General features: G+C 42.0%; 3 protein-coding genes across 7 annotated transcripts; 1 reads left to right on the forward strand and 2 right to left on the reverse strand.

Annotated features, from left to right (window-relative positions):
* Positions 1-644: 644 nt before the first annotated feature.
* On the reverse strand, positions 645-3,502 carry tbx16 (T-box transcription factor 16). Its single transcript, XM_018668357.2, has 9 exons — positions 3,487-3,502; positions 3,178-3,334; positions 2,968-3,070; positions 2,446-2,610; positions 2,065-2,211; positions 1,905-1,975; positions 1,715-1,803; positions 1,412-1,625; positions 645-1,323 (listed from the first exon to the last, which is right to left on the reverse strand). The coding sequence occupies exons 1-9, from the start codon at positions 3,500-3,502 to the stop codon at positions 885-887; spliced, it is 1,401 nt and encodes a 466-aa protein (XP_018523873.1). The 3' UTR covers positions 645-884.
* Positions 3,503-7,704: 4,202 nt separating this feature from the next.
* On the reverse strand, positions 7,705-44,384 carry cabin1 (calcineurin binding protein 1). 5 transcript variants are annotated; one of them, XM_018669172.2, is made up of 39 exons: positions 44,178-44,373; positions 43,580-43,638; positions 43,343-43,435; positions 43,124-43,237; positions 42,539-42,673; positions 42,203-42,383; positions 41,973-42,102; positions 41,711-41,860; positions 41,078-41,385; positions 40,743-40,920; positions 40,527-40,660; positions 40,223-40,440; positions 39,609-39,681; positions 39,064-39,251; positions 38,822-38,959; positions 38,388-38,576; positions 38,064-38,303; positions 37,793-37,946; positions 37,579-37,694; positions 37,267-37,428; positions 35,918-36,124; positions 35,591-35,736; positions 35,185-35,446; positions 34,788-34,958; positions 33,858-33,947; positions 33,530-33,690; positions 33,349-33,446; positions 30,516-30,581; positions 29,610-29,789; positions 28,696-29,090; positions 27,288-27,401; positions 20,434-20,597; positions 20,244-20,340; positions 19,445-20,128; positions 16,749-16,823; positions 12,252-12,510; positions 9,885-10,046; positions 9,578-9,780; positions 7,705-9,442 (listed from the first exon to the last, which is right to left on the reverse strand). In XM_018669172.2, exons 2-39 carry the CDS (start codon positions 43,580-43,582, stop codon positions 9,299-9,301), a joined length of 6,582 nt encoding a protein of 2,193 aa, XP_018524688.1. In that variant the 5' UTR covers positions 43,583-43,638; positions 44,178-44,373; the 3' UTR covers positions 7,705-9,298. The 5 variants fall into 5 exon arrangements, with proteins under 5 accessions (XP_018524688.1, XP_018524686.1, XP_018524689.1 ...); XM_018669170.2 differs by having other exon boundaries at positions 33,235-33,446; XM_018669173.2 differs by lacking the exon at positions 30,516-30,581.
* Positions 44,385-45,513: 1,129 nt separating this feature from the next.
* neflb (neurofilament light chain b) lies at positions 45,514-48,359 on the forward strand. Its single transcript, XM_018669750.2, has 4 exons — positions 45,514-46,726; positions 46,921-47,045; positions 47,181-47,635; positions 47,724-48,359. Exons 1-4 carry the CDS (start codon positions 45,590-45,592, stop codon positions 47,921-47,923), a joined length of 1,917 nt encoding a protein of 638 aa, XP_018525266.1. The 5' UTR covers positions 45,514-45,589; the 3' UTR covers positions 47,924-48,359.
* The last annotated feature ends 5,294 nt before the right edge of the window (positions 48,360-53,653 follow it).

Below are 53,653 nucleotides of genomic sequence, written 5' to 3' on the forward strand. Positions count from 1 at the left end.
AAGCATGCAGATCACAGACAGACACTTTTACACTTTTACTCAGCAAACTTGCTGTATGCAGAGTATAGATTGGATAAAAATCTATCTAACAGACCAAGATCAGTAGAGGATATGAAGGCCTGGGAAGAAATCAATCTTTATAGGGAGACTAGTGTCACATTTTGTCTGTATGCAAGGATCATGAGTAACAGGGAAAACTACTCGCCACTGTAAACCATCCATCTATGTTTGAATTAATTTTGCCATTACAGATGAATATTATGTGTGAACTAGGTGACTTCAGAAAGAATGTTTTACTTTGTTTAAGTCATTTATCTTGTATGTCATTCCTCCCTCACACCATTTTGGCACTGATACAATTGTATTGCATATTTTGATTGCACTCTATGAAGCAAGCTGTTAATCAATCTTATTTTAAATATGAAAAAAGTATATTTACACATGCAAGACAGAATTGTGTTACTTTTAGGCTTTTATTTTCAGATCACAATCACAATTTGAAGACAGACATAAATTGCACACTTATGTTTTATTCTTTCTTTCTTTCTTTTTTACAAAAATAATATTTACACTTGAACATGAGATGAAATACAAAATAAATAGACAATTAATAAAACAATCCATCAGTGTGGTGCAGCACAATTTAGTTGCACTCAGAATAACTGGAGCCTGAATACTGCCAGTCTGAACAGAAGACGGCATCAGGGGGGCTCCTTATTCTTCTTTTCAACTTTTAGTTTTTCTATTCTTGTCGCAGGCCTCCAGCCCTCAGCCATGTCTGGGCATGCATTCTCATAGCTGTGAGCACTGGATCAGCATTCTGGCGAGATGGCACAGCAGCATCAGTTAAAGTCACCATCAGTTAGTTTACACTGAAGATCCCCTCACCAGCAGGAATAGGAGAACAGTGGATATTGGCTCCACTCAGCCACGTTGCCATGGTGATAGCCGTGGTGAACAGCTTGCGTGGTGTAGTCAGCGGTCAGGTGGTGAGGGGGTGGGTACTGGGCAGGACCGGGGCCGCTCCACTGACCCAGAGGCTGCTCGGAGCTGTAGGGGCTGTAGATGTGGTGGCCGATGACCCCTGGTTTGCCAGCCTGGGCCATTGTCATGTTGAGGACACCGGTGTAGTCCTGCGGGCCGGGGAGGTGCTGAGGGCCACAGGGGGACGGGCCGATCTCATGCGTACGAGGCTTTGAAGAGTCGTGATCAGGGACAGTGGCAATATCAGGGACTCTGGACTCAAAGCTGCTGCGTCCTGAGCCGCTGTTGCTGCTTCCGATGCTGGAGGAGGGAGAGGGAGACTTTCCATACTCGTGGAATCTGAAAAAGTAAAAGGAAGTTCATCAGTGCTTTGTTCATCGGGATGAGATAATATTATTAAATGGTACATAACTACATCAGTATTCACCTGTATGGCTGGTAGGAAGCTGGAGCAGGAACAAGCTGCTCTGCGTTGTACATATCTCTTGCATCTGGCCCGGCAGGAGATTCAGTCCTCACTCTGTGCTCTCTGTCGGTAGCCCACGGAGAGTAACGCTCCTCCTTGACGGGATCAACCTCTTTCCTTTTGGGCAGCTCTCCTTCCTCTCCGTCGTAGCCCTCATACGATGACTGGCAGAAATCTGAAAAGAAAAAAATAATTAGATCAACTTGAAGTACAGGACAAGAAGGTAAAAACCTCAAGAGGAGGAAGAGAGCAATGATTCAGTACCTTGTGGACTGTCCTCCTCAGAGTCCCTGTTCAAAATGTCTGACATCTTTGGTCGCTTCTCAAGGCAGGCAGGGTTCTTGTTTGCACGCCTGCAGAGGAACATCAAGTTCGTCAAAATACTACATACATTACTTTCACTGCAATCTACTGCAGAGGCATAGCTGGGAAATGACTTTTGTGTCATACCTACCTCTTTTTATTGGTGCCTTCATCCCGGAAACCTTTTGCGAATGGGTTGTGATCAATCTTCAGTTTTGTAATCTGCAAGGGGGCATTGGTTCAGTTAAAATCTTAGTAATGTGTGATGTCCTGCCAGCGGTTTGTGGTGTTTGAAAGTGCTGGGAACTGACCTTGGTGTTCTGGTAGGCGGTGACCGCTGTGAATGAAGTCTCAGGGAAGGTAAAGGTCTGGAAAACACTCCAGCGGACACTGAACAGATCATCTGCCTGGACGATGTGGAAGCGCGGGTGGTACCGATGCATTGAGTGCAAAATGATCTACAGATAGGAAGAGAGTTATTAATTCTGAGTACCTTTTTGTTTTCAAGCACTTCCAGCTGCAGCGCCCACTTGACAAGTATTTACTTTATTACAACCAAAGAATTCAGTCTGAAAGTGTCACCAGTTTGTCAACCAAGGACTTTAATTATCCAACATCCTTCAAAAAAAGTTGTGTGATATCATTTGGAAATACAGCCTTGCTGTCAAGCACCACCAAGTGCCCTTACTTACATGGCCGTGCTGGTCGAGAGTATTGTTGGTGAGCTTAAGCTTGAGGAAGGAGACGGACTGCTTCATCCAGTGGCTCCCCGGGGCTGGGGAATCAGGGTGAAGGTAGGTCCTGCAGGGAGGCTGGGGCTCCGCTTTTCCTGCTACCTCCCATTTCTCTTTATTCCACTGTAGGGAAGAAGACAAGATAGTCAGTCAGTCTGTCATATAGAAAAAGGTGATTCTTGAGTGTGTGAAAGGAGGATGATAGAGTGGAGAGTGATGGCTGGCAGGTACCACCCACAGAGATAGGGGGTAGTACAGTGGGCTCCCAGCAGGGGATAGAAAAACAGGAAGAGATAGCACCCTTTGATGTCAGGAGAGGGGGGTGATAACAGGGGATGTCTTGTCTGCAGACAGTGGTAACCACTCTGGGATATCTGCGGCCAAAGCCATGATTGCTGTAAGTCAAGGCTACTTTTGCGTTGGAAATTCTTCTCAACAACTAAGATTGAGTTTAGACTCAAGGAAAAACCCCTGTCTTACCTTATACCTGAATCCGTCCTCTGGGACCATGTCAACCAGTAAGATGTATTTTGCACATGGAATAAGGCCAGAGAGATTCACTTTACAGTGTGGAAACATCCTCCTGGAAAACATAGAGGGGTACACATGAGTATGCAAGAAGGACAAGCAAGCACAGCAACGGAGGGCACTACCTTCCCAACATTTTGCATCATTTCTTTGTCATCTTACCTTCCTGGTTTAGTGATGATCATCTCTGTCCCTATTTCATGAAAGGTCTTCCAGAGTTCAGGGTCCTCCAGAGTCATCCTGATGTTACCCTGGAGATAAGCATCAGGGGGAGCAGCCATGGAGGAGGGAGGAGGGCCATTGAAATTGGGCTTCAAGTCTAGAGGATAAAACGATTCATTATGGCAATGCTTCACCAAAACAAATTCCTGATTGAGAAAGGCATGATCTGATAAAGACAAACAGACACAACTGGTTTGGAAATTGGAGCTATTGATTGAAAAGCCCAGTGTAAAGTCAGCCAGCACTCACCTCTGATAGACTGCATTCTTCAGGTTCAGTAGCACAGGAAATGTTTGAAAAGGTTCATGCACTGAGGGTCAGTAAGCAATCCAAGTGTCAGTGATATCCAAAGTGTTTCCTCAGCTCCTTCATGTGTAAAGAAAAAACAACAAAACAGAAATCCAGCAACTCAGGAAGTCAGAAGGTTAGCCAGTCTTGTTGCACCAGATATTTCAGAGATCTTGAGTCCTGCAGGACTGGGTGACCATGACTTTTAAGGGGAGCCCTGGAGTGGGTGGGGTCAGGGGAACCATTCCCAGGCTTTGAAGTGGCACAATGATGAGTCAGTGTCCCACTGTGATTGGAGGATGCTGGAAATCAAAGAGACTTAACAGAGCATTGATACCGTACCCACAGGAAGGACTATGGAGGAAATGCATCTTTATTAACTGCTAAGAGACTTTAAAACAAATATGGACGGACTTCTCTGCTGCAGGTCAGGACTCGCAGCGGCACCAAAGTCTGTGTAAATATCATTCACACAGACATAACCACATGTAAAAATGCCATTTAGTGTGTTTGTGCAATGTGGTAAATACCCAGTGTAATTCATTTGACACAGCTGAGCGAAATGCAGTGGAAGGTACATTTCAATGAGGTTTGGGTGTGTACCTGAGCAGTGGCAGTATTTTCAAGTAATATTCTCATACTTACCATTTTATTCAAGATTCAAGATTCAAGAAGCTTTATTTATCCCGAGGGAAATTGCATACAAGGTGGAAAAGTAATACAGTATTACAATATATTACCTGAGAATGCATAAAATAATTGAAATTTCTAATTTTCATATGATTACCTCAGCCCTTTTCCAAATTCTCAGCTTTCTCCATCAGAGAAATTCTGCAGTGGGTGGGAAACTCTGTGTAAACCCATAATGGTGTGATGATAACATGCACTTTTTCTGCAGGTAACTTTTACCTGGGGGCATCCTCTGAAACCTGTGGGACTGCAGGCAGTGGTGGGGTGGGGTGGGGTTGTGTATTGGGGTGTCTAGACAGGCCCCTGCTCTGATAGATAATCTCATTAAGCTAGTTTCCCTTGAAGGAGCTACTTTCTGCATGTGGAGAAAGCCCTGTGTATAGGCAGGCAATTAACAGCCAGTTAGCACCACAAGCCCAAGTCAGCCTTGAATGGGACAGGAGGGGTCGGAGAATAAAGACCTGCCACAACAACCCGGCTGTCCTCTCACCATCCACATCCAGGCAAAATCCACGGGTGTCACTATTCAAAGGCCTGCCTCCGCCTGTACTGTGCCGAGTTAATGCAGGCAAAACAAATGCTACATGCTGAAAGCGTTAGCATAGAGGAAAAAATAACCAAACCACAGTTCCCCCATTGTCTCAGCTGACATGAAAATTTGAATTGAGGTGACTTTCACATCTCATTCAGCCTCTTTCCATGCACAGACACACTACTTCCACTTACATTTCTCATTGTATTCTCATTTTAAACTGCATTCTCTCTGCATACAATGCCTTCTGTAAGCTCAGCTCTCTGACACCCATGCACACAGGTAACTTGATTTTGTGTAACTGTATGGATAACAAACCACTAACCAAAACCATGTGTAATGCACAATGTAGAATTTTAACAGCACAGAAATGGTGCCACAGTTGTTAAGGTAACATGGCACTCTGTAGAATCAGCAGTTAAGTGTACATAAAGAGATGTTTACTGCAGGAAAGTCTTTCCTGTGAAAATATTGACTCACTTCTTCAAGGCTCTTGTGTTGGGTCGATATAGAATTAAAAGGATAATAACACTGTGGCTGCATTGATGCACTTAAAGATGCAAAGAGCTCTGTACTATCATTTTAGTAGGTAAGGCCCCTACCTCCTTTTGTGGAACATGGTGGCACAACATTGGCCTTGTGTTTTTATCCTCCTTATGTGAAACCAATTGTTGTGGAGGAGTTATTAATCACAGGTTCAGTGTGGCTGTGCTCACTTAGCCAGCTACTCGGGGGCCTGCGAGGGGGGAATCCCCTTAAACTATTTCACCAGGCAGAGAGGTCACACTGCTTTTTGTGTCTGTGTGTGTGTGTGTCTGTGTCTGTGTGTGTTGGGGGGGGGGGGCAAGATGCCACAAGAAATGAAGAGAATATGACGATAAAACTCTCTGCATATCCCTTCAGCTCCAGCGGCAGCAGAGTGTGTCAGTGTCAGAGCCGAGGTGTACATTTCAGCAGCAGCAGTGTCAATCCCATTACACGCAGGGTCTGGAGGTGACAGGTGTGACTGGTAAAAGGCCTTGGTACATGGCCTGGGGACAAAGACCGGGGACATAGAGGGATGACAGGGAGCGCTGCCTTATGTAACAGCCAGCCTGGGGGAGAGTTGGACTGGATGACACATCAGGGAGGTCGTCTGGAGAGGACTGATAGGGACTGCTGGATTTTATTTAAGGCCCAAATAGACTGTATGAATGTAGCTACTTATTAGTATTTACCTGGAGTGAATGCTTGAGGGTGACTGCAGGAATCTTATAATACAAAACAAGTGGTCAGAAATATCATGAGATATATTATACTGCTGATACCTGCTGGTCATTTCCCTCCTTATTTTTCCTGCCTGATTCCTCTGTGGCTTTCTTCCCCGCATCTACTCCCAGACCACCTTCGGCAGCGCTGTTCCACCTCCCAGGTGTCAGTCTTTGGCCATTTGCTTTAACTGCACAGATCCCCTTGTGCTCAACAGTTAACAGCTGCCAATATACAGCCAGGGCCCAGGGATCAGACGGCTTTCTGGCAGCCCAATAAAGAGCCCCTGGAGTGGACTGACGAGAAATTTCACACCTTTCGCTCACATTAGCCATGCAGCATGCCCTTTTGATGCTTAATTGGCCACTTTGAGGGGTTTGTAGAGATAGCAGCCCCATGGCTGGAAACAACATGATGTCACAGGAGACTGAACAATCTCACACTGCAGGAGAAATGCCTTTACCTGACAACAGGTCGATTATAATTTTACTTTTTATGCTGTGAGATGCTTTGTTCTCACTGAATTTGTCTCTGAGGGTATACATACAAATACCGTAGGACCCAAACATTTCTGTTTTTCTGTTATTTATCTGTTTTCCCAACTAATGAGTCCAGTTTTATTAGATATGACCCATTGCATCGTTTCCTTTGGGAAGTTATGAAAAATGAATACTAAGAATAAAACAAAAAAGAGAGTTACAATATCTTCTCTGGCATCCTCTTTCTAAGTGACCAGAGTGACCGTGATCTCACATGCACCGACTAGGGGCCGGGTGAGCTCACATTTGGTCCACCACATAAGAAAACAAACCTCAAATCTAGCTTGCCTGGCAAAGGGGGCAAATGACAACTTCACAGCACTTCATAAGAAACTCCTGGAAGTTGCTAATGAAGACTAATGACTTCCCTCGTGTCGGAGACTTCACACCAGAGTGTACAAGCCCTTTGACCACAAAGTCAATGTGGTCAGCGGGGTGGTCTGCCAGCTACAGGAACCAGAGGCTCCACAGCTCCACTGGAAGCACAGTGACTGGAACCAGAGGCTTTCCTGACATTATGTCAAGAACTCAAAATAACTGAAAAAGGAGATGGATTACGCTCATTCCAGCACAGTGATAAAACATTTCTGAGTTGATAATTAATAAAACATTGACAATTTTAATCAGAGTTGTTTCATTTTGACAGTAAATGTGTTATTTTAATGCGTGTATTATTAGCAGCCTAAAGACTTTCATTATTAGGATCAAATATGAGCCTTTGACTGAGGTGTGGGATTGATAAATTTAAATAACACGGTTTCTGTCTCATCAGCCACACAGGAACATAAACTTGAAATGTTGTTCTGTCATCATCTTTCCGCTGTATATTTTACAATCACCTTCTATGATGCAGAGGACTAGCTGCATGTCCTCTAAGTGTGTGCCAGATCTGGAAAGATATAGATGCACTGTAATTAAGTTTTTCAGTTTAAATTTCTTTTTTCTTGCCCAGGTCTCATTTGAAAAACAGACTTTCACCTCAGATAATTATTGTAGACTTCCAGCATCAGTATGAATTATAATAAACCACAGTTCTAACAGTAACAATCAAACCTTACTCTTTTTCTGAGAAAGCTCAGGAGGCCTGAGCAGACTATATACAAAGCCAATGTCTTATCTGATGCGAGGACCCCTGTGGGTTAATATTTTAAGTAGCACACAGAACAAATATGTGTTTCGCAAATATATTTTTGGTTTGACATCTATAATGCATTCAGTCCAGACATAGAGAACAGTTCCCGTCCAGCAGTCTGAGGCAGAGGAGCCGAGCCGAGCCGAGCTGAGGCCTTTGACCCAGTCTCCTCGTTTGCCATGGTACATTCCCAGAAGCTCAGCACAACAATAGAAAACTATCTTACACCAAAAAAAACAACAAAACAAAATAAACAAAAATAAGGAAATAAAATACAAAACTGCTTGTTTAATCAAGGGTGATAGTTTACAATTATTCATTTGTCTTTTTAAAAATTAGTTTCTGACAGCTTTCAAGAAACATAATCAGTAAATATCTTTCTATTTATAGAAAACAATCTGTAAAAAACATTCTATTGTCTTCCTCTGAGTTAAGCTAGAATTGTGACAAATTTACCAAAATGGTTTGAATGGAAAGGCATCTGTTATTAGAAAGTCTCCCCTGGCCTGCACTTCAATTCCACTGAAGTCAGGAAAGATCACATGAAGTGTCTGTTAACGGTGAGTCGTTTCCTGAGTTGATTGGAATCAAAGTGGCCCTCGCCTTAATGTTTCCACTCTCACACGTGCACACACTCCTCCAGCCTTAAATACTCAACCCATTAAAGCCAAGCACATTGGAAAGATATTTGGATCATGATATGTACAAAAGCTAATTTCTAATAACCGAAACCCCCCATTTTATGTAATCATTCAGATCAGTGCTGGTGACAGGATGTCTTCCTGGTAAGAACTGTTCCTCTTAGCTACAAATGCACACAAAACAAAAGAAAAAATATATAGGACAGTTATTACAAGAAATACAGTGAGTACAAAAATAGCACAGAGTTAAGTGCTAACTGAAAAACATCCCAAATGTTAAGTGTAAACATTTCCAATCTGCTACAGGTTGTGAGGCTGTGTGGACTGTTCGCACCACAGATGAACCTCGAATGCAGCTGACTGTCCTTATTTCACCTCTGTGTTCATTGAAATATATCATGTATCAACAAATATAATGTGTCTTGCAGATGAAAATCTCATGCCAAAGGAAATGATCGAAGTAGAGGAGAGCAGGTACATGCTGCTGAGCTTCAGTCCAGACTGAGGCACCTCAGGTTGGTGAGTTCTTGAGGATTTAGCTGCAGCTTTGAGTGTTACAGTTAGCACATGACATGGGAAAAAAAATGCATAAACATGGGACTGTTTGGCTTTAAAGGCTGCTGACAGTCTTTCTCGCCAGATCCAGTGTACGGTTGGGTGCACGCGCGCTCAATAAGCTGATGTGTGATATGCATAAATGGCACATTACAGACATGCTGCGAGACTAAAGCCATCGTCGTCTGTCATGCATACCATCACTGCTGACAAGCACAGCGACACAGTGAAATGACAGGCAACATGACAATACTGCCTTTTTTCAGTTTGGGAGAGCTGTTTTTTGTAATGCACATAAGGAAACAATAGCATCAACAAATAGAGCTGCAGTGACATGTACCATTCCTTTTTTTTTTTTTTTTTTTAAATACAGGGGCACAGGGTTTGGCAGAGTTAGAAAGTTCGGTATCAGCATGAGCACGAGGCCTTCAGAGGCTCAGATGTCCATGTAATCGTCCTCCTCGTCCGACTCGCTCTCTAGAGACGACTCCTGGCTGGACGTCTCCTGCACTTCCAGCGCCGGCTGGCTCAGAGTGTCCTTTTTGACTGTAGCTGCAGACTGAGACGACAGGATGACGTTCTGTACAGGAGCAGACAGCAGGGGTCACTGTTGACAGTGCTGGACTAAACTACAGTTCAAACAGATGTACTATGTGTATGGTTATTTATGCAGACACGCTCACAGGTGCACGTTATTTAGAGGCAGACCGCATACCTTAAGTCTCTGTTTGGTTTCCTCTGAGATGCTGCCTTTGGGGGAGAGGAGCGTGGGTGTCGGAGGTGTTACTGTGATTTCTGGTGGGAACTTGGTAACTGTGGAAGGGATGAAAAGCTTTGGCATGTTGGGTGGGACACGGGAGCGGATTCGGCTGGGGTCTGGAAGCTTTGACTGCTCATTGCTGGCATACTGCTGCTGGTCTGAGAGAGGAAAAGAAAAGGACATTTCTAAATATTTAAACAGTTTCAAGGCACATGAATTCTTCTTTTATTTTGGGTCAGAATTTTAATTCAAAGGTTTTGACCTGGGCAAGGTTGTGCGGTGCTACATGTGGCAGTTTCCTCTGGGAACCAGCCTGCTGCTGCTGATTCTTGCCCTTGAGATACAGTGGCGAGTTTCATCTGCTGACAAAGGTGTGACTCCTGCTGTCGGTACAAAAGTCCCTCTGAGGGCTCCTCCCGCTCCTCTGTGGGCAAAAACAATACACCAACAAAATACATGTTAAAACTGCTAATACCATCAGCACTGAGCCCTGCAGGTATTTGTCAGTTTCAATTACAGATTTTACAGAAAATAAAGATAACATTGCTATTTGAGTTCAATGTTAGTTTCTGTGTTATCAGCAATGGAAAAACACAAAGAATAACAAAGAAACCTCAGCATTAACGTTGTGGCTATTGGAGCTAATTAACAAGAGGACCTCAAGCCACGATTCCCAGTACAGTTGCCCCATCTAAAGCAATATTTACACAACATCTGACTTTAATATGATGGTTTTTCTGCTGAATCGATCCAAACTGTGTTAATGGACATGATACCACATGAGTAAAAATATGCTGCTTTATCTGATGAACAACAAAAAACAGCACTAACTGGACTTTACATGTACAGTAAGTCACTGTGACAAAAGACATAACCACTAAGGACAGACTGTTTCCAGGACATAAAGAGTGAAAGTATTTTAATTAAAAAGTATATAATACAAAATACACCCTGTACATTTTTTTGGTATTTGCCAATTAGCTGACTTTTACTTTTAAGTTTCCATCAAATGTGGTCTTTCAAGTTCCCTTCATTAGACAATTATCTATAATGACTGTATGTGATCTAACTGTAAAAATCCCCCCTGCAGCTCAGATCGCCACAAATAAAAACAAAAATGATCTAATACTCTTCCAGGCTTCTCCATTAATGTTGCCTAGGAAACCATTACATAACACACATTGGTGCAGTGTTGCTTGATGCTAACCTGTGTGTGTGAATGCAAATGTATGTGTATACAAACTTCCTTCTGTTTCTGCATAGATCCACACAAACTAATAACATCCAGCTGGTGGCTACAGACAGTCCAGCTGAATTTATCACAGTGAAAATGTAAAAGGTGACAAAACTTTCCACAAAGCTGAAATTGAGCTCTGTTCTGTTGTGGGTGTCCAATTAAGGACAAAACCAAGATTCTGTGTCTTCGCCATGTTGCAGAGAGCTCTGACAGCTCATTAATTACAGGTTTGCACATTGGTGTTAGAGGGAGATTTTTCACTCACATCTTAATATAAATTTTGCTCAAGAGGAAACTGAACCAAGGATAAAGAATGTGAAATTAAAGAGTGTGTTAATAGAGTAGATTCCACATTTGTATATTGAGTTCTGTTTGTAGACAGCAGCTTTACAGTCACCGATTTTGTCAAAAGCAAAATCTGATTACACCCATGTCTCAGAAAATTTCAGGTTGGGTTTTACTTTGCATGGAAATAAATGTCATGTAGTTAGATGGTTCTGCTTGATTTAAATAGTCTGAGCAAAGTTCATGTGAAATGGCAGTCCTCTGAGTTGTACACAGAGTTTGTAACACACAAGACAGAAACTGCAGTAAAACATCCATTAGATGAAAAGGGAGAAAAACAGACGCGACATCTGGATAAAAGCCAATTAAACAGATCCACTTCCTGACTTCAGTGTCTGTAAAATACTGTGTGCTGCCCTCCAATGGCTCTACTGGCCTCATACAGATAATCAAATGATTACATTACACTGTAAATACAAATTAAATCTAATAACAATAACATAACAAAGGGTTCAAATATTAAAAGGAATAGACCACCAAAATCTACAGAGTGGAGATTCAGACTCACAGGTGGACCTAGTGGTTTTTTTCCCCATATCAAGCCACATAGAGTATCAGAGACACTCAGGCTGAAGATACTTGGTTTAAGAATTGTATCTTTGGATATTAAACATGACAATAACAGCATATTAATTAAGGAGAATATTCATTACAAGGATCAGCAATGATTATGCCACACCCCTCCAGAAGATCATGCAGGCAGAAAAAGAGTCACAATCAGGAGGACACTGATTTCTAAAACTTTTGTTGGGGGACTGACAAAACCAAAAAGGCAAAATATAACCAGGCAAGAGTCTGCTGTTATGTAACAGCTCTGTGGAAGGCCACAGGCGCCCCCTGCTGGTCACTTGGACTATTAGAATCTCTACAAACTGAAGTGCCAACTGCAACACTCCACCTCAGCGGCAGTACAATTTCTACCAAAAGAGCATTTCATTTCTGAAATCACTCCAGCATTAGAGAGTGCAGTAACTTTTCCTAAGATGCGTGAACATGTCATTGTGGCAGAAACATGAAACAACCATGCGGTGGTAAAGGCCACTGTACCTGTGTGTGGTAGGAAGGCCATGGCTGCGGCAGGGTGGCTAGCTGCTCTCCTGTGCTGTGGCTGATCGTGGAAGCTTGAGGCTTGAGGTCTGGACAGCTTGCTCAGGGGCTCATACACCACTTTGGCTTGGCTGTCCTGGGAGGACAACGGGTGGCAGGTGGAGTGGCTGAGCAGGACGGGTGTTGGCAGGGAAGCAGGGAAGAAGATGTCTCGGTGCTCCTTGGTGTACTTAGGTGTGGTCGGGGCATCGCCTGCAGACTGTTGGAGACAGAAGAAGAGCAGTGGTCGTGAAGAGGTGGGACTGACCTTGGGGATCCATTTGCAACGCTAACCATCCTCTGCTCAGGTAGATTTCTGTGACGCTCACATCCTCTGGTTCAAGACTCTGGTTCAAGTGCCGGAAAAACAGAGTGAGCCACAGTCGATACCACAGCACTTGTCAAAACAACATGCATCAGCAATATTAGTCTCAGTATGCTATCCTTTACGGGCTTGCGATGTCGTTCCCCAGGGGTTCAGAAGATTACTTGGGTGCAGGACTGTGTGTTGGGTGCTGGCGAGGAGCACAGCTCTACACCACACTACATCCCTCTGAGCCACTTTCCTGGGTGTCCTTTTGAGGACCACTTATAAACACAAGAGCTGCACAAACAACCTGTGACAACAGCCGCCCTGCTCCCACGGCCGCTGTCATGGCAACACAGAGGAGCACAGTTAAAAGAAGTGAATACACCTTCTCTAGTTTTCAATTTGAAAGGGATGAAAAGTTGGATAAAAACTAGCCTTTCTAAGCCTTAAAATCCAGCTCTTCAGTCAGTATCAACCGTGGCAAAATTTGACAAGCCAAAGAAATGACAATGAGTTTTATTTCCAGTGGCAGGCTGCACAGATTTGCACTGCTGTGATTATATAGAACGTTAAAAAGTAAATATGAATTCATATTGGCCATACAATGTGCTTAAATAAATTTGATTATCAAATGTGCTACAGTTTTGTCAAGATTTCAAAAGCTTAAGTCAACGTTCAGGGCCACATTACACTACTGTTACAACAAGCAACCTTTGACAGATACAGTATGTTAGCAAGATAATTTGGCAGTAACAGAGCTCTCATACCATTTTTCTCAGGCTCTCTGCTGGGAGTCGAAGTCAAATTGTGCTCTGAATCAGAGCTGTGTATGATGAAGCTCCCCACGGGACTCACACAGCAGAGCACAGACAAATCAAACAAACAAGAGTAGCCTTCCAAAACCTCAGACTCCAACAAATCATTCAGCCCAACACAGAGCAGCACAGCAGCTTCAAGCATGCACTAGCTCCAAAGCCAGCTTTGATGATTCATATCTCATGAATTAAACATCACTAACAAAGACACCAACAAGTCAGCTGGACTGTGCATTAGAAAAACACTGTACCTGAGAAAATTGCAGCACATAGCATACAGCCAGTCTGTAGGTTCCTCGAGCGGCGTGAGTGGGCTGCTGGCAGCCAAACTGAAGTCCCACAATTGAAAGATGGTTCTTTGCAATTATCGAGATTGAGCTTTAAATCAGATTAGAGCAGCTGTAGATGTTGTGTACCGGTTGGGTCATCTTTCCAACACAATTGGAGGACCGGCCAACTGAACATTTTAATTAAATTGCCTGCGCAAGGGGGACTGACACTGGTGCTGTTTTGTGAAGCACACATTTATATTCTTTGGTGAGTAAAACCTTAATAATTTTCTTCCAGTTCTGCTGATAAACAGAGGGTGAGATTGGAGTATTGTAATGAAGTACCACCTTCAAGTCTCTCCGAAAATCTAACCCCATCCCTAACCCTAACCCTCTTCAAGAAAAGGAGAGTAACAACCAAAAAGATTATTAAAACTTATCAGAAATTCACTGTTTGACAGTAACAAAGAGCACAGGTCACGTAGCCTTAACATTCCTCCCTCTTGATGAGGTATCAAACTGGGTGAGAAAACAATACACAGAGCACACCACAGCTGATCACGCTGTGCACTTGTGGGGGCTTAAAGGAATGTGTGAATCTGTAAGAAGCAGGCAAGAATTGCCTACTCACATTTCCTACTACATACATACATACAAGTGCAACCAAATGCAAACCACAAGATGAGCTGGTGGCATAGTAATTACACACAAAGAGCAGTTGGATTAGACTGCAGAGCGAGCTTGTATGCAGTAGTGCCCTGTCTTATTAGTATCATGGGTATACAAGAACACAAACCACGACATGGAGGCTAATTATCATAATATCCAACAAGTGAACAACCATGCCATGTACACTTGACATTAATAACAGCAATCATATTCACAGTAACAGAGGCCTAGACTATATATATATATATATATATATATATATATATATATATATATATATATATATATATATATATATAAATATATATATATATATATATGAGCTTTTAACTAATAGTCACAAATTAAACTACAAATGAGCACAACCAACCACAATCCTGTCCTCTGCCTGTATTTTCTTATTTTGTTGAGCTCAGGATGTTTCTGAGCTACAACCTGGACAGCGGGTGTGTAGCCCCCAGCCAATGACAGTGTGAGGGAAAATATTAACAACCAGGTTACATTGTTGCCTCCATCTGCCCCCCTCTGTCTGTGTCATGGATGTATAAAGAGCTGCAGGTCCGTGTCTGTTTGACTGAAAGCAGGGCTAAGCTTAGGCGGTATTCATTCAAAATCCAGCAGCACAACACCTTCCTGCAGGGTTGTGCAGAGGTGTGGGCGTGTTTATTTGTGTCAGAGAACGTAACCACTGCAGGAATAGTAAGAAAGTAACACCACTCCTTCTCTTAATTCACTATTTAACTCTCTTGACCACCACTGCTCTCTTTCTCCTGCTCGTTGAGCCAGGGAAGAGGGGCCAACTTTGAATGGGGTGTTTACAAATAGCAACCAATCATATCATAACTTTAATTTCCTTTTCTGACATTTAAACTGTGAAGACATTCTTTCATCACTTTGTGATTTCACTGATTGCCACGTCTTCAATTTTTAGGTGACTCTGCAGAAAGTAGTAAGTTCTAAATAATTTCAAATCAAGTCATTTTAAGGTAAAGTGAAATCACATGTGTTAAATGCAATTTAATTTGAAATAAATGAATACACACCAATTAAACGTGCATTAAGATATCATGGAGAGGTATACATGTAAACAAACAGCTGTTTCAACAAAAAAAGGTTCTAGGTTTTTACACATTGAGAAATGAGGCTTGTAGCTGCTCTGTGCCTCATCTGTACCATTATCTCCATGTCATGTGTTGCTGCATGAAAATTAGACAAACAAATGAAAAGACAAAACGAACAAAGACAACAAAAAGAATCATGCAGAAAATGAGATGATACAATAAGTGAACAAGGAAAACATAGATTTATTTTGCCCACAGCTACTTCTTAAGAGACTGAGGTTTTGGGGAGCATCACCGTGACAACAGAATGTGGGCAGAGAGACCCTTGATGACTGCGTGGGCAGGAGGAGGGATGTGAGGAAGGGGGAGTCACCGACACAGGATGAGGCAGAGCAATTAATGATTCGATGAGGAATATGAGCACTGAAGAAAAAGCTCTAGCTGAACCTTTTGTAGTATGTCATTATGTATGTAGTATGCCTTGTAGTTTGTCATTTTGCCTCGTTAATCATATGGACATTGCCAGTGCAAATAAGCAACATGCATACCTATGCTTAGTTGAAATTGATGACAAGTTTGGCAACTAGCAAGCAAGGCTGAAGGGACAACAGGGAGCATTCACACCATGCTTTGGGTTATATTTAGTACTGGCAGGCTGGAGTAGGATAGACTTGAATAAGTCTGGGAATTACTTGGGAGTTACTCATCAGTTTGGCACATTTTACTACAGATGCTGCATGTTACTTCCACATATAACACAATGACAGGAACATCTATCCTTTAGCAGACAAGTAAAATTAGCATTTAACCTACTTGGATTGGCAGATAGGTGGGTTTACAACATCAGGACAACTCAGATATATAATTTTAGCTTGGTCGATAAAGCACAGTTTTGCCATGCTGGAGACCAGACTTTAATTAATCCTGAGTGTGTCAGTTCAGTGCCAAGGTGGTTGCAGCTCAAAAATGATCTGCTTGGTTTAAACATTTACCTGCTGCAATTAAAATGTTTTCTATGATAATTTGATGAGGACTTCTTTTCTTTCTTTTCCAAGGTTTAAAGTCTACGTAAAACAATGGTCATCAAAACACCCAAATACTGCTGCTGTATCATAAACTTTTGAGTAAAGCCTTAAATCACTTAAGCTTTACTACGCAAATCCGATCCCTTTACATGAAGGAAAAAAAACAAGTATTTGGCATCAGCTTGGATAAAACAGGCATACACAGAGCGTACATTCAACTCTATATAAACAACAAATGCATAGGAGGGAGATAATTTGTAGAGGTAGGAGAAAGATGGCAGATGAGCATGCAGAGTTACATTGTTTTACCTGTCTTTGGGCAGAAGTGGCCAACTGTATCTGGCAGAACTTCACAGCTTGGTCCAGAGCTACATCCTCATCAACCTGACAGGAGAACATGCAGAATAAGGACATTAGTACGGAGCAATATATCTTCATATGCTGGTGTTATATTCAGCAGTGTCAAATCTGTTCACACATCTTTTTCTATTCAGTCAAACTTCCTTATCAATACAGAAGCAGTGAGTACACAGCTGCAAATTCATCATATATTTCTGAAGTGACCTGTCCTATGTACATAACATGTTATGTCTCCACACTAATGCCAAACAATTCTTCTGACTCTGTATGAGAGTCAGTAGGATTTTCTTCTGAGCCTCTCCCTCTGATCATAGCACCAGTAAAGAAAGACTCACATTAAGGCCCAGTTTAGTGAGTGGGTGTGTGGGAGTTGGCAAGCTTAGCTACAGCACAACATCGTACACTTAGCAATAATCTTGTTCACACAGCTGTTATGTTCCCTCCAGCAGCCTGTTGTATGCAGCGGTTGAGGGACCCCCAAAGGGAGGGATTTTACAGCAGCCTCATTCCAGTTTTCAAATTATGCCAATTGTTAAATGGAGTGAGTCAGGCTTCAGTGCATCACAGGGGACAGCCCTCTGCTTTCAATTCATTCTAGCTCGCTGCTAACTTTCCCTTTCAAACCACACACACTTGCCAGTAACTACTTCTCAATGTCACATAATGATTACTATTAGAATGAGGCAAATTTCAAAAAGACATCTCTATCACATTTCTCTAAAATAAAACCATTCACTTAATGTGACAGGACCTACTGTATTTAACAGTTTTAGATGTGTATCACTCTCTAATATGGTTTGACTTTATTATTATTCTGATTAAAAAGAGAATTTGTATCTGACTGACTGCATCAGACTGTAGATAAAGAAGCCTTAGGGAGGGTTTGGAGGACCAACATAGAGGAACTGTTATGTTGTCATTAACAGACAGTGTTTGATAACACCCGAGAGCTGTCATTTGAACACATTCTGAGGCAATGCTCTGGGCTGTAAAATGCAGAAGGGCTGCTGGCATGATGATTTGTGGCTGAGCCTCTTTATGGGCAAAACTGAGCAGCATTTATGCTTTACTTGTCAAGTTGAAAATACTTTGATGGTAGGAAATGCTCTGTCTTCTAGGACACATGATTTAGTAGCGGTTTTAATTTTACAAGCTTAATATTGAGCTTCAGGAAAGAAAATATCTGACTGAAGTAAGCAGAAGTACTGACATAACAAACTAAAATGAAAATGATGCGAGGTACAGGTTTTAAGTACGACTATGTGCAGCTGTGCAATGCAGCAGACCATAAAACCACAATGCATCTGCAGTTTGTGCAAGTAGGTGCACACTCACAAGATGCCTCTGGAAAATGTCCAAGCATATTAATTGCAAAACTCATTTGGTTATAGAAAACATGTCACGGCTGGTTCTGGTTACTCTCACCGGGTGTGTCTGAGAAAATATTCTCTTTGCTCTCTCTGTAAGAGCACAGAAAAAAAAAAAATCATAGCTGTAACCCAAACACCTATAAAACAAACGAAAAAAACAACAACAACCAAAAGCTGCTAAGGCTGGGTGATCTCCTCAGATTTCTTCTTTCTCCTTCTCTACTGTCCCTCGCCTACTGCCCTCCCACTCAAGCTACAGCTCTTGTTGGCATTACACAGCCAATGACATGGCAACTTCTGTAGGGTCAGCATTGATCTTCAGCTCAATATGGCTATATAAGCTGATGTGGGCTGCTGTGCAGCTACATCATCAGTGCCATAGAAAGCACTGGAGTTGGACTCACTTTCAACAACTAAGGAACATTTGCTCTGGAGAGATAGAAACAAACTTGACACTTCTTCTTTGACACTTCGTATGCAGGAGAAGGTTAACATAACGATTTACAAAGTTCATATAATAAGCACACTTGTACAGAAAGCAGCCCTTTCCCTGCCTCTACTATGAATATGTCATAAATTACTATCAATTTTAACAATACATGTAAAGTCCTATTATATACTATTATACCACCACATTGTAATAATCTTATAATACAGACAGCTTTTGTGATGGCACAGTACATTTTTACTTCTGGCACCAGCTCTACTGCCATTACATTAACAAGTCTTTTACCAATTCAGTAGTCTTTGAATGGGAGCAAAAACTGGTGGACGCTGACACTAGAAAATGATTCAGCATTTGCTTTTAAATTCAATCTCAGGGGCAATCACTGCAATTTATATACTGTCCAATACAGTGATTGGAAGCATCAATCTGACAAGTTTAACTGAGAGCAATAAATCATCAATGACTGATGCACTGCAGCTCAACACCTAAATGTGACATCATTAAAAACAGAAAACCCGATTCATCTTAAAAATACCCAACAAGGCTACATGTAGAATCAGCTACTTGTTTCTCGAGTAACAGCAGAAAGACCAAAGACACAGAGGTTGAATTTGGGTTACTGAGAGTCAATGCACAACCGCACCTTATGTGTTGGATTCATCGCAGTGTTTGAAAAATGAAAGAGGGAAAGTCCCTTTTTTTTACAGTGGGTGTTATGTTACTAATTCAGTTGGAGGAGGGGTTTCCCAAGCCCAATATATACTTATACTGTGATCTGTGTGTGTGCAGCACAGGGATCTTGTGTGGTACATCTTGAAGAGGTATACCTGTTTTATGAGCATATAAGTCTCTGACATGATCTTCTCAATGCGTCCCAGGTCATAGGTCATGACTTTCTGGCCTTGCTGCCATACCCTGTAGGCGTCAAGCAGTAGGGTTTTTCCGGACTCCACGTCTTCTAGAAGTTTCCTTTTCCTGTTTGGCCTTCGTAGTAACCCCTGATCAGTCGTACTGGCTGCCACAGTCACCTTGGGTGCTGAGGCTTGGGGTTGCTGCTGCCTGGAACTGATACTTAGCTCCTCCAGAGACAGCTCTGGTGTCCGGCTGCTGTCAGTCACTTTCTGCTGGTGCTCCACAACACTCAGGGAGGTCTCAGCCTCCGTTTGGTTGCCCTGAGAATCCGTGGTGGTAGAGGGCTTCCTCCAGTGGCCAGTGTCCAACTCCATGGGTTCCTCTGGCCCTGCTTTGTGCTCCTCACTCCCAGCAGTCTCCACCTTCCCAGTGTAGCTCTCCTGAAACTTATTCCCTTTATCTGTGGTTGGCGGTGGTGGGATGAGTTGTGCCTGCGATGCTCCCTTGGGCCCTGTGTCAGTGACACAGGGTCCCTCTGTGAGCCCAGGCTTCTTCGGCAGTGCATGCTTGCTGTCCTCTGAACTGGGCCTGCTGGATGTATCCGTTGTGGTCATCTCCCCCATGGAGGGCGCAGGCGCTTTGAGAAGCTGCTCAGACACCTGAAAGAGAACAGAACCTGTCAAAACATGAAGTGGGTGCATGCCAGACAGCTCAGCTCTTACTGTGTGTGTGTGTGTGTGTGTGTATGTGTACAGTTAAGTTGTGCTTTCTTACCCCAGTGAGACTGTTCAGATTGTCCTCCAGGACTTTTACAGTTAGGAAAAATGCTCTCTTGGCCAAAACCTGGCGATCAACATCCCGTAAATACTTCCTTCATGCAAGAGAGGGAAGCGAGGAGATGTGTCATGGAACAAATACATAACACATAACAGAAACAGCAGTATCATACAAAGCTGGTCCTTACTTTCCCTGGTCCGGGGTTCTCTGCAGCATGAAAGAGACTTTCAGGAGAGTATCGTGATCCTTAAGCTGAGACAGCACCTCCAGCAAAAGGACAATGGATCGGTTCATATGAGATGCAAAACTTCCTGGGCGATCAATCTCATCTACTGGAATACGCCAGATGCCCTGAAGAGGACGAGAAAAACAGTGCAACAGAGTCAGGAGTTGAGTTAGACTGTGAAAGGAACAAAAACACACACTTTCTGGTGTGGCTTCGACTCTGAGTTTTAACTGGAACTTGAGTTCAAAACATGTTTCAGTTACAAAACATTGTTCTAGGAGGAGCTGTCTACATGTAACTGGTTTCTCATATGACTGGACATCAACGAACCCACAGGCTACTTTGTGAATTTCTGAAAGTTTATATTTCTACGGCTGCTCTCTGCTGCTCCACCACCAGGTTTTCAAAAGCCTGTGGAGCGTATGACACACAGAAACAATTAACAGGGAGACATGGAAAAACTGAGAGGAAAGAAAATAGAGGAGAAATCAAGGGGAATTAATGCGAGTTAAAAACATGGCATTCAAAGAAGAAAGTCCTAATGAGGAGATGGAGAAGCTGCAGGAGAAATCTTGCAGACTCCTGGCCATGTAGGAGGTGGTGGGGGGTGGGGCTTTCTCTCTGGGCATCCAGGATAGGCAGCCTCATTAGTGTTGAGCTCTGTCCAAGCAATGCAACAGACCAGCAGACTGACTGCCAACAAACACAGTCCTCCTTTGCACAAAACGTGATGAGGTGTTTTTTGATGGACAAGTCCACCTTTTCAGCAAGCACACGTTCTCTCAGCAGGTGAAGCCAGGCGAGGTTCTGCACTCTGACGCTACTGATGTGAGTGCAGATGGTGGCCTAGGCTGTGAACAGTCATAAAGCACATGGCACAGAGTACAGCTACCGCCTCAGAAAATGTGTGTGTGTCTGAGACAAAACAAAGATGACCATCAGGATGGAGCAAAGCAAATGAGATGGTTCTATCAGCTGCTGAAGGCACTGGGGAGGCTGATGCTTCTCCTAACAGACAGCTCCAGTTTATCAGATGACATTTTCAAAGCCACTGGAGAGGGAAAAAAGCAGGAAAGAAAGGCAGAATACACCAAAACAAAACACATTCCTGAGAATGGATTTGTAGCCTGCTCGCAGATAACGTGTCAAATCTAAAATGGCCCCAGAAAACCTCTGTAATTCTCTAAATTTGTGTGTAATTCCAAACCACCCTTGAAAAATCCTAAATCAAGGATGGAGTTTTTACATTCTTAGTTCATGAGGACTACATTTTTTTGCCTGGGCATTTCTTAAGAATAATTTATGAATAAATATGGTCTGATTGCTCATTAATTATTGATATTATCATGTTACAGGATCCAATTCAAGCTCATGGAATAATTCCAATTCACAGCCAGTGTTTCTGAAGAACGAGCATATAGCTCCAGTGCCTATGTGAAAACTAGATTTATTGTAATATGATGTAATCAGGAAGGGCTTGTGAAGGTTTTAACCTTTCAATGCACAGATTACCAAAAGCCTGCAACAGGAGCTGGGACATATATGATGAGGGGTTGGGCTCCGCTCACTTAGAAAGACATTTCTAATGGAGGAGAGTTGTTCTTCATCAGACAACCATCCAACCACAGCAAATCTGTTTAGGGAAAGCAGAGCCATGGCTTTACACAGATTATGCTGTAGCACAACAGCTAAAGCAGATTTGTAAGACTTTAACTGCAGTGATTTTAAGCATCTTTTTTTCCTTTTTTATGAGAGAAAATATGATCACTGCTTGATATCTGGAGCAACAGCTTTGGCACAGACGTGTCCAATACATCACGCAAGAATGAGACAGAGATTAAGATGCATAGCAAACAAGGGATGAACAATGGATAAATACATGACAAAGAATCTGTTGGTACAAAAGGAACCTGATCTTTCGTCAAACTATTTTCAATTCCAAAAGGATTTCTCCCGTTTGTAAAATTAGGCAGTGGAGATGCCACATCCTAATCAGTCACTTATTCAGGTATTACAAACAGGAACATAGAGGGATAACTGTTGCAGCTTGACAAAAGGGACTACGTATTGTTTGTCCCTCTAATTACTTGTGTTCCAAAACAACATGCTGGCTGTTGTTTGCACCTTAGCAGGAAAACCTGTGTTGTCTTATCTGCTTCATCTATTCACGTCTCAACATGCCAACAGTGACAGGAAACGCAGAGGCCACAAATACTCACTCCAGGAAAGTTGCACAAACTGTTAATACTTCTTGTGGCAACCAGCAGTCACTACTGGATTTCCAGTTCACTATCTTACCAGTCAGCTACAACTTTAGATCACCCATCCAAGATGGCTGGTTACCTGCTAATGCTACCAGCATCTGGAAAGTGGGTGCTGTAATTTTACATCTTTCTACATTCTTCTCTACATTAGTGTACCTGACATGCAGACATCAGAACTAAAATTCAGAATGACTATTCAAGGGCATTTTCTCTAGCAGTTCTGTACCATTCTACAAGAGTAGCACTGATTAAAAATGACCCAACACTAAGTGTAACTCTGACAAAATGAACACAGTGACACACTTGTGTACGATTTTGTAAAAGTCAGAAGGAAAGACAGAAAGCGACTCACCATCACCAAAGAAAGCTACTCCACGGCGCCTGTGTTAGTATTCTTTTGGACAGTTTCCTGCTGGCGGTAGCAGCACCAGCAGCCCTAGCAGCGCCTCCACCCTGAAAGAGGCTCACGCTCTGAGAGCAAGGGGTGGGCTGCATTTGGGTGCTAGGGCAGCGAGAGCAGCAGCAGAGGAGAAGAGGGAAGCACAGCTGCACACGGCAGGACAGGAATAGAAGAAGAAGGGGAGAATGGCAGGACAAACAGCACTGGAGTCAGGGCCTATAAGCTCAGTATGCCACTGACAGACAGGCTGACTCGTTCCTCTCCCGCTTTCAAACACTGCCATCTCAAAACAAAAACACCCACGCACTCTATCTCCGCTCTCCCCTGACCCCAGCTTGCTGGAGTTCTTTCCCCCCCTCCACCCGTGCTTTCTCTCGCACTATACACAGCATACAGCCAATCCTCGTAAGCTTCTGCCAGCCAATCGGAGGCAAGCAGAGAAACTCCCGCCCATTAGTGCACACCCACACAATACACACACAAACAGAGGAGTGAGAGAGAGAGTAATGAGGAAACAGAATGAGAGCAACAGAGAGAGGAGATGAGCAGAGCGAATAAAAGCCAGGGGGAGGGGTAGAGCGTGATCACCCTGAAGACTGAGCAACAGGAAAAGAACAAGACATTAACTGGCTGAAAAATGAACTCAGCACAACAGCATCAACATAGTGGGATGCATCAAGAGGATGGCAAGCCAATAGTGGAAAAGAACAGAAAAAACTTGAGGCTAAAATGACAGGTTTGTTTAAATGAAGCACCCATTAACAACAGAGAACACAGGCTGAAAAACAGTACTGCCAAAACAGATAAGATTGTGCTGCATGCACACACAGTATATCCTCAGTCGGCAGTATAATGACAACAGCCCTCACCTTCTTCTATTCCTCTCTTTCAACTCGTGGTCGTGTTTCTCCAGCTAGTCACCATAAACATACTAAGCACACTAAGCAAACACACCTTGTTTTTCCTGCTTCCTGTTGTGTGAATGAGGAAAAAACCTGCTCAAAAATGTGAAGCTCAGCCAAACACAGAGCAGAAGAAGGCAATGGAAAACACACTGGCAGCCAGGGTTAACCCTCCAACATGCAAATCAAAATATCAACTTCTACAAAATGTATTCATTGGGCCAATACTCCTCCCCTAAGAAGAAGAAAAAAAGGTTCTCCTGAGTGGAGCTCCACCTACAGCAAACTGCACAGCTGAACACACAAATGTTTGAGTCATACATCAAACCAAGGCAAGTAATGCAAGTGTAACAGCTCCCCAGAAGACTATCCAAACTTAACATAACAAGACGCTGAGGCCTACCTATAAGCAAAGTTGCATTCAAGCAGTCAAATCAAACATGAAAGCTTGTTCTGAATAGACAGTATCGGTTCAAAACGTGTTCCCTGAAAAGTTACAAGAGCAGGATGGATTTACATTTGTCTGAAATGTAGCAATAAGGACATCCATTTTCTCTGGAGCTTCGCAGAGAGTGAACACGTGAGTGGGTGGAAGAATATGTAAGCGAGAATATGTGTGTGCGGTGTGTCAGGGTGGGCACGGAAAGGGAGGAGGTGACGTCGTGCCTGAGTGAACACAGGGGGACTCCTCACGATCACTCAACAGTACTGTTGAACAGCTAGAGGCTCTGGAATTATAACAGAAATATAACTAACAACATTAGATTCAGCTTTGATATCCTGTTACAGTGGAATTATTGCAAAAATTGGCTCACAATGATGACTGTATTACAACACAAGGTGATTTTGCAATTTACTTTAGTTTGCAAGGGCTATGTTATATCATCGATCTAATTTAAGAGGAAGATATACCCCTAAAATAGCAAAGTAATTGCTAAAAAAGCAGATATATGCAGAATTTATTTAATGCATAATAGAGGGCTTTATTGCAAGAACAATAAGAAGAATAGTGAGAGTGTGAGAATTTTTAAGATGCACACTGGATTATAAACATATATGCCATAATTTAAGATGTCAAATAGCCACAGTGGCAATGCAATCCAAACATCTCCAGTAAAAGGAGGAAACACAGCAGAGATATCAATGCATCAATCAATGTACTGCATATTAGTCTCATATTTGTCCCATGTCTGTGACTGGAAATATCAATCTCACTCAATCTACATCACCATGAGTCTACTTTAATAACACTGCATAACTATTATTAGTTTATTATTGGTGTAAAATGGAGCTGGCCATCCTAGAAAGTACTTGTGCTGACAACCTCATCAATAAATTATGCAACACACCCTCATCTGGATCATTTCTAAACAGCAGTATATAGGTTACTTAACGCAGGTCCCAGCTAATGTAACCCCGCCAAAGCAAGAAGGAAAAGTAGGGCATCATGACCTACATTAGGGAACTCAGTATTCACCAACAGGCTCAGTGAGGTGCGTACTCAGCTGACACACATCAAGGTGCTGTGCGCTGTGTGCTGTGTCAATTTGTGGCAGCTCTCATGCACTCGTGGTCATTCTGTCACTGAAGGAATGATTCAAACACATACAATATATATATCAAATACTAACAGTGAGTGATAAGTCAGCTTCAAGGCAGCTGTTGGCTGTTGCCTGAAGTAGACAGTTGGCTTGATAGGTTCTGTTCATAATCCAATTCTAACTGGCAAAAACTGTGTGCTGAGCAATATCTTTTTATCCAGCTAGGTTTGAAAAAAACTTGAGGTAAGACTCTTACCTGTTGTTGCTCTCATCAGGCTAACAACATGAAGAGTTAAAATAATAATATAAGGCAATAACTGCCCTGAAATCATAGACTCTAGGAAAACAGGCATGTTTGATTAAGGTTTATACTGTCCTATGGTAGAGAAAGAGGGTTTGGTTTGCAGTGAACAGTAAATCTCCAACAGTTGGTACGCCAGAGTGGCAGGTTTGCTTCCAGAAGGGGCTCTGTGAGAACCCAGTGGGAGCCAGAGCGCTGCAGAGTTCTCCTCCAGCTCAGACCTGGCCCACATCGCTCCTACAGTCTGTTACCAGAAGCCTTCTGGAGTCAGTGTTTGACTCAACAGCCTACATGTCCAAAATAATGTGCACCACTGAAATATGCCCTGACAGTTGACTGATATGAGGTGCTGTCTTGATGTGACATTCTGCTTGTATTATCTGCCCTCTAACAAAAGTAAGAGCATTTAGGTTTTGACATGATGACATGATTTCTGCACGTATTGAAAAGACATAATATCTGCTTCAAGTGGCAAGAGGTAAATAAACTGACATGCAAAACAGATGACAGATTCAGACAGTAATCTCCTCCACTGGAACCCAACAGAGGCCTTGTAATTCTGAGAGGCAGATAATTCAACAATCTCACACAGTGTGATTCCATTTATAGCAGCGCTTGCATCTGGGTGATCCATATTTACAACTGATTTTTGTGCATCCCATTGAATGATGTGAATAATACGTGAGGAGAGCGTAAACCTAACTGTAGTATATCAAGCGTTCACACACAGAAAGCATACAGACAGATCATTAGTCACCAACATGAGGACACACTTCATTGCCTCACAGGTTCTTCCACTGGGAGTTGGCATTAGCTGCTCCCATGCGGTATATACAAAGCTAAACTTTATCATTTTAAGACCACACATACATCAGTATGTTAAAGACATATACATTATTGATGTAATGTGTAATGTGTGCTGACAGTGCACAGAATGTGTGCTGACAGTGCACAGAAAACCAACTGTATTATGCAGGCTATTGGCTGATGTACAATAATCACAATGTTTTCTTCTCTGTTAAATACAAGAATATTTATGGTAACATCTATATTGTAATTTATTTATAGCTATAGAGTTTTTCTAGTTATTTGCCCTTACCCTTAAAGGTACTGTGCTGACATTACAATTTGGTGTGTGGTTAAAAATGATTAACTATTTAATCTAATCTAATTCTTCTTACACAGGACAACTGTGTTTATGTCACAAGTCAGTCAAGTGAGACATTTTCCTGATATTTCTGGCTTATGTAAAAATGTTAATGAGTTCCTATCAATTTTAAGTGTTACTATAATGGAATGTCAGTAAATCCATGAATGTTGATATAAAAATGTATTAAGCAGTAAGTGGTGACATAATGATACATGGAGAGCAGGAAAAAAAACACGCAGACATGAACTCTGACTTACGTTGAACAGGTTTGTCTTGTTTCTTTCACAGAAAAGTCCTTGTGCTGGCATGTGCTTCAGCTGTTGCCATGGGACACTGCTTCCTAGCAACACATCTCGGGCCCACTGTAGGTTCTGTCAAGAAATAAATAAATAAATGGAAAAACCCACATACATTTGTATGTACATTTTTATATACACACCACAACAGAATTCCTAATGAGAAAATCAAGGGGATATCCCTCCATCATCAAAATAGATTGACAGAGATGATAAACAAACAGATGTATCTTAGCATGCAGTATTTAATTTCTGCTAAAAAGAGAACATTATGCTCATTTGCAATCAGGAAAATGCAGACATCTTTTCACAGCATGATGACTCACAAATCTGTGTCTCCACCAGTGCCCTGTCTTGAAAGATAGCAAGCTAACGCCACTTCATGTTATCTTTCACAATCCCACTATACTATAGCATGAAATTACAAGCTCCCTCTCCTTCCATCTTTGGAGTGGTGATAAAGATGGCCAGTCAGTGTTAGTGGAGCAGTTGTCCTGAGAACAAAAGGGATGCAGGGGCTTTTAACATTGGCTGTGACAGGTTGTGAGGAAGCAACCAGAGTCAACAGGATCACATCAAGTAACTGCCTTGGTGCATTTGCTTTCATCCAGGCTGCTGAAAACTCCACTGGAGGCTAAAACTGAGAGAAACCTTACCAACTGTTTAAGCCAAAATCAAAAGTTATTCCAATTTAATTGAGCCTCAAGGAAATTATCTTTCTTGAACTTACTAATTTTAGTGCTTGTGACTGCTAATAGAATATAGAATAAAGACAAAAATTAAAGATTTAATTCAAATTAAGAAGACTCTACTGCTGGGAGCCATAAAACCCATACTGCTGTACAGGCAGTGCTCTGAGGTCAAATGAACATATTACAAAACATAAAATATTAAAAGAGCTAAGACCTTTTCCATGACACACACAATTCACCCTTGTTAAGTTAAGACAACGGCTGAATTTAAAAGGTTCTACAACAAACAGAGAGCTGACAGAAGGATGCCACCACAGTAAAGCTCAACACAACCTCCCTGTGCCAAACTGGCTGAGAGAGCACTGCGCCACCACCCACACACACCTCTGCCCACAGAGCTTTATAGCCAACACAGGCTGTTTCAGCAACTTGTGTATCACTGCAGAGCTCACAAGAAAATCCAAGAAAGAAATACAAAATGGCCATCAGAGCTCTGATACACTTGTCAATGAAATAGTCAAAGCAAAAGGTCCACCTGACTTCTGAGGAAATTATAGGGAATTTTCAGTAAGACTCATCTCTGATTATAGGTGTATGTCTTAGGTTTAATGGATGACTTGGCCTTTGAAATGCAACGAGAATAGACTAGCGCCATCGGTTAACAGGGGTGGACTGACCTGATGCGTCTTGCTGTTGGTGTAGAAAAAGGCCAGGCGATAGAGACTTTTGTAGTGCTGAGGGAAGCGGCTGAGGCAGAGGAAGAGCGCACGGACACACATTTCCACTAGCATCCGCCTCTGGTCGGCATGTTCTGCAGGCAGAGCCTTGGGCACCTCGATCACCTCAGTGGGGGGCTCTGGCTTCCTCTTTCCCTCGCTGGCCGGGGTCTGAGGAGCGGCCTGTTGAGAGGAGGCTTGCTTTGGAGGGGTGGCTGGGACAGGGACAGGATGAGGACCAGGATCTGCAGAGACTTTGGGGGCCGAGGCCTCAGGGAGTATCACCACCGCAGCTTCGACCACTTCCTGGATAACTTTCTCTTCTGTCTGGATGACAGGAGGCTCTCCACGTGATGCTGAAGTAAGATTTAAATTTAAGACTTTAGAATTTGAAAAAGACAAAGACGGATTTAAATATCACTTATCAAAGTTACTGCAGCTACACCTCACACAAGATGTCAAATCATGTGTGAGAATAACAATGGAAGCAGTGTATTTAGCCATTTTTTAAAATAAAAAGATAAGTGAGCATACAGATGGGGTGGACAGTCTTTTGGGAAGTCTTTATGAACATTTGGATACTTCTTTTTTCTGCAGTGAAACTGGGTTACTGATGGAACCCATTGAAATCTTTGTGAATGCAAGCAGTCTACCTTTAAAACAAAATGCCTGTCATGGAGATTTGGACTCAGTATTCATGTTAGATTAGTATTTCAGATTGCTTTTGTGGAGCATGTAAACAAGACAACACTTCTGATTATTTTTAAGTGGTTTTATGCACCCTGTTGTGTAAATCAATTAAACTCACCACACCCAATGCAAAGGTGCAGGTAAGAAAAGCCAGAATACGTTCCATTACTTGAATCTCTATGTACCTGTGTCCTCAGTAACATGCTGCCCATCCTTCACAGGGGTTGTACTCTCTGATGATAATGAACTGACTTTCCCAGAGGCAGGCTTGTGGCTGCTGTCTTGTGAACTGGTGGGATCTGTGAAGGCATCCTGAGTGGAGTTGGAGTCAGAGAGCATCACCACCTCACTGTCCTGACTGCGCTCTGCCAAAACAAAAAACAACATGGGTCATGCTGCCAATTGCATGGCTGCAAATACAGACAAATAACTGTAGTCTTTAGGATATTATGGATAAAAAAAACACATAAGTTTCTTGCCAAAAAGTGGGTCTTACATGCCTCTTTTTAAAGATTAATAAAACTGTAATTTTAGGTTGGATAATCTTTCATTGGTCAATAATATACCAGTTGTGTTACTGGGTACATTTTAACCAATTACCCAGAATGTGTAACTGCACGCTTTAACAGCATGCTGTGTAGGCCTTTTTCAAGCTGTCGGTTAGTGACTTGTTTTTAAATGCCAAGTATTCCCTAAATAGGTCATGAGCCACAAATCCTTATTAGTGCATTACTAATGACTCATTGTTATAAAGGAAAGATGGTTTGTTTTTGTAGGTGGTCCAAAACCAAAATGCCAGCATTCCTCTTAACTGCCATGTTGTGCAGCCTCAGCAAAAATAAATAGTCCTTGGCAGGGAACTGTAGATGACAGAATCAAGAGGGCAACAAGCTTTTGCTATTTCAGAGAATAAAGCACACATTGGACTTTTCAAAAGATTCACAGTCATGAGTTAATAGGAAAGTAACTATGGTACTGTAAGATTTGTGTAAACTGACGACTGTGTATTCAGTGCTTCCTAATAGAATACACTTCATTTTGGATTAAAAACATAGCCTCTTAAAGAGTTTGGTGGGTTTGAAGATCAGTACCATTCAGGGAAGCCAGCCACATTGAAGACCTGGGCAGGCAGTAATCATGGTCAAACTCGGGTGAGGCTGTTGGAGATATGGGGAGCTGGTTTTAAAATATAATCAAGCAAAACTACACCTCCAAACTTATTAAAAAAATATTTGCAATTGCCTTCAAAAATCACTTACTTTTACAAAGGAGTAGAGAATCAATGTCACTCCCTTGAAACTGTAGAACCTGATTCAGACACACATTCCTTTCTGTGAGACCACACAAAATGTGCAGTGCAAGTGTTTTGATATCATTTTTGATGGTCTTACATAATTCAGTTTTTCTCACAATCAACATTTCCCTCTGAGGCCTGAAAGTTAAGACCATACCCTGTGATATGATCAGTGAATAAAACATAAAGCTGCTTCTTCAGCAGTGTGGAAGAGATGTGTTTATATCCCTGAAAAAAAAAATCAGCTTGGATGCTGTTCTTTTTCCCAATAACTGATTTCCTACTTCACTGTCAACAGAGCAGCAACATAAAGAAATTCCACTGTAAAAATCCAGAAAGAATACTAAGTCGTCGATGATGAACAGGGATGATTTGATAAATGTGTGTCTGAATCCGGCCCTAAAGTCTTACCACCTTGATGCGCTTAAAGCAGGACTCAAGCCAGAGAGATTGGACACCTACAAGCAAACATGTGTATGGTGGGGTATTTTCTGACTTCAGCATCAGAGTTTTTTTTGCCAATAATAGGCCAGCCACATTCTTCCCAGCCTTGACATTTTCTCACTAACTGGCCATAATTGGAAATTATATCCAATTAGTGGAAAATAGCAAACACATGATTTGGGCGAGATTTCAAAATATCTCCAGGGAGTTTGACTTTTTGTCAAATTAAGCCCACACCAAACTCAAAGAAAATGCGACCACATGATACACCAGACAATTTAGTGGATTGTGGTAAAGGACTGACTTTGTCTAGTCGTGAAGACATTCACCCCATTAGAACTACATGCATATAAATGGCAAAGCAGGTGGTAAAAGCAAGCAGGCAAAGAGGTAGCAGGCAGGTAGGTAGGTAGGAAGGAATCTGGAAAGGGTGACAAAACTGGCAACATGGGCAATATGGCTGCGTTATTTGCACATTCAAGCTAAACATGACACATGGGGTGGGTGAACAGATGTCACTGTTTTTGTCATATGGAAAGAATGGCCACAACTAATCCAAACAGCATTATGACTTCTGTTTCACAATACCCCGAACAGAGTTGCAGTTAATGAAAATGCTTAAATTTAAATCCAGACTCCTTTATCTCTGCTTATACTCAGTGTATTACAATGTGAAAGTAACTATGCGGCAACCGTTTTTGGTTAATTCTAACATCTTGGTGACCCAATAAAACACAATTAAAACGATCCCAGGCATTCTTAAAAGTGTCTTCTCTGAAATCCAAACAAAGACAATTATGACTGCAAGACTGCAAGTACAAGGGCTTACATAAAAGTAAGTTTATATGAATGAATCAAAAAGGTCAGCTATAATGTAATCAGTATCACTGAAAGCAGTAATGTACATCCAGCACATTATTAGATGTATCAAGTCTGTTTTTCAAAAAGACTTTTTATATTTTCATATCCAGTGTCAAGAAAATATACAATTTGGGTTGTATAACACTGAAAACATTCCTGTTTATCAGGACTGTCAAGTAGAGTACCCCAACTGTTCTGAACACATCAAACTTGTATTATTATCTGTACAATAAAATTGACAAACCTAATAAGATCTCCTGAGTCTTTAACTGACACCCTACAGGTAAACCCTGAACTGCTCTCAGTAACTTTTCACCATGTAAATGGACTGAATTACTTTAAAACTTTAACATCTCATCCAACTGGAAGAATTCCAACTTTTAATTTTAAATCTTTTCAGAGATTTCTAGGATTGTTTCTGATGCTGCTTGCGTGAGGCTGGCTTGTTGGTTTGTTCTGTGTCTTATCTCTGTTCTCTTTTATAATGCTGTACTCAGGGATCTCTTGCAAGAGATCTTGATCTAAATAAATTACCTGCTGTTATAATAATAATACTAATAAGGAAGATGCCTGCTGATAAAGGTGTAACCAGTATAACCAAGACTACCCATTAGCACCTGGGATCTCTGGCAATGCAAACCACTCTGTTTGACCAACTGAGCTGAACACAGTGAGGTAACAATAGGATCATTCAGAATTTGCAGCTTTTTTTGGTGTGGTACTAAGCAACAGCAGCTGATTAAGGCTAAAAAACACACAAGCCCACAATACCGCACAGATATCCCCATGAGGTTACAAGCTTAAGGAAGTTACAACAAAGCAACAACTGTAACATATTAGGGGAGGCAAGATGATTGGTAAGGAAAGAAAACAAGACCAGCAACAAAGCAGCGACTAGAAATGGATGTTATTCCAGCACACATATGCACAAACATACACACAGGCCATAATGTACTCTGCAAAACTCAATCTTCAAATCTGTTTGTTTCAACACTGCTGTTTGTCAGACATAGTAAGTCAAATAATCAGTAGCCATATTGCCCATTTCACCACATCCCAATCACCCAGTGCATGGGGATCATTGTAACTGAAACCAAAGCCATTAAGCATGGTGATTAGCAATCTGAGCACTCCCCAGTGGGCTTCCTGTCCCAGTGCAGAAAGGTCAAAGAGCCCAACCCCAGAGACAGTGTCTAGGACTGGGACTGTACCATCAGCCTGCTGCTCCTCATGCCGCTGCTGCTGCCACTGCTGCCGTCGAAGTGTTTTGCGTTTGGCGTAATCGTGGTCAAACGGCGTGGCCACGTAAGGAGGGGATGTCAGACCTGGGGTAGCAGCTGATGGAAGGGAGGAGCTGAGGACGTTCCCTATGCAAACTGACGAGCAGTTAAAGTCTTCATCCATCATGGAGGGGGGTTTCTCCCTGCAATGAATCAAGAACAATGTTTTGAATTAATGTTCAGCCGTAAAATCAATTGCTTGCCAGGTTATATTTATGAAGCTTACTTTTCATGGGACCTTGGCATGCTTGGCATACTCTTCTCCTCCCCCCTTGCAAATGGCCCTGTAGCTGCCTCAACCAGCAAATTGAACAAGAGCTCATGTTCCAGATCAGGCTCTGCACCCTCTAGCAGTTTTAGGATGGTGGCACTCAAACGAAAATGCAACTAGAAGATGGAAGTTAGAAAAAGAGGTTTAATGGTTCACAGGTACGTGGACAATGTCTTTAAGTAGGAATGCTTTCAGACAGTTATCTTACATAACAGTGCATCAATGTGACTGGACTAGACAAACAACTAGATAGTATCTGCGCTGCCAGCCACAGGTAGTTTACCTCCAGGGCCTCCATGGCCAGGTCAGGAGGATTATGGTAATGGATTTTCCGGGGGTACCTGGCAGCTTCTTCATGCAGATAGTGCGCTGCCTATAAATACAAAGAGGCGGGAGTAGACAACTCAACACAATCATGTGGCAATATAAATGAAATCCTAAACTATTAAAATGGAGAAGAGAGCATGATAAGGTGTAGAAGACAGCTATGTACATTGTCATCAGGGTTCACTGCATTCATACTGCCCCCTCATCCTCTGCTGACTTACATGACACAGGTTCATCTGCCTCCACTGATCTAATCAGAACAACAGAGCTATGACTAACTCCATACATTGTTCTTGCTGGGAAAAAACAACTTGTGAGGGTGGAAGTGCAGTGATCTTTGTGTCTGTAGGCGGATTACGAAACAACTCCAGGGAGAGCAAGAAAAATGTCTGCAATCAACTTAAGGATTATTCCAATTATTTTCAACTAAAGTTTCCCTGGTTTTCTTCATGACAAAGATATTCAGATTTTCCTTTTTGCTGGTCATTAACTGCCATGACTTTTTGTCCATCATATTAAAGTTTATTTGGGAAAACTTTCAGATCATTAAAACCTATGTTGTGCAGAAAGCATATGAAATTGCATTATGTGAACACTGTATTTCCATATTTGCCCTGGGAGAAAGCAGTACTTCTACAACAAATGTAACTATCAATTATCAGGATGGTGGAAATAAAATTAAAGCCCAGGTTGAAATAACTTGAGACCTCCTTTAATACTGGTTCCAATCAAAATTATTTAGGTTTTTGATCTGTTATTAAAAACTGACACGTTTTCCCTCCTGCCAGACACACCTCAACCACCAAAGTTCATTATTAAATATAAATAACTGACTGAATTCATTCCTTGGATAAATGTGTATCCTGAAGTCTCCACAGCTATTTACCTTTTTGTAAAGCTGCAGATATTCCACTGGAGACTGTTTGCGTTTCTCTGCTATTTTCCCCAGCATGTAGTGAATGAGCCACTCTTCCTCATCACTGTCACCCTCACAACGGGAAGCACCCTGGAAACACTGAAACGCTGTCTCCAACATGGAGTCTCTCCTTTCTTCCATCTGAAACAACACACACACAGTGGAGCCATCATGAGCAATTTAGCTTGAGGCGACAAATCAATTTCCCCTACGACAAATTCACATGCGTAACAAGCAAAAGTGACAGGATGTGCCATCTGTTTAGATCACATATGGGAAATCTGACATAAAAGTGAAGTTAACAGAAACTGACAGGGAATACAGACAGGCAACAAGATATCTCTGCTAATGTTAACATGTGCCTCACCTGTTTAACCACCTCTGGGGGGAGCTCATTGCGCCACTGCTTGAGCTGCCGCGAAGCAAACGAATGCAGGGCATATGATATGGTGCCATACTCGATCCACAGAGACAGATTGGAGCTGTCGATCTCCAGGGCCCTCTTAAAGCAGTTAAGCACCGCCTGGGAGTGTTTCCATATGGGAACGTCACTTTTCAGCTCATTGGAGTTGAGCTTGTCCTGGATACGGCTGGCCCGAGCTAGAGCCATACCTGCCCAGGAGTCGAACCTGAGGAGAGATACATGCTTCTAGTAAATTCATTGAACTTATTATTGGGAAATACAAGAAAATGAGCCCTAAACATGCACATCTATCTGCTAATATTAATGTAATGTGCACAAGCATTGACACTGAAGTAGAGAAATTAGCTACCTGTTGGGACACACACAGATGTCATGCATATAGAATTTGATAGCTTTGGACTGTTCCTTGTTCTTGAAGTGGTAATCAGCCAGCAGGTAGTAGATCTCATTAATGATTAGAGGTGCAGGAGCACTACCCTCAGGAAGACATGGTGCCTTAAAGAAAGAAAAATTCAAAATTTCTTAAATAATTATGATTCTCAGTTCAAACTTGCAAATGAAAGTAAGTGACGATAAGGCAAAGCAAGACTTTAAGAACACCATGGAAATGAGGATACTGTTTAGCATGTCTGACTCACTGGTGCTCCTCACATACAGTGCAGGACCACTGACTGACCTTTTCTGTCATGCCCTCAATATAGGCTGCCACTTCTTCCATGGTGAGGATGGGAGTGTCACTTGAGGGGGCAATGCCAACAAACCTCCTCAGCAGATTAGCCAACTCTGCAGATACTGTGCTTGTCTTATAGCTGTCAAACTCAGGCAAAGACTTTGGTTTGAAATACTGGAACATGAAGAGAGCATCACTCCACAGCAGCTCAACCTGCAAAACACAGATTAATTCCACAGCAAACATGAGTGTCATAGTGCATTGTGTTAGAATGTAACACATAACGCCAGAGCAAATTAGTGGTAACAAGGGCTCCTAAGGACTCTTCTCTTGCACTGTGGTATTGCATAATTAGTCAGAGTGCCAGTCATCTAAATGCATTGACACACAACAGTGGGAATGACACCCACCTGGTGGCTGGACACATGCATTACAAAAATATCAGAGACCACAGCCTGTAGCCACAAAGTTTCCTGGTGTTATGATTCACTCTAGTGGTTAAATACTTGCGCTATTAACAGGATTAGGACACTATCTATGGTTTTTATTTTATTTTATTTTATTTATTTATATCAAATCCAGCTATTCACAAACAATCCTTGCTGTCCAGATAGGTCCTAAAGTGTACAAATGCTAGATTTACAAAAAACAACTTTTAATTTTTTTGGTAGGTTTCTTAGAATAAGAGAAATGGCTCCAAAAGGTGGAGACAGAGGGGTGCTCCAAATACTAAATCAAGAGAGAGAGTTAAGTACTGTAGAGCAGAATTTTGTGGGAATGTTGTTAGTACTTTATATAAATGTGTTCACATTTCTCACTCAGCAAATTAATGCCATTATGCCATTAACGCTATTTCACGGCCTCAATTTATTTAAATGACACCAGACTTGTGTACCTCACAAGCCGACAAAACAACATTAATGGATAAAGCAGACATCCTCTGTGTTGTGAAGGTCAATGAGGGCACATGTTTGCGTCATCGACAGTCTGCTCCCGTTCAAACCACTCTATTTATATAGGTTTTCCACTACATGTGAGAAATCATACTAATTATTTGAAAGACTTGAGCCATTTTCACCACCTCTTCACTGTTTCACCGCCTCTTCACCACCATTTAGCTATCATATAAATACCAGCTCTGTCACATTTGGAGTTTTTGTTTTGTATTTCCAATTATATAAAATATTGCTTAAAAATAGGTCATGCAAGTTTAGGTGAGATTGACCTTTGTATGAATTAACAAAATTGATTAACTTCTGATCAGCAGAGTCACTTCAAGTTTATACAACAAATTATAATAAACTAAATTAACAGCATGATAAGAAAGAGTTTTAGAGACACACTGAATGTTTGACCTGTGGAGATGAGTGCTCCTCAAGGTAGCGGGCCTTGCTCTTTTTACTGGGGTAGGCATATAGGCAGAAGAAGCATTGTTCCAATGCCATCTCCAGCTCCTCTTTGTAGGGATGAGAGTCATTGCTGGAGGAGGCTGTGAACTCTTTTTCCAAAACTTGAACCTACAGCAAAACATAAGAATGAAGCTCTGTCAAACTGTTGAAATGGTCATTACAAATTTATTTTGTCAACAATTTCCTTTCAAATAAGAAGGCTTTTATGTAAGATGTACATTCACATATCACCTTGTCAGTGTCTACAAACATACTTACAAAGAACTTGAGGAGTGCACCATCTGAGCTGCAGCACAAGGAGCGACGGCCAAGATACTCATGGGCTGTGTTCAGAAGCATCAGGGAGGAGGGCAGCATGGGAGTGTCTGAGTCATCTGAAAATGAGACTTGTGAGGGTCGCTCACTGTAACAACTACCATGGCATAAACACCAAGGGAAAAACTGAAGGCATGAAAACAAGAAGTCAACAAACCTTCATCATCCCCTACAGACATATGCTGTCGAAGCATACAGTCAAAAGCAGCCTCTTCGTGTTTGATAACACGATACAGTATAATCCAAGGCAGAACCGAGAAGAAATAAGGCTCCTTGGGATCGTCGGAAATGGTCATGCTGAGATCAATCAGCTGAAACACAACAGCAGCCACACAATTAATTAAAATTCCACAAAGGATTATCAGTTTCTCATTACAGTATCACTGTTTCTTTGGGATGGCCGGTGTTGCCTTTAGCTGTCTCCTAACCTGAATTAGGTTGTTTGCAAGTCGAGCCATACTAGAGAAGTGGGGGACATTGCTTAGAAGCTCTGGGTCTTTGGTGAAGCAGACCTCAATGCCATCCAACAACATTCCAATGGTGCTGACCCACTCCTCCTTACTAGGGGGAGAGCTTGAAGCAGAGTTGAGCTGCTGCAGGGCTTCATTCAGAGCCAGCTCACTGCACTCCAAACACTGCTGGAAGTCCTGCAGTTTCAACAGCGAGTTCTAGGCCAGAGAATGAGAAGTGTTGACGATCAAACATTTCAAAAGATATAGAGCTTCAATCAATATTGTTGTAGCGTATCTAACCTGTAGTAGCATTAGCTGAGCAGGCCGCTCTGGTGCTGAGCTCACAAACTCCAGAGGTTTACTCCTGCTGCCATAATTAAGAGTGGGCTGTAGCAGACGCACAACAGACTCAAAGTCTGCAGACTCAAAGAGTCGCTGGATCTCCTCCAGAGACTGACAACGCTCCAGAGACTTCAGCCTCTTGTCGATCTGTCAGTGGGAATAGAGAAAACCCAAAATGAAACCCACAGTCAAAACCCTATGCAATGCTAGAAAAAAAAGGTAGAGTAAAAAAAGTAATCAAGAAAACAACTGTGTTGTACTATTTTGTCTTGGTGTATCACACATTCTTGAATGATGTAGTATGTTCTGGAAACTTTCTCTTTCCAGAAGTCATGAATATATTAATATAAAATGAATTATTCTAATATATTGGAAAAGAGGGTTACACTGACCTCCTCCACAGAGATTGCTGCATCTACATGTAGGTTAGGCAGGTTGATGGTGTAGTGTTTGCCTTCGGGCGACTTTGGTTTGCTCTGCAACAGGCCTATACAGACATCATAGCTTTCCAGAGCCAACTCCATCTCTCCCTGACAAAGGATAAAAAAAAACTGATTTACAAGCCACATCTGACTGAGCGGAGTGGTACAGACTCAGTCAACCAAAAAGAAACAAAAAAAAGGAAAGAGACTACCTGTAGGGCCAAGAATCGTGCCTTGAGCCAGTAGACGCGTACCATGACATCCAGCCAATCTTCCTCAAACAGGTCTCTTTGGGATGAACCTAAGGCCAGGAGTAATAAATCACCCTGGAAGTGCTGCCCAGGGAACTCTGAGTCAGCTGTGTCACTGCCTGGACCAGTGCTGCTTCTCCTTGGAAACGCTAGACAAGGAAAAAATTATTATAACAAGCAAAGTGTAAACATGCGGTTCCCCACATGCGATCATCCAAGATTTAACAAATCCTGTACATCATCAAGTTTAGAAGTGTAATTACAGGGCTCCCTTTGAGCCAAACAGTTCATTTTTTAAATACAAAGAGGCAATGATGACATTTAACATATTTGGATCATGTTAAAATGTTGTCACTAGTACTTGGGACATGGTATATGACACATGAACAAACATTGCATGGTGGGTTCCATAATGTTGCTTCAAAATACTACGGCACAGTTCCATAATGCATCACTCAACCAAGTTTATTCAAAGGACTGGTGTGGGTTAGCTCATTAGTACTTACCAGTCTTCCCTTTTTTGTGTAACCATTGCTCCAACTGCAACTCCATACATGCCAAGCTCATTGCCAACATTTCCTGTACATGTAGCAGATATAAACACTGATCAGAGGTCACATACAACAAAGATTTGACATCTGATATCATACTAAAATGAACCTATTAAAATTATGATGGTTAAAGTTTTTTTCTTTATCAATAATTATAATAATTACAATATGTTTATACAGCATTTTTAAAATGTTATAAAGTGTTTAATATTGACTGCACAGTGTTAAAACACAGTGATACCCACAGGAATAAGGTGAGAGAAAAGAAAATCAATAAGGAAAATTCAAAAACATGCTGAAAAATAAAAGACAACATAACATAAAAGCCAACCTACAAAAATAAGTTTTTAAAAGTCTGTTTAAAACCTGTGAGCCTCAGATCCTCTGGCAAGTTACACTATAATTTTGGGGTCCTGACTCAAAATGCCCAGTCCCCCTTTCACTCATTAGTACATACTGCAGTCAGATATTAGCTATATTAGCATCTACAGAGTTTCTGGATTACAGGAAATCAATCTAAAACATCTGATCAACAAATCAAGAAATTAACTAGTTTTCTTGTCATTTACCCTGATGTGTTGGTTGCTGCAGTCCCGAAGCAAAGGGTTGGGAAGACCGCTGCTGTGCTTCCTCCAGGTCTGATACACTTCCAGTACCACTGCAGTCAGCCCCCGAGGCCATTCCTTCATGAACTTGTGACCCACTGCTTTCAGATAGCGCATCATCAGGTCCAGGATACCACCATTGGTCATATTATTGAGCAGGAAGTTGTGGACATCCTGTTGCTCTACAGAACAGAATACACACTTTGTTGATATGACAGAAAAAGCAACATAGTGTATTGTAAATACACATCCACAACACACTACACACCAGATTCCATGTATTCAATGGCGTCAACAGGTAAGCAACTCCCATGCAGAGGCTGTATGTCCTCCTTCCCATCACACTGCGTCTCAAGATTACTCAGACTCTCATCATCATTATCAGGATCAAACTTCTTTAACCTAAGACAAAAAAGAAAAATAGCATCAAATCTATAGCAAACTAGAAATTTATGGATTATATCTTAGGTCTAATGTAAGCTACCTGGAAGGTAGATATTTAAAAAGCAGCTCCTGAAAATCAATCTTCTCTTCCTTCTTGCATTTTGTGTTCCGAACACGTGCTGAGCGTCGCTTGGCTGTCTCCCCGCTATCTTCTATAACGCGTTTCCTTTTTGGCGCTTTCTTCACTTTATCTGTCAGCGCAACATCCATCGTTGTGGCTGTGAACGTACAGTATGAAAAAAAAACATTCAAACAACACACATCAGATCTAGCAAATAATTGGTTATACAGTTTCATTTAATACTGCTAAAAAAAGCAAATAATTACTTATCATACAGTATGTATGCAGTAAAAATCTTCTTATAAACAACTAACCAATAGGGAGAGCAGAGGTGGTGATCTCCACAGTGGTCTGACTAGGGGTAATCTGAGGCTGTGTGCCAGGCTGGGGCAGCACTATTGGTTCAGAGAGAGCCACTGGGGGCAGGGATGAGCTGGGGCTGCTACTCAGCACAGTGGTCTGGCCCATACTGACAGGGCTACTGGGTTGGGGAAGGTTCTGTAGGAAGTTTGAGTCAGAGTACTCTGACAAGTCAATCCTGCGGCCAAGACTCGGACGTGGTGGCTCACATGTGGTCTGATGTCTGTACATTGCAAGAAAGCTTTCACCCACATGTTTCCATCTGAGATTTCAAAAAAAAGACAACAATTCATTAATTAGCTGTTAATTAGCTGCCAAAAACCTATGGGCAAAACCAGATATTACAACCCGTAGCTGAAAAGGTTAAACAAAGTTTGCAAAATTGAGCTCAGGAAAAAATTATTTCAGTGTCTGTGGCGCTTAACCAATTTCAGCACAGTATATGCTGTTTCTGCATTTTCTAGCATCGCAACAAAGCTTTACATGAGTTTTAATTGATCTATCCACGGAATCTTGACAATGAAAGTAAGCCAGCTAGTCATGGAAAAACTAAACAATTCACAGAGACCTAACAGCAAAGCACTCACGAGAGGCAGCGGATGGGCTGAATCAGGACAAGGTCGGGTTTTGGTTCACAGTGAGAGAGCGCCTGTCTGCGTCTCCTTATTTCCAGGGCCTCTTCCACAATGGATTTGCGCTCCTCTTCCTCCACTTCCACATAATGAATAGACATATCGCTGCAAATAATCAGCACATCAGCACAGATGTCCATCAGTGATGTGAAAGTATGGAGCTACAGCTAGAACACACTCTGAACAGGTGGAGAAATAAAAAGTGAGCTGGTTTCACCATTTCATGAACATCTGCATTGTGTCCCTCTTCAAACATGGCTGCTCCTCAAAGATTCTCTCCTTCAGCACCAGACCTTTAGTGTAACAATGATCCTTCTCTAGGGCTTTGGCGATGAAGTACAAACAGCCTGGAAAAATGTATGCAGATGACAGTTATTTCTCTTTCTGTAATTGAGCTCAAGAAATGACAGTGGATACAGAGCAAAGAGCTTATGATGTATTACATACAAGTGTAGTCACTGAGTGTGTAAAGAATAGTTATGAGGTTGTCCAGGCATGGCCAGTGATCTGCGTTACAGTGCAATCCCTCCTCAAAAGCATGTCGAGCCAGAGGAATGCGCACCAGTCGCACAGCCACCTGACCAATTTTATACCACATGTTCACATCAGTGGAATCCAACATAACAGCCTGACAAAAGAACAGAGCAGAAAATATGGTGTGAATATTCATCGCGGTGTTCATTCATGTGCATTAAAAAGACACACTTAGTTCAAAGCAGTTCAATGACAAGAATGATAACTAAGTATTAAACCAGCACTGTTGTTAGTGTTTTGTTGTTTTACCTCCAAATAGAACTCCATAGCAGTCTCCAAGTCATCCCGAAATGCAGCCATACTGGCCAAGTTTTTAAAAGTAGAATATTTCAACATCAGTCCGGGATGCTTGAGACCCACTCTCTGATCATCTGAGGGCATGGCCTAAAATATTAGATGATATGTCAATTTTGGCACCAGTGAAACTAAATTTTGGCACATTAATCTGAATTTTTAGTTAAAGAGCACTGGGGAGAAAACAGAGAAATAATTCACATATTAACACATTTTCAGAACCCATTCTTTAAATTAATATGTATGTTCAGAAGAGTGCTACAATGTATGAAATATCTAAGTTATAATTGCTCTAATTCAGTTGCCTGATATTGTATTATAATGTTAAAAAGATGAATTATGTTATTGTGAAGGTAAATTAGATTATTTCAGATCAGAAATCCTCCTCCTCACTGACCAAAATGGGTGTATAATTATGCAATTACATGTGAGTATTACAATGCTCTCATTACATCCCAGATACACAGTATTTTGGGTGTTAGGCACTCAAAACGATTTTTGGACAACCTCAATGGTACCATATACTGCATGATATTTTACCTCTTTGAGCAGTGGAGTTTTGAGAAGCTCGTGATAGGCCTTGCTGGACTCCTCAAACTTGTCATGTTTTTGAAGATCTAAAGCTTTGTGATATAAAGCAAAAGCCTCGGCCTCCTGTTAACAAAAATTACAAAAAATGTTTTATAAATTTTACTGGGGAAAATTCCTGCATCAGTGAAGCTGCCACATATTGATGATTCATTATTATATGTTCTGTACCTGAGCCTCTTTCGTCTGACTCTTGTTACTTTTCAAGGGGTCTTGAGACTCATCTGCAAGTGTCGCAGCAGCATTCAGTGCTGCTATGCGAATCTGTAAAGAACAAGAAGAGGCAAAACCTTTTGGCAAGCATCTATAAGTCATGACGGGGAGCTAGTCAGAGCAGAATTTTCTGCACAATGACAAGATGTGCTGATACAAAACAAAGAGCTGCTGCACCGAAGATGGACGCCTTACCATTTTAGTATCAGGACAGCAGAGCTTCAACTCTCACGGTTTGCAGACTTTGATTGGATCTATAGGGATGTATGGAAGCCAAGCAAAGAAAGATAGATAAAAGCGATTAAAAATCACAGAGAAAAAAACGAAAGTCATGCTTTTTGTCCCACTACAACAAAGACTTGGTCGAGGCTGGTGCCGATTCTCTTTTTTTACCAAAGCCATCGACGGCTTCGTCTTTACAACCTCTCTAGTATTCACAGTTTGTAAGTGAGCCTCTCGGGCTACATAAACCCAGAGTGCAATGCAACGTAGTGTAGTAAATTATCCGGAAGACCTTGGGAAATCTCACTCAAAACTTAGTTAGCCTGGTTAGCTTAGCTCTGCAATGGGACATTGCTGCAGATTGCCAGGAGCTAGTGTTTAAGTTCACCGGTCGATAATTCAACCACAGCCCCTGACAGCAGGTGGTAAATAGATTTTCATGATGGGCTAGCAGATTCAACTAGCCTTACATTACTGCCTCAGCTAGCTGATATTAGCTGACCCATCACATGAGCTAACGTTAGCCCCTGTTTCACCGGGTGACCATCACTTACAAAGCTGGGAGACTTACCGTTCATTCCTGTATTTACTGCAATTGTAACGTTGATACCACTATGCATGGAAAAATATTCCCCAAACACTGCAGTCATTACTGGACATAAGGCACAAACCGAGTTTGAAACTTCATTTATTTATCATCCTTTGTTGTTGTTAACGTTAGGAGCGTTTGCGTCACAGCATGTCATTTGCTACCCGCCAAGTAGTAAGGTCGTCACTCATTGGTCAACACGCTGTGGTGTATTCATGTGACCAATTATATGTTATGGTATTGGGTAAAAAAGCACACGCACGCACCACTTAAATGTAATTTACCACAAAGGTAAATTAATGAAAATGCTACAGTGAATTAAGAAAAAAAAACTAAACTAATTATAAAAATTGGACGAACAAAATTAACATTTTAACTTATGTTTTTCACATGTGTATTTGGCAATTCTAAAAACAAGTTTTTAAACTTGTCAAAATTATGTTAAATATTGTTAAAAACATGCTAACATAGTAATGCTATGTTAAAAACCAGCAACCTGTATGGCTAATATAGGAAAAAGGACAGCTTTCAGTGTTTTAGAGAGGTAGGGCGTTCCCTTCTGATGAACTAACTGTGAAAACTGTATTTCTTTCTTCTTCTCCTTCGTTTTTATTTTCAATTATGCAACAGCATCTTCTATAGCAACGCCATTTCTTCTTCAGCATGCAAAGCACAGGCTCACTATAGACTCTAAGACATTAGGTTAAATATGCAGTTTATGTAGGTTAAATCAGGGAATAATGCAAGTGGGTACAAGTCAATACCAGTACACCATACTGTATAGTCAGCATCTATTATGTGTAACTTGCATGGTAAACAAATGACCACTAGATGGCAAACTTTTATTATAATAGCATAAAAATGTTGTGTCTGAGACTGAGGCGTTTTTTAATTTACAGGATCCTCCAAACTGTTTCATCTTTAGTTGATTTGCTTTCCATTTACTCCCCGTGGCACTGTATTCAGATACTTAGATTATTATAATGTTGCTATTAATATTCTTTCCCACAGCACAGTCGATGCAAAATGGTGCAAAGCGGTGTCATCTTTTGTAAAAGGTGGTTTTCCTCCCACTTTTCCATCATGCAGTGTTTCAAGAATTTGAATATATTATGCCTTTGTCAGGATTTATGTGACAAATTATAACAACTTCTGCAGTTTTAGGAGTAACATTATACTGTTTTTGTCCTCAGTGACCCTGTCTGTTGCAGTCCCTTGTTGCTCTCTAATCCCCGCCTCCTCCTCCTCTACCCCCCACCACCCCCAAACACTCATTCTCACCCCACCCCATCTCTCCCTTGACTGGCTGGCACCATTATCAATTCCTTCTGTCAGCATGCCTGCAAAAAATAGCTTACGTCACAGTCATTACTGGCTCTATAAAAGCCAGAGTAATGCAGATTCACTGTGCAGTCATCTTGGCTACATTCTTAGACACAGAGCAGCCCGTCTCTGAAGCCATGACTTCCATCGGCTTTGACCCTTACTTCCCATCTTCTTACAAGAGGAGAGTGGTGGTGCGCAGTGCAGGATATGGAGCTGGTGGAGGAATAGGAGCTAGGTCTGCCTACACCAGCCACTCTGCCCCATTAACTTCCTATGCACCCTCACGCAGAAGTTATCCATCTCACACCCGAGTAACCTCCAGCTACTCCTCCGTGCTCTCTGCTCCAGTGTCTGCAGCTGCCACTGAGTTACGCCTTGACCAAGCTGCCCAAGTCAGCTCCGAGTTCAAAACAATCAGGACCCAGGAGAAGGCAGAGCTACAAGACCTGAATGACCGTTTTGCAAGCTTCATTGAGCGGGTCCATGAACTGGAGCAGCAGAACAAGTTGCTGGAGACTGAACTCCTGCTGCTGAGGCAGAGGCAGACAGAGCCATCCAACCTTCGGGCCCTGTATGAGCATGAGATCCGCCAGCTCCGTGCTGCTGTGGAGGAAGCCCGCCATGAGAAGCAAGCAGCACAGGATCACAAAGATGACATGGAAGATGTGCTGAAGAACCTGCAACAACGCTTTGAGGATGAAGTGCTCTGCAGAGCAGAGGCAGAGGGCAGGCTCATGGATGCCAGGAAGGGAGCAGATGAAGCTGCACTGGTCCGGGCTGAGCTTGAGAAAAGAGTGGGGACCCTGCTGGATGAGCTGGCCTTCCTGAAGCGCCTCTGTGAGAGTGAGATTGCAGAGCTGCAGGCCCAAATACAATACAGCGCAGAGGTGTCAGTGGAGATGGAGATTGCCAAGCCTGACCTATCTGCTGCTCTCCGTGACATCCGAGTGCAGTATGAGAAGCTGGCACAACGCAACCTTCAGTCAGCCGAAGAGTGGTTCTGCAACAAGATGAATGTGATGACAGTAGGCACTGCCCGCGACACTGAGAGCGCAAGAACTGCCAAAGACGAGGCTGGAGAATACCGCCGGCTCCTCAAATCCAAGATGCTGGAGATTGATGCCTGCCGTGAGATGAACCAAGCTCTGGAAAACCAACTACAAGAAGTGGAGGAAAAACAGAGCGCCGAGATCTCTGCACTGCAGGTGAGCAACAGAAAAACACTGACATATAGGAAGAGGTCTGCAAATACCACTATAGCACCTCTATGATAATAGACAAGTGTAAATTACCAAAAATGATTTAAGTGAATTAAATAAAGGACTGTCAATGTGACTAACTGGAATTTGCATCCAGCCCAATATGTTCCTCTAACATATCATTTATTTTTTCTATACAGGATACAATAAGTCAATTGGAGGAAGAGTTGAGGGCAAACAAGAATGACATGGCTCGTTACTTGAAAGATTATCAGGACCTCTTGAATGTGAAGATGGCGTTGGATATTGAAATTGCAGCCTACAGGTCAATAGTATAATCAACAAAGCTTGCATTCTTTCCTGTGTTTTGCCTGTTGTATTATAATTTAGATTTTTAAATGAATGCCAATACACATGAAAAGTTCACTATTTTCTGTCATATGTGTCTCGTTCTGTTTAGGAAGCTCCTTGAGGGAGAGGAGAACCGTTTGAGTGTGGCAGGACCAGGATCTGTCGCCACTTACTCCCAAACCATGTACGCTGCTCCAACCTATGGAAGAACACATATCTCCATGCAGTCTCAGCTGAGCTCTGCAGCTCCGTACCTGCTGAGTTCCCGCTTGTTTACTTCATCACTCTCCACAGAGGAGACAATATCTGCAAGACAAGCACAGCAGGCAGAGGCTAGCCCTCCTCAAGAGGAAGAGGAGGAGGAGGAAGAGCAGGTGGAAGAGGAAGAGAAGGAGGAAGAGAAGGAGGAAGAGAAGGAGGAAGAGGAAGAGGAGCAGGGAGAGGAGAAGGAGGGTGAGGCAGAGGCAGAGGAAGAGCAGGGAGAAGAGGGGGAGGAAGCTGTGGAGGAGGCGGAAGAAAAGGAGGACAAACAAGAAGAGGGAGAGAAGGAAGCAGATGGACAAGGTTAGTGTGGTAATTTTGTTCAACAAATGTGCATGTGTGTGGTGGTAAACTAATTCTAACTTTTATTCCTCCTCACATGATTTTGCAGATGAAGAGGGTGAGGCTGGGGATGAAGCAAAAGAGGATGAGGAGCAAGGAGGAGAAGAAAGCCAACCTCAAGAGGAGGACGACACTGAGCAGAAAGAGGAAGCTGGTGATGATGAGGGTGAAAAGGGGGAGGAGGAAGAAGCTGAAAAAGAAGGGGAGGTGGAAGAGAAAAATGGAAAACCAACAGATAAAAAAGTTTAAACTTACTGCTTTAAGAATACCTGCTAGCCTGTAGCTAAAGGATCTCCGGTGCTCTACATACAGAGATCCAAAGAGAACCAAATGAAAATCTGTCAAAATCCAAAGTGTTACTGAACCTAACCTGTGTATGATCAATTTGAGTGAGTCATAGCATGTATGCACACATGCACACACAATGCACACTGTGCCAGCAGAGAAATGAAACAACGTAGAAGCTAATCAATTAATTGACAAAGACAGGACGTGTCTGGGGTAGAAACTATGCTTTGTGGATATTTGTTTGCAAACACCTGTGTGCTTTACTGCCACTACAACATGCCTGTACGACTGTCTGTATGTGCAATATCCAGTTTGAAATGCCTTACTTCACTGAGTGCTTTAAGTCCATGATGTGCTGCATTGAACTCCAATAAAACCTTGAAGCCTTGTCAACCCAGAGCTGGCTCCAGGCTTTTTATTTGTACTTATAAACAGCAACACTTGCAATGCAGTGTCAAATCAAGTAATATTTAGCACAAATAACCACATGAGCAGAAGATGATATTCAAAGTCCAAGCTCAGTGACTCACTTTCATAAGCAAGATTTTTACTTGCTAATTAGCACAGGGCTCCTTTTTCATTCAGGGTTTACAACAAATGGTCCTTCCTCAACTGAATGTTAATGGGGGTTAATGGAGAAAGCACATAGATGGCAGCCAAAGAGCCCTTGGTTCTATCCATATTGATAAAGCTGGAAGGGAGGGGTGCAGCAAACCACCAAAGTCAGCAAGTCTGGATTGTTTTAGGCTTTTTCAGCAAATGATACCAAGCCAATAAAAAAACATGGAAAAAAACAAGTAATGAAAGAAATCACTCTGTGTATCAGACAGTATTAAGCTTCACATCGCCAACATGATCTGCCAATAAAGCTTCATTACATTTCTCTTAACTTGGCTGAACCACGGTCTAGTCTGAAATAGATGAATTACAGCAGCGTTTCTGTCTTTATCTCAAGTCAGCAGGTCGTCTCCATCCTGATGTGCCTACAGTCTCTGTGTGATCAGTGAGCTGACACCGGTGTTTTTCCTGCTGCCTCACCCCTAAACCCTCCACCCCCCATCCACATCACTGTCCATAAATCAGGGCACACTGAAACCTTTATGACTCAGCTAGTCTGCTGCACCAAAGAATCTGGCCAAGTGTCAACTCACACAGGACAGCAAGAGAGAGAGAGAGAGAGAGAGAGAGAGAGAGAGCAATTTCATTATTTCATTAAGGAGAGAAAGAGATAGATTGAGGACAAATCAGGGAGAGAGAGAGAGAGGGGTATCTCACTGCACTAAACCTTGACAGAGGACAAACTGTTTTTTACCCAGCAAAGAGATGGAGAGACCGGGGGCTTCCTTTAGGCATCTGCAGAGATGCAATCCCCATCACACAAATGAACGGCAAACACACACGCTCTTTCTTGTTTTCTCCTCTGACACACACAGATTTAGACAAACACTCACGTTAATAACTGCACTTTCTGCATGTGTGGCACATGTTCTAGCTGATCTTGCATGTGTCGAGGCAATGCCCTCAACTATATGCAATCTCCATCTCCTATCCCTCTCCATCCTCCCTGTCCTCAGTTTACCCCGCCTGGAGCTAGACTACATTATCCTCCTTCAGTTTCTCTCAGTTGCTACAGTAAGACTAGAGCCAGTCCAGCAGAGCACTCAGTTTAATCATTAGGAATTCTACTTTGCAATGAATTTGGCTTCACTTACACACACCTCTCCCCACCCAAAGAGATAGCAATGCTGTAAATGTTTTCTTACTGATTAAAAGTGCACTAATGATAAACTGTTGGCTGGATTTTTATACGCAAACTGCCTGCAGAGGGTATGCTGAAGCAGTGATAGAGCTCTTTACAATAAATACAATAAATCACCAGCAGGATATATAGATCCTCCCTCAGGTGCTCATATGTATAACTTCTGTTGCAGGGCTGTGTGTGTGTGTGTGTGTGTGTGTGTGTTTGTCTTTGTATGTGTTGGTGCGTCTCAGGGCACAGTGGGACATGGATCCCCTGTAAATGTAGCATATCAAAGCAAAGCTGTATTATTTTTATCACTTTTCATCTTTCAGATATTGAGTTTCACCCCCTGTTTCATCTGTCACATTTGGGTTATGAACAGAGCGGTATATAAATCTTATAGCTCTCTGCCTCTCTTGGGTATACACTATGTCAGAGGGGAGGAGGCCCATCACCGAGGCCCACTGAGACCTCCCACATGTACCTACACTTTGATGAAAAACAAAGAGCTGAGGGTGCAGCAGGAGAGAGAAGCAGCAGCTGAGCTTCCTGTAAAAAAGTACAACAAACAAGTGTCAGTATTGTACAGTTACTCTAAAATAGATATGATTGTTTTCAGTATAAAAGTTTCTGTGCTCAACTCCTACATTCAGGATGATTATAACAAGTCAACAACACATTTTACTTCATGGTTTCAGAGATTAAATCAAGACTCATAAATATGACACTATGACAAAATATCACTCTTCCAACTGTTTTTAACATCACTGTCAGATATGGAAAAAAAAACCTCATCTCTGACGTTCATCTGTTCCTGGAATCTAACAGCACATCTGCTTGGTCCCAGAATCAGGAAACATTGTCTACATAAGTAAAAGAATATCAACTTTCCATTATAACAAATGCGTATTACATTTCAGGAGGATACAGATTACAGCAATACACTGCTTTGTATTCAGTGTCAGAACAAGCAACACTGATTATTTGTTTTGTACTCAGGTCCACACGATAACCTTTCTGTTATCAGTCTATTATCTGTCAAAGTTGATGCTGAGGTGGAATGTTGCACTTGATTGTTCCCAGATGTAGGCACTTGCACACTAAAACATATATCTACATTCATGATTCAGATGATACCCTCGCCTTGAGGGAGGCACTTGTCATCCTGATTATATTTTTTAAATCGTAGGTGGGGGCGCGTGGACACCTCTCTCCTCTGCTCACGCTGTGGTTCAGACTGCAGACTGGGTGGTCACGCTGCAGTCCACCTTTCTGGCTGTCGCACAGCCACACATTTTGTCTCCACAAAGAAAAAGAAGTCTCAGATAAGAGTTGTGGCTCCCTCTGCTGATCTCAGAGAACCACCTAATTAAAAAGCCTCTGCCAAGCAAGCCTTTGCATTGGCCTGAAAGACAGCAGAGTATTTCATTTAAAGATGTGGCACTCTCACTCTGAAAATAGATACTTGCTTCTCCTGGTGTACATACCCACTACAGTGGTACAAAGGATGCTTCACTGAGTCAGATGGAGACAAATGGGGGAGCCTCAGGGCACATCCTTTCTCATGCATCACAGCCTCGAAATGAGATGTTAGACTTGTAGATATAAATGTGCTAGACCTAACTTAACTGCAGAGGACTGATTCTGTGATCACACACATTAATGCTATATATGTCCTGCTGTCTGTATTTCTTCAGGCTGGGCTGCAGGTGTAAATGTGGCCAACAAAGATATATCATACTTCTGAGTAAATGTACAGGAATTTGTGTAGGTGTCAATATAAGTACAGAATAATATTGACATCTTGACTCATTACTCAGTGACCATGGTGACACACATACCAGATTTGACTCCTCACAGCAAGAGTTAGATAAACACATCTTTTATATAACATTCTATAAAAGTGAAGAAGTTTCAATATGACTTCCTGCACCAAAAGTCAACTACAAATCAACTTCTGCCCCAGGACGTTGAGTCCTTGTGTACAGATAGTGCATTGACCTATCCGCATGACATTACAGGACCAGGCTATTACCTGATTCTGCTGCCAGACAGCCAGGTGGATGCTGAGGCCCAATTTGCCTCTGGCGTCATGCAGTCCTGGCAGTGGACCCATAAATCCATTAGGCCTTTTGTCTGCTTTTATCTCAGGAACTGAACACCTCAGTGGGGGCTACGGCCAACGTTTAGAGCCCCACCACTCAGAAGCCTCTAAAGCATTGTGGTTCCGCACATCATCATCACAGTTCATTCAGTTTAGTAATGTCAGCCCCTGAATAACAGTGGAGTCAAGTCAGGCCAAGCTTTATTCATACGGTACATTTCATACATATGGATGCTCAATGTGCTTCATCTTTGTGCATCCCATAAAAATAAAGCACACACACACACACACACACACACACACACACACACAGACAGACACGTGCATTCAAGCATGTGTGCACACAAACACTAATCAAATACTCCAGAGTGTAGGAAGGTGGATGGGGGGGCATATTTATCATTATTTCAACTGTCTGTCATGCTAAATGTTCATTCATGGCGTGTGTGTTTGGCGACGCACTGAGAAGCCCTCCAGCAAAGTAAACAGACAGCATACTCTTGTTTCAGGACAAACACAGTTGCTTCATCTTGTTTTTTTCCTTTTTAAAATCTACAATAACTACAGCCCACTCTCACCACAGCACTTCTTCACTTTCATGCTGAAAGTGAGAAAAAACAGTTTTTACATTCTGGCTGTTTTGGCTTTGTATCCACATGTGCACCTGTTTCCATTTATCCCACACATCTGCACAAAGGTGATGGATTTTTCTTTTCTTTTTTACCACTATTACTAAAATGCTGCACCTTGTCAACAAGTTTTAATAGAAGGGTGAATGAAGGTAAATTAGAGGTTGAGGGGAGTGGGAATTTCCTGTAAAGACTCAGCCTGTCTACTCCTATTGCTTATGGAGCATTCAACTCTGGATGAACCCAAGTTCAACTCTGCCTGTCAAGCTGTCTCACACACTAATGCAAGGCATGCATGCACACACACGCCAAGACCAGCACACTGCCATCTGAATCTAATGATTTCTCTTTAAAGATTCTGTGGGGGGAAGAGGTTAAGAGTTAAGTTATAGAAGCAGACATAAAAAAACTACGCCACAACAGAATGTAACACAACAGGCTACTGTATGCAATAGCACAAAGCAGTCAGGTGATGGCAATATTGTATTCCTTTTTGCAGATTTGAATGTTTTAAACTTTTGATGGCTCAAAAGCAACTTTCTACATTTGATACAAAGTGTGAGAGATTTTGCCAAAGGGATGAGGAGAATCAGAGGTGAAAAGGGCCCAAGCTGAATGAGACCTGAAGCCCCCATACAATAAAGTCAAACGCTCAGAAGGCAACTACAGCTCGGCCAGAAATAGGTCACAATAATCATGTGTAACAGCTCAAGTCATTCTACACAGAAATTCTACATATAGCTGCAAAATACATCTATAGTCGCTGATTTTCAGGATGAGCTCAGTGTGTTTCAAGCCTTTCTCTATGTAAGATTTGTCAAATATACTGCAGAGAGAAAAGACACTATTGAGTCTGACAAATAGGAGAAAATATCACAGATTTATGTCTCTGTGTAACCTTTTGCATTTTGTGGCAAAGAAAGGGGAAAATCTCTTTTTAATTTCTGTTTTCTTGATTTTGGTGAGTAAAAGGCATCTCACAGTGGTGCTTTGCAGTTGCCATATGTTCAATAACTCTGTCCTTTGTAAAATAATAAGATTCAATAATAGCTTTCAATCAGACTGTGTTGTGTTAGTGCTAATTCACAGCAAGCTGTGTTTTAAAGTAGCCACATCACAATAGATTGGAATAGAAAAATAGACATCACTCTGTCAAAGAGAGCAACAAAAGCATTGGCTGAACGTTATTGACAGCAGCATTTGGCTGACCAGTTGCA

Source organism: Lates calcarifer, linkage group LG13 (assembly GCF_001640805.2).
Source record: "Lates calcarifer isolate ASB-BC8 linkage group LG13, TLL_Latcal_v3, whole genome shotgun sequence".
Classification (NCBI taxonomy): Eukaryota; Metazoa; Chordata; class Actinopteri; family Centropomidae; genus Lates; species Lates calcarifer.

What these genes read in the sequence shown, in the direction of transcription:
- cabin1 (XM_018669170.2), bottom strand. An exon ending in TTTAAATATCTACCTTCCAG is followed by an intron (nt 40,661 to 40,742) that starts GTAGCTTACATT and finishes TTTTTGTCTTAG; the next exon opens with GTTAAAGAAGTTTGATCCTG. An exon ending in AGAACCCCGGACCAGGGAAA is followed by an intron (nt 20,341 to 20,433) that starts GTAAGGACCAGC and finishes TCTTGCATGAAG; the next exon opens with GAAGTATTTACGGGATGTTG.
- neflb (XM_018669750.2), top strand. Translation starts at nt 45,590, where the DNA reads ATGCAGATTCACTGTGCAGTCATCTTGGCTACATTCTTAGACACAGAG. An exon ending in CCGAGATCTCTGCACTGCAG is followed by an intron (nt 46,727 to 46,920) that starts GTGAGCAACAGA and finishes TTTTCTATACAG; the next exon opens with GATACAATAAGTCAATTGGA. An exon ending in GAAGGAAGCAGATGGACAAG is followed by an intron (nt 47,636 to 47,723) that starts GTTAGTGTGGTA and finishes ATGATTTTGCAG; the next exon opens with ATGAAGAGGGTGAGGCTGGG.
- tbx16 (XM_018668357.2), bottom strand. An exon ending in AGGACGGATTCAGGTATAAG is followed by an intron (nt 2,611 to 2,967) that starts GTAAGACAGGGG and finishes TCTTCCCTACAG; the next exon opens with TGGAATAAAGAGAAATGGGA. An exon ending in CCGCCTACCAGAACACCAAG is followed by an intron (nt 1,976 to 2,064) that starts GTCAGTTCCCAG and finishes GCCCCCTTGCAG; the next exon opens with ATTACAAAACTGAAGATTGA.